The 72,089-nt window shown below is 34.4% G+C and overlaps 1 long non-coding RNA gene across 1 annotated transcript; it reads left to right on the top strand.

The window, feature by feature from the left end:
* Positions 1-19,662: 19,662 nt before the first annotated feature.
* On the top strand, positions 19,663-55,614 carry LOC112126988. The gene is made up of 3 exons (XR_002910335.1): positions 19,663-19,730; positions 54,672-54,857; positions 55,065-55,614. It is a non-coding gene; the product is annotated as an uncharacterized LOC112126988 (long non-coding RNA).
* Positions 55,615-72,089: the final 16,475 nt, after the last annotated feature.

The following is a 72,089-nucleotide window of genomic DNA, read 5'->3' as shown; positions in this document are numbered from 1 at the left end:
ACGTTCCATCAGGTATGCGGCTATTGTCATCGAAGATCCCCACGAAACTGCGAGATGTTTTATAGACGTTAGACCTACCTTTACGAGAAACTGGGTCCTACCATAGAAGGTCCGGTTCTGGACTCTCTATTGTAACAGAATCACATATTGACTATTTTTGACTTTGAGAATTTTGCGCAACCGACACCTTACTTTTGTTCAAGCGATGCATCAGCTCCAGGAAGTTCGAGGTGTCCAAATGTCTGAACGCACCGCTCGAAGAAGATTAAATCAGTATGTGCTGATGACTTTTTGCCCCGTAAGAGGACCAGAATTGACCAGAACCCAGAGTTGCACAGGTCGCATTTGCTTGAGAACACAGCCATTGGTCTTTGGACGATTGGTCTGCTGTACTTTCTACAGATGAACGTACATTTGCTCTACTATCTCCAGATGGGCGAAACACAGTGTGGAAAAGGCGAAATGAAAGGTACAAAGCCTGTAATTTTTCCCAGTTGTTAGAGGAGGGTCTTTGACGTCCAGTCGCTATGTGGATAAAATTTTGCAACTTCACGATGCCTTTCCTCGATGAAATCAGCGACAATCCTATTCTAATGCCCGTCCACATGTCGCTCGCAGAGAACAAATGTACCTTCAACAGCGTAACATGCAGTTCTTAGCCAGGCCAGCCCGTTCTCCAGACTTGAACCCATCGAACATTTTGCGATTACCTGAAAAGTCGAATAGAGCACGTCCATCACTTTCCGATACACTCTACGATCTTGAATCTTCGTAAAGAATGAGCTAACGTCCAGCAAAACATTTCCCGACTGGTAGAAAGTATGCCGAGGTGTCTTCGAGATGTAATTAAGGCAAGAGGAAGTACACGATATTGAAATGTCAATTAAAAATCTAAAACAAAATTAAAACAAATTTTATCTGCCCGTCTTTTTTATTTTCTTTATTTTTTCCATTTTCCTTAGCAATTTACATTTTTTTACTTTTTTCGACAAAGACAATTATTAAACGTTAAAGAACGTGATTTTGAATAATATATAAAAATAAATACAAATCAATTTATATTCCAAGTGGGTGGAATTTTTTGCCTGTCAGTGTATAAACTTTATGTACAGGAATGTAGGCCTAAATAATTCCATAAATTGACAAAATTATTAAATTATTTTTGGCTGAAACAAATTGTGCTTAATTCGTGTTTTTATTAAAATAATAAAACATCTTTCGTTTTACGTAATAGATCGCGCAACTTTCCTTCCTTTTATGTCGGCAATTCAATAGACTTTAGGTATTCAAAAATAACTGCATTTATTTTCATTTTTACAAATAGATACGGAGAAAATTTCATTCTTCTAACCTTTCTCGCCATCCCAAAGCTAAATAATTTGCTTTATTGCGTAAAACATAGTTGGCTCTTTTTTATAAGATTTTTTCTTAAAACCTCTTCTATTTTATACAATAATTAGCTTTGAAGGACTATGATTTTTGCTTTGGATTACATTGTATTACATCCGAATGTATCCAATATCCCTATTTTTATTTATTCTCTTTATTTCCCCATTTCTCTGACTTTTTCTCAATTTCTGTGTATCTGTTTGTGTTTACGGTTGTACGACCGTCTATAACTCTATCTGATTTTTATCACCTTCAACTCGTCATCTGTCTTCTGCTTATCCTAATATTTCTTCTAATATCATCTATTTCTTTATTCTTTTTATTTCTGAATCTTTTTTCTGTGTGCCTTCGTTTAGTTGTCTTTCTGTCTGGCTGTCTCTCACACACACTCTCTCTCTCTCTTTCTTTTTTTCTCTCTCCATATTTTTCATCTACCTATCCAAATCTTTCTTTATCACACTGCAATTCTGTCTCACAACCAGTATTTTTGTGTCTTTGTGAATTACCGCCTTTAATCTACTGTGTCTTTGCTCTCTTTCTTTTAGAAAAGCTTCTCTCTCTCTTTTTTCTCTATCCGTGTGTGTTTCTCTCGTGCTTTGTTTTCTATCCATCTAAACTTCTGCCAATTTTTTAGACTTTCTGTCTGAGTCCCTTTGAGCATGTCTCATCACTGTCTCCTCTCTTTTCTATCAATCAAAATATTTCTTAATTTTTTCCGTCATTCTGCATACTTTACTCTTTCTCGTTTTTACTTTCTTTCTATTTTTCATCTATCTTTATTAAAATCTTTCTTTATTTCTCTGCATTTCTGTCTCAATTTCTTTCTGTCATTTTAAACTTTCTTTTCTGCTCTCTACTCTCTCATTGCATGATTCTATATTTACTCTTGTTCTGCTTTCTATCCATCTGAATGTCTTATTTCGTTCGTCTTTCATTCTGTCTGTTTTTTTATCGCCTTCACCTCCTCTATCTGTCTTCTGCTTATGTATCTCTTATAATATTTCTTCTAATATATTTCCTCTCACTCTTTCTCTATCTATCTATCTGTTTAACTTTCCTGCTTTGTTTTCTATCCATCTAAACTTCTGCTGAATTTTTTCGACTTCTGTCTGAGTCCCTCTGAGCTTGTCTCATCACTCTCTCTTTCTCTCTCTCCTCTCTTTTCTATAAATCAAAATATTTCTCAATTTTCCCTGTCATCCTCCATGCTTCTCTCTTTCTCGCTCTCACTTTCTTCTTATTTTTCATCTATCTATTCAAATCTTTTTTTATTTCTCTGCATTTCTTTCTACCATTTTAAACTTTTACTGCTGTACTATCTTCCTTTCTCTCATTGTACCTTTCTATATCTACTCTCTTTTGCTTTCTATCCATCTGAATGTATCATTTCGTTCGTCTTTCTGTATCGTTCTCTCTCTCTCTCTCTCTCTCTCTCTCTCTCTCTCTCTCTCTCTCTCTCACACACGCACACACACACACGCACACGCACACACACACACACACACACACACACACACACACACACACACACACACACACTCACTCACTGCCCCTTTCTCTATGTTACTGATTGGACGTGGAATGCTCGCATCGGTAAATAAACTAATATTCCAACATAACAAAGTACTAAAATATGTTTTATTGCAGTACCTACGATTTTATTTAAACTAATTTTCAAGTACATTTGTAGATAGTTGATTTTAATATTTATGTTTTCTATGTTTGTGAAATCTTTTTAGCTTGGCTTAAAACCAAAAGTAAATAAGGCGTGTAAAACTGAAACAGGGTCGAGAGGGGTTGCCTTGAGAAGTGAGTAGCCCGGCAATCCCATGATATATGAAGACGAAGGGCTGGAAATGCGCACGGTGAGCATTAATAACAAGGGCCGACGTCCCTTTGTCGACCCTCGGGATGCAAATTTCTTTTACACGACTACCTCTCGATTCCTTTCTTAGTTGGGCCTAATGGTTTAGTGTTAATTCGATGGGGTGACCTCCCCCCGGGTAAAAATCGGCAGCGGGGGGGTGCGTCGAATTATCATAAAGTGCAGGAGGGGAGGTGATTATGTTTACAATAAACTCTGTTAATATTTCGGGCGGGCCCGTGACCGTTTGGGGGATTATCAGCCCTTTTTTCCTTATTTTTTTTTATAAGTCTTTAACGGCTGTCTTTATACTTTTCTTTATGACCGTGGCTTTAATAAATATGAAAGTCTTAAAAATATTATTAAATTCAATTGCCCTCTTTTTGCCTCTGAGGGCGGCCTTTACTCTCATTTTTATACCTCCGCGAGAAAAAAAAAAGAAAGGACTTTTATTTTTTTTTAATACCCCGCTCTAAATATCAGTCGGTGTTCATAACCGCATTTAACATTCTTTAATTTTCCTAAGCATATTAGTTTAAAATATTTATCATTAATCAAGATCATCTAAGAACTTAACAGCACTGTTATAATTTTATGCCCTGTAATAATTTTTACTATAAAATACCTCATTCTTACCACGATTTTAATACATAAATGAAAAACAAACAATGAATTTTGTAACTTGTAAACATCTTTTTTTGTAATGGTAAACAGCTTCCGTTTTGTTGAAGTTTTAACGTCCAGGCTCTTAAATATTTAGAACTGTAAAAATTAAATGCATAACAATGTTTTAAATTACAATTAATTAAGGTTTTTAGTTGAGATAAAAAAAGTCAATGGCACGAGCGGGATTCGAACCCCATAGCCGAAGATCGTGGGTTCGAATCCCGCTCGTGCCACTGACCTTTTTATCTCAACTAAAAACCTTAATTAATTGTAATATATTAACTGGTCAAGCGGACCACGAAATTAGTGAATTTAATGTTTTAAATCTTCACTTTTGAATATTTAACTTAACATCTTAATTTACGAATTTATAAAATTTTATTGTATTCTATTAAATTGTTTGTCCAACAGGTTTTTAATTTTAATCAGTAATAAAAATGTCATAGTTTTCAATTTTGACAACAATTTAAAACTTCTTAATCTGATTATAATATTGCATAACCAAATACACAACAGTAAATAATTTAGACAAACTACACTTATTTTTTAGACATAGTATTAGTAGTTTTTTCTTTCTATGAATCTGAAGATCTGAATAAACATATGTCATATAAGAAGATTGGTGTGTAAAATTAAGACCAATATATGTAAGTAGGGAATCGATGCTGCATAAATTTATGTCGGGTTTATCGAAACAAACAACAGTTAGCAGCAGATTTTCTACACAAGTACTATTTACGTATGTAAACCGAATATTCACAAAGCAAAACCATCAAATACCAAATTGAATACAAATTAAAATTATTCAGAAATCGTGAGATGCGGTCTGGTGTGATGTAGGTATCAGAAAAACATTTTATTTAGCGTGCCAACTGTTCGATCTTTACAATTAATTAAGGTTTTTAATTGAGATAAAAAGTCAATGGCACGAGCGGGATTCGAACCCACGATCTTCGGCTAGATACGCCGCTGCTCTACCACTTGAACTATCTTGACCTCGATCCACTCGGACACTAACTTCCCATCTCAACCCCACGTTTTGAATTTTCCCTCCTTTTTGCCATTTTTCATTTGAAGATCGTGGGTTCGAATCCCGCTCGTGCCATTGACTTTTTTATCTCAACTAAAAATTTTAATTAATTGTTATTTCAAATAATGATTTTTATTCTCATTTTTTGCTCACTTTCTACCGGAGAAACGAAATTTCAACTTTAATCAAACCATTTCACTTTTTTTAAGACGATATGTACTAAATTTAACTTTGTATATGACATAAAATAAAGATTATACTGTAGCATAAAAAGAGTGAAGAACTTATATTAAAACAACGCAATATAAACATGAATCCATATATGTTTAGCGGTCATAATTGACAGTATTAATTATTTTTTTTTTTTTATGGCGTTATGAACTATGCATATTAGCAACGTGACAATTCGTATATGTGTGTTCAAATTGGGGGGGGGGTTATTGTGAAAAAAGGGCCAGAGGCGACGGTGGGAATCGAACCCACGACCGCGGCGTAAGAGTCTCTCATGCTAACCACTCGGCTACCGCGGTCCCCTATTAATTATTTCAATTGATTATTCTTTTTATGTAAGGTCTTAGTTGAGATGAAAAAAGAATTAGCTGAAGGTCGTGGGTTCGAATCCCGCACGTGACACTAACTTTTCCATCTCGACTAAGTCCTTAGATAAAAAGAATAATTAATTGCATGAATGGAAACATTTGGTAAATGTTACATACGTTGCCATTATTAAACTAACTGCCAATGTGTAAAATTGTGAACAAAGATTAATTTAATATCCTAATGGGGCGTCATACGCATTTGTAAATTAGTACTGTTTTAATAATTCTGCCTTAATGTTAGTTCTCGTCTAGTGAGTTTCTAACACTTTATATACATTAATTTTAACAACTACCATTTACATTTTTTTAAAATATTTATTTTTATCCCGTACACGAATTTGATTACGGGGGTCGCACCAAAAACGGTCATACCAAATTCCTGGGTGTCGGTGGAAAAAAGCCCATTTCTAAGTATGTCGGGTTCGAAATTTGATCAGCTGAGCTGGGCTTTGAACCCCGAACCCCTAGCGTGGCAAATTCAAGTGGAATTAGCAACAGTGATCTCGTATGAAAGACAATTTTAGGGCAGAAGAATAACAGCAGTCTATTTCTTCGATATGTTAAACAGTCCTGTATCATTTCGCATGGTTCAATCATAAAATAATAAAATGGTTCTTACTATTTAATATTTACTTGTCATTACGTCAAAAAGACATGTCGTGTTTTATGTGATTGTCACGACTTGTTTCAGCATGAAATTCCCCCAAAGCTTTAGTGTCTATATAACTTACAACCAACCGCATCAAAATTTAATGGTTCATATAAAGTACATATTTCAGAATGCTTATAAAACAAATTTAATTATAAGCAGGCTGTGTACAACATATCAAAAATAAAATAGAATTGTAGACAAATTTTAAATTATTAATTTTTTAAAATGATGTTTGTTTATAAAATATTACAATTATTTATTTCTATTATACGATATTGAACAATTGAGACAATATCCAAAATTGGAGTAACATATGCCATTCCGTATATTGTAATTTTGAGTGTTTTTTATCTCGAATAATTGATATCAGCCTGAAATATAAGAATTAGCGAATCCTCTGCTATTAATTATTATTATTTTTTTAAAATTACAATCACAGGCAGCTTTTGATCACAATAGGGCAAAGATTGTCTTCGTTCTCTAATTTTTACTCGACTTCATACATTTCGTGCTTCTTGTTGTGTTGATTTAGTAGCACGTGAGTATGACATATGAAACGGTTTTTGCTCCTTTCGTGACGCTCTTTCTTCTTATGTTTCATTTTGGCTTTCATCTGATATTCTCTTGGCAATGTGTGCGACAACCGATATTTTAAACAACAACAAAATGCAATTCCAACTGCGGTGTAAAAAAGATAGAATGTAAGGTTAATTATTCTTTTTATGTAAGGTCTTGGTTGAAGTGAAACAGTTAGTGCCACCAGCGGGATTCGAACCCACTACCTTCGGCTTAATACGCCGCTGCTCTAACCACTTGAGCTATGGTGACTTCGATCTACTCGGACTCCGTTAAACTTAATTCATAATACGGCAAATAATATTCTCAAAAATATTGAAAGAGTGAACATTACGGAACTTCGCAACCTCAAATTTTATAAAATTCAGAATGTTAATAAATCAAATAGGCAAAACAAGAGCAGTACGTATCAATATACATTAAACTGTGTATTTAATAACATATGTAAAAATTAAATAACATATATAAAAACATATTTAAACTGTCTGAGTTCGTAAAACAATGTTTGATGATAATTTACTTAATTTATCTTTTTTTATGTACCATTACCCGTAAAATAAAATCGGCTTTTGTAGTCTTTATCTTTGTACAAATTAAACCTTCACTTGGAGCACTTTTCTAAATTTTGATGGTTCGGCTTAGCGAAACGGTCGTCGGTCACGCCACATGCCGGTTGTTCGTTTTCCTACACCACTGCTGCCTACAGTAAAGATACAACGGTGAACTTTGTGCGATTATATTGTAAAAGTAGTTTTGCCTATTCAGTAATTTTTGCGACTACAGTGTTAGCGTCTCCAAATCGGAATTTGAAAGACGTGAGAAACGTGTATCATACCTGGAGCCAAAGGCCCGCCTGGACGCTGGCAGCTGTGAAATGTGAAAACAGATGTGAAGATGGACGCCACAAATTCTTGAAATATCTCTTTTTTTGTACTTTCTGACGCCCATTATTTATATGCCTATTTTATTAACTGATCCCGCATGGCACTATAATACAAACAAAATGTGAATGTTTCATCGAAATCGGTTACACACATAGGAACATTCTCTTTTNTATATACCAAAATTCTCAGTATTTTGGTCAAAAAACTGAGTCAAGAAGATGATTTTCTATTGCTTAGCATCAATATTGCATAGATTGCTTTGGTAATGAACCATAGTCCTACATATTGCTGGAGAGTTTTTTCCTCATTTCAAGTCACGACCAACACCTAAAGGCGGACGTATCGGCCTTGTTTTTGTTGACTTTTTTTAATCGGTTGACACACACTCGTACACATGACCGGGTCGTGACTCGGCCTAATGCCGAACGTCTCTAATTCCGACGTGATGCGTCACGCCCACACGGAGATCACCCACAATCTTTGATTTGCGTCAGGCGGAACCGAGAACGACATGAAAGTCATGTGCGAATTTGCTATTGCGAAAGTGCCTTCGTCTTCCGACTAAGATTTGTCCGAGGAAAGTGTCTGGTGATAAAATCATAACCGGAATAACTGAAAATGCAGGGGTAGATTTGACTGTTTTATAAGGAGATACAAGGATCACGGATTGCGGAGGGTTCCGATATCCCACACGTCTCCCCGGGGTGGCGGCTTTAAATCGCCCGTAAAATCCCGACCTCCCTCTTTTTCTCTAGCTTGAAACCTTCCTCTCCCCCTCGGGAATAATTGGTTAATCAATAAAAATGTTCCAAGCATAATAAGTTACTTGGGTCTGTCGCTGATTAGTCGTCTGCCTGAGACAAAGGGAGATGAAATGAAAGGAATTGGGAAAATGTTCTTTTATCTTTCTGACAACACTGCCACTTCTTCCCAATTTTGTTGGATCGATGCATTTCAAGTTTATGTTCGTTGCACCAAACTGCTAAAAATAACTCGTTACCGGATATTTACGCGAGGACAGCTCACCAAAATCAATATCCTACAAATTTTTCTAACAAAGATCTGATAATTCGCAGAATTTTTATCTAAAAATATGTTATTATATTGTTGTTAGTTATAAATAAGTTTCTTATTCTTAAAAAAGTTTTACAAAACAGACAATGAGCTTTAGAAACCAATATTTTATAATAATCGTAAATCTGACATAATCTCGATTTTTAATAGAGAAAACAAGCAAAATGAATTGAACAAAGACAGTTGTGAAGTCCGATCAATTCAGTTTAAAAATTTTATACAATTACAACCATTATGATGAACTATCTTGCAAAGGTGCTTGGATGGTGGAATAAATTATAAAGGAGATAATCGATGTCAGCGTATGCGAACGATTTAGTTCTTTTTCATACAAAATTACTCTCCAAAAAATGATGACTTCCTTAGGAAATTATTGCGATAACTGAAACTTGAAAATAAACCTGAGGGAGTTCAAAATTGTAGTTTTCGGGAACAGCGAATTTACTTCTAGGTGAGAGAAATGGTTTTCCAAAAAATGTACAAATAGTTAACAAATACAAATATTCGAGTACAACTTTAATTCCTACTGTCATCAGACCAGCATTTTTTTTAAAAAGAAAGAGAATGTAAAATTTGATCTGGAAAACTTTAATAAAATAATATTTAATAATAAAATTTTGTTTTCTTCCAAACTTTAAATTTTTAACAGCGTATCACGTTAACAGTTTTTAACAGCGTATATTGTGTTATGATTGACAAGTCTGGGGTCATCGCAGCTATGAAAGTGTGGAAATAACCTTCAAATAATATATTTTATAAAGAAATGTATTGCTTTGCCTACAAACACAACTTATTTTATCATTTTTCTAGAATCTGGACTTTCCCCAGTATTTTTGTTCGTACTAAAGTTAGATTTACGCTGTATAAATAAATGACTAAGCTTGTCTCCTAATAGATATCCTACAATAGTTTTAAGTGAAATAATAGAGAGTTGGTTTTGTACAATGACATAAATAAACTCTGTGAGAAGTGTAATTTCAATATAATGGATGTATTGAAGGATAAAAACGTTGTGTAACTGTGGGAAGGAAGAAGATGTTCATCGTTTTTCTGTTTCGGGCCGTATCCTGAGTACCGCTTACTTTATTTTAATAAAACCGTATTGACATTTGTATACCTGGCAATACAGATACAACAAATTGAATTTAACTTATAATTTATGTTCTAATTTAACTTCTGTGTACCCAACACCTAAATACGCATTTGTTAATGGCTGTATCCAATTTTAGATTAATGTTTTGTGATCTTAGATCTAAGTCTATATAAGAAGCGAAATTAAATTGTTTGACATTTGATTATAATTTATCATTTATGATTATATAAATGTTTTTATATTTGCATTTCATCATTATTTTTGTTTTTATTTATTTCTATCAAGATGATTGTTTTTGTTTTAAGACCACCCCTCAGACGGCCTTAATGGCTATCGGTATGTCTAGTATATGGAATAAAGCACGGAATGTATAATGTTGTACTTGTATTTGATAGTAAAGACTTTTATTATTATTTATTATTATTATTATTATTATGATAATTCAGAAATCGTGAGATGCGGTCTGGTGTGATGTAGGTTTCAGAAAAACATTTTCTTTATCGTGCCAACGTTTCGATCTTTATTGATCTTTATTCAGAGCTCAAAGTGTTTGTTTTCTGTGTAATTGTGCCATTCTTACGTGCCGTGTTGAGAGTACCCTGAAGCCCTGAAGATGATCTCAATAAAGATCGAAACGTTCGCACGATAAAGAAAAAGTTTTTCTGAAACCTACATCACACCAGACCGCATCTCACGATTTCTGAATAATCATCAACTAACGGTTACTAATCACCACACATTATGATTATTATTGAGGTGTTATAAAAATTTCAAAACATTGCTTTCCTCCCGGGACTGGAAGTATTGATTTTTTTTTTTTTTTTTTTTTTTTGAACGGAAGAGTTACACATTACTGTTACCCGTATTTAATAACGGGATGCTGACTTTTGCGATTGAGAAAACAGAACATCAATGTGCTGTGAAATATTGTGAAGACCCTTCAGCCTGACGGTCTGCGCAGTACCATTGGTTTCATCTTACATTCTCTTGTAATTAATTTAAAACTGATATATACTATCCAACCAAATACTTGTAGTCCCATAATCGTTTTTTTTTGTTCATTTTCGTCGGTCAAACGCAATCCTACATCCCGTCATTTTTGGTAGTAGGTTTGTGGGCAGTCTTTTTGGTTTTAAATTGTATATGTTATAAATGGAATGTTACCTTATACACACGTTGACAACTAGCTGCAATGTAGTGTGTACGGTATATATCCCTGGTCTGTGTGGGTTGGGTCAAGAAGGGAAAAGTTCATACTCATATGGTTGCGCATAGATCATACCAGAATCACACACCGATGGGGGAGAGAGCACGTAGGTGCTCGTTGTGTAGAGAGCGTATCACCGTAGAGAACATAATAAAAGATTGCAAAAAGACTATACAAAAAAATAAATACGACATCCCGAATGACCTATACGCGGACCTGCACTGCAGTTTCAGCTCAGATAGTTCATCCAATATCTCAGAGCCATAAATATTTTTAATGTATGTAGATTTTGGTACCTTTATGTATGTGATATGTGTTATTTATTGGAACGATTGTATTTATTTGCGTGAAAGCAGGGCTTATCCCCAATCGAGAACTCTAGCGTAGTGTGAATGTAATTTAATGGTTTGAATGAAGCAATTTCGAGAACGTTGGTGTAATGTGAAAGAGGTCTGGTGTGTGACCGTAATTTATTTTCTTCAATAGAAGAGCTTATCTCAATTACCCCGAAGGTTATCGAGTTGTCTGGGTTAGCAAAATAACTGGAATTGAATGGTTTCATCTTGTTTCTGTATTTGCGATTGTTATTTGTGTTATTTTATCCACAATTGACCACGCCCTGAGGTGCAGAGAGGCTAGCAATAGGATAAAGAAAAGGGGGAGTTGGTTTCCGTTACATAATAAAATATCATAACTTAGGAGGAAAATAATAAAATGAAATTAGCAACTGTTGATTTTTGATTTGATTCTGAGCACCGTTTGTAGCTAGTTACGCAAAATAAATAATACAAATTATAATAAAAGGTAGGTGTTTTCAGGACCATTATGCATGTACTAAAAACTTGCTAATTAACATCATGAGAGAATAAAATTGTTTATCACCTATAGTCATGTTTATTTATAGATAAACTATGGTTTTGGGATGTTCATAACACGAAGACAGGTTTGAAGAACTCTTTTGAATTACACTCAATTCATTTAATGGTAAATTGATCAGCACTTTATTTCTTCACTGGTTTGTTTGCTTTCTCGCTGGTTTAGATGACACTCAAAAGCGTCTTCAGTAAGGCTGTGTTCACCTACTCGCAGAAGAACTTCCAACTTCACTATATTTTATTATTATTTTTTTTTTACGAGGGTTCGCAACAGCAGAGGTCATATAAACCCTCGGGGTGCCGGTGTTTTTGAAAAAAAGCCCATTTGTAAGTACGTCGGGTTCGAATGCAGGGCCGCTGGATTCGAACCCGGGACCTTTACCTTACAGTGATGAGCGCCGTGTCAAAGACTAAACCTTGCGGCCACCGACGCCCCTTATATTTTCTTACTGATGGCCTCAACGTTAGGAACGATTTAAAGCAAATATTTGGAATCCCACTAGAATCACACATTGACCGCTCTTCCTAACCTCAACAGGAAAAAAAATAGTTTATAGCCTGTGTTAGGTTGTCTAAAAACATTCAAAATAGCTAGTGACTGAATATTGATGTAATGAATTGTTAGATATAAAGTAAATGACTTTTCAAAGATTTTACAAATTTAACTGGTCTGCTATAATTCGCCAGGAATGATCCTGCTGTTTTCGGTGACCGATCACCTTCATCAACACAAATACATTATAACTTGGGCCAAATATAAAATTTTCACAATAAACATGAGAAATTTACTGAATAGGTCAGGTGGGAATGGTACAACAGGACAAATTAATCAGTTAACTTCACATCGCAAGACTCAATTGGCATATAGAAATATTGCGAGTGGGAGAGGATTGCGTGTAGGTTCTACTTTGTTACTGTGGATGTCTATCAAGGAGAAAATTTATACTCACGGGCGTAGAAAGTACCTCAAGTAAACAAATAAAACGGAGGAGACATTATGGGCCAGAAGGTAGATAGTGAGTCTTTAGTCACGTAAACAAATCTATAACCTGGGAAAATGTTAATTTGGCTTAATATTACATTTCCCAAGATCTGTAATCAGAGATCTGAAAACTTAAATCGGGCGATCATGGGAAAAAGCCTGCAGCTTTACTTTAAGTGTCATGTCAGGCATGGTCTCATCATTTGTTCTATAACTTTCTATTTCTGATTCACCTAAACTTCTTTTTGTAGCCTTTTTCAGGTACATTAAACTGAAACAAACGTACTTTGACGTTGCTTTAGACATCCTAATGAAAATTGAAACGTTATTTTGAGGCCTAGGTTAATCACTGTTGAATCATGTATATGGGTGTTCTCTATGTAATAAATTGTAATAGGGATATCTATAAAATATTGTTTTCGGTTCGAGTCATAAAGGAAATTTGCATATCCATGGCGGAGTTTTTGTCCCATCGATCCCACGATTCCATCCAATCAGGTCTTTATTTACACACAGTGCATGAATAACACAATTATCAATGCCCTCAACTTATAAGTGTCGGACCGCCGCCGAGGGGAATGGGGTGGAAGCGGCACAAAGGCGGAGGAAACGGAAGTAGGGGCTTGTTAGGGAAGTCGGACAGCATATCTGAGCAACTTTGGACAATTTATCTGCCGTGCGGAGAGTCCTCTTAAATGAAGAGTACCTCTATAAATTGCCTCTAAGGTTTCTCCTCAGAGATAATGGCCCCCACCCCTATATGTGTGTGGGACTTCATTATGGGGATTCTGAAGGAGGGATGAAACTTTTCTAAAAAGGCCGCCGTTATTATAAGTCCCCTGAAAGAGAACCTGCAATTAATTTCCACGGCGCGTTCCTCCAACTTTCTTCATCCTTCTTCGTTTCAGGAAATTCACAGGGGTGTGGTATCGCTTTGATTACGAATCCTCTCTTTCTCATATAACGATTGTCACTCGAATAATCTGAACGACGACGACTAAAGAAGCTTAAATCCCTTGGGTAAAAACAGTCAGAATATCTTGTAGACAATTTAATAACCGGTGAAATGAATAGCGTATTGGCAGAAAATTAATGAAAAACTCAATGAAAATCTTTTGATTTCTTATGGACAAAATATAAAACATTTTATGTTCAATATCGAATTTATAATTTCATGACAATCACAAAATGCTTTCATAATAACTTTCTATAACTTCAATAACTATAGATACCTGACACATTAATTAATATACCCAATTCGACAAAATACATCTTGTAGCATAAAAATGATAAATAGTGGAGGGAGTATGTTGTTCAATCTTTGCAAAAAGATGTGTTCCTTATGATGAGCTATAAGCTTGAAATCCGGATCGTTGAAGACAACTAACTGTGAATAGGAACTATCTTTCTAAAAAGATTAAAACCACTAATATTAAAATAGATACCTTTTTGGTAATTTTCAAACGTTGCCAGATTCAAAGGTAAAGCAGACTGCGTATTATTAAACAATTTCTATGACAAAAATCCTCTATAGTCTTGTATCTAACCAACTATTAAAAAAAGATTATATCCTCACTATTAGAAGGATATTTTGATTTTAGGAGTTATTAATGTAAAAACCTATTTCACTGCATAGAAAAAAATAAACGACCATTCCAGGTAATAGAAAAATTGTGAAATTTAATTCCATTAAATTTCATGGTCCGCTTGACCAAATAACTTCTTTCAATTAACTAATCTTTATGTAAGGTATTGGTTAAAATCCAAAAGTCAGTTCAGAAGCGGGATACGAACCCACGACCTTCGGTTAAACTCCTTGAGCTATTGTGGCTTCAAATTAATGTGTGTGAAGTGTAAGAAACTAGATAAGAAATATCACTAAAACAATATTAGCATAAGTGTGTATGAAGTGTCATTAGGACATTAATCTTTATTGCTGCTTCAAAGTAAGGTGCGGAAACGAGTTTTTGGAAGTCAAACCAGCACAAGCCGGTGGGCCATTTCTTGGTTCCATCATATCATTTATAATGCTTACGGAGCTATAGATACTAATATGACATCTATTCATCACCACCTATGCGGGTGATCCTGCAAGTATGTCGACTAACTCGAATCATATCAAAGCTACTTCCAACATCCAAGAACCTTGGGCGTATCACCAACACAACCCCTTTTGTGGAAATCTACTGTACTACAAATCAAATAAAAAGATTTTTTGACCTAAAATATAAAATAAACACTTAGGTCTGTTTTTGGCAAATAATTATTTTTTGTTGACAAAAGAAATCTGCCCACCTTGACCCTTGACGTAACAATTTTTATTGATGTTGTTTTATCTGTTGGTTCATCACACCAGCTGATGGTTCATTATTGTTTTAATTCAGTACATTGCTATATTGCAAATGTTTGTCATTGCTGTTATGTGTGAAGAATTGTTTCATTTCTTTGTTGCTCACTTGCTTATCCTTGACAATGTCCATTATTACATTTAAATGAGGGTGTATGCATCGTGCCCATCGTTTTGTTTTGGATGAGTGATCATCGACGGACTTCAAAAGTTTGGGCTATAAGTTTAAAAAACCTTGGCTATTTTTTTACAAAAATTACATCCATTGTGGAAAAAAAAGAATTCATGATGGTATGGTATGGTAAAAAAGGATACTAGGAAGCGGGGTTTGCACTCCCTAGGCACTGCAGCCTTCTGGCTTATTGTACTTTTCTAGGTCCCTAGTTCAGTGCAATAGACTTTTTACCGTACGTTAGGTTAAATCTCCATTGAGCTGTTGCTTCGCATTCGAAAATGATATGAGTGGCGGTTTCCTCTTCCTCAGTACACAATCTGCAAATGGGATCATCGTTGTATATACCCATGTTGTGTAGATGTTTTCTCAGATGCCAGTGACCGGTTAGTAGTTCTATCACTCCTCTGAGTTTTTTAAAATATTTAATTGTTTTAAGAATTTTATTACGAGGGTCGCAACAAAAACGGTCCTTCCAAATTCCTGGGTGTCAGTGAAAAAAAGCCCATTTGTAAGTATGTCGGGTACGAAATTTTATCAGCTGAGCCAGGCTTCGAACGCAGAACCTCTAGCGTGGCAAATTCGAGTGGAATTAGCAACAGTGATCTCGTATGAAAGACAATTTTAGGGCAGAAGAATAACAGCAGTTTATTTCTTCGATATGTTAAACAGTCCTGTAACATTTCGCATGGTTCAATCATAAAATAATAAAATGGTTCTCACTATTTAATATTTACTTGTCATTACGTCAAAAAGACATGTTGTGTTTTATGTGATTGTAACGACTTGTTTCAGCATGAAATTCCCCCAAAGCTTTAGTGTCTATTTAACTTACAACCCACCGCATCAAAATTTAACGGTTCATATAAAGTACATATTTCAGAATGCTTATAAAACAAATTTAATTATAAGCAGGCTGTGTACAACATATCGAAAATAAAATAGAATTGTAGACAAATTTTAAATTATTAATTTTTTAAAATGATGTTTGTTTATAAAATATTACAATTATTTATTTCTATTATACGATATAATATCCAAAATTGGAGTAACATATGCCATTCCGTATATTGTAATTTTGAGTTTTTTTTATCTCGAATAATTGATATCAGCCTGAAATATAAGAATTTCGACTTAAAAATCAAGGATAACGCCAATTTGAAAGGAAAAAAACCAAAACGATTCTTTCGTCAAACCTTCGAGGGATATAACTTCATTCATTAGGAATTTAAACTATTACTAATAATTTACAAGTTTAAATAATATTATGAACAACTACTTATACAGTCATGAAATTGTGTCAGGTTCGAATGCAGGGCTGTTGGATTCGAACTCGGTACCTTTTTCTTACAGAAATATGCGCAGTCAACGACAAAACTGTTGCGGCCACCGACGCCCCCTTGTATTTTTATTACTATCGCTTTAGTATTAGTAGGAATAAATTAATGTTTTACCACCTACAATCTTCAAAATTCTACTCATTGTATTTAAATTTGACCAATTATTGCTTTGTACTTATCGTTCCAATTGGTTTCCGTTGGAGTTTTCGATTTCACTTTTATTACACTTCGTGAGTACGTGTTGTGGAGTCTGGAGGCCCCTTTCTAAAATTTAAAGTGAACCGATGATCATGGAAATTGTCCTCGTTAAACTGAATAATCTCAATCTGGATAAATCTAGCTTTTCGTTGTACCTAAGAAGTTGATTATATAAGTCTGTATCTTTGTAAATTCATTCGAAATCGAGTCTCGAGGAAAAAGAAATGTGCCGACCGGCACAAGACTCACAAAGAAAAATATCAGGGATGTAAGCCACTATCACTCCTCTGAGTATGCCCGCTCCAAATGCAGCAGTGAGTTTGCCAGTCTTAGTGAGGGTTGTTTCACCATAAGTTTCCTATGTCCAGCACTGCTAGAGTTTATCCACTTCTCCTTTTGTATTGTTTGGATCGATTCTGTGTTGGAGGATTCTATATTTCTTTTTGTTATCCCATAGGTTCAGGGCCTATGTATGTTCTTGCAGATCCAAATTCATAATCATTCTTATCCACCGGTGTACTATCGTAACGATATTAACTAAATTAGAGTATATTTGCTGAATATGCCTTACTGCATGTTTAGAAATATAAATATGTTTGATCGTTAGTTTGTTGAAAATATCAACAATGTATTTTCTTTGAATTGTGTGCGCTATAATTTTGGCTTCAATAAAACAACAATTGCAAACCTTTTATTTCAATTTGATTAAAATCGATCAGCTAATTGGTCAGCAATTCATTGACCCGTTAAAGAAGATATATATGATTTTTTTTATATCTATTTGTATGTTATATATTTTAAAATGAATTTAACGGTAGTCGCTCATGTTCAACACGTCATTTTGTTTAATTTACCCTTATAAATGTATTGAGTAATATTTAAAGAAATTTATGATATAATATCCATTATTGCATCTGTAAAACATAAATATACTCCATTTTTATTAGCTTGAAGTACTACTTTTGTTCTAAACGTGTAAGAATGCTGGTAAAAATGTTGAGGACAAGACTAAATGAAGAAAAATATGCTCAGTGTTGGATCACATTGGAAAAAAACAGTCCTGCCCCACGACTGTACGTTAAGAACAAAGAGATACCGATTTCCAAGCAAGTCAAATACTTAGGACCTTACCTAGACGTTGCAGCTTCCTACATAATTGATAGCTACTTCAATAGCTACGCTTTCCTCTTTAAAAATTGAAGTAATATTTGGCAGTTTTATCGTTTGTGGCCTTCGCTGTGCGCTTCCAGGAAGGCTGCCCTACATCTTTGATGATTTCGAACCATCTGTTAAAAAAACATCATAGTTTAAGGATATATGCCTACAGTGTAGCAGGAGATGACATTTTCGGTTTTTTCGGTTAGGTCTTCCATAGAGCAAATTATATTCGCAGAATGAATGAGGTTTTTTTGGGTTTAGCCTTTTGTCACTGTTATTGCGGGGCGATTTCACCAACGACAAAGCCTTAAATTTGAGGAATACGTTATACCATAACGGATTATTGCTACCCCGTTTTTGTTGACGTCTACCCGACGAAGGGATAGGGAATGCAGCTTCAGCTGGTTTTTCCACTTCGTGGTTAGCGTTCATAAACCGGAAGGACAAAAATTTGCCTGCCAAAAATTCTCTTCTGATGCTAAGGGGAGGGATTTTGGCCTCCCCTAACAACGCGTTAGTGGGCTTTGAAAATTAACAGTTGGATTAAACAGTAGTCAGGGGAGATGAGAAAAATCGAAAAATGTTGAATTATTTCAAGAAATGCGTCGCGGAGGTGTTGAGAACTTCCGTTCTACTGCGTCTGCCGATGTTTTTTTTTCCACTTGGCGATTAATCAGTGCCCGAATCACGATCTCCGCGAGCTCCGGTGTATTTCTAAAAGAGGCGAGCCCCGGCCGGAAGGCATCCCATTAGCCGCTATCTCCCGATTTGTATCATATTGCTACAGTTTAGTTAACAAACGAGGGTCGTGCCTTTTTTGTCGCAACTCCGGCTCCGGTGGACAAATGACTACACGAATGAAACTTGTAATTACTCCTCGTGACAAGCGACAATTAAAAAAGTGGGCGCGTTGCAAAACAATACCTGAGCCGGCACTTAGTCTCTCCCTTATCTCTTTCTTTTTAAGCGCGGAGGGTACGATCATTTTAATGCCCGGTATTCTATGCCCGCTTTTCCTTTTCTTACCTCCTAACCCTCTTTTCTTGCTTATCTCTTAAATTTACTACTTTTTTTCTCCCGACAAGTGCTTTACAATGCTTTACAAGGGACGAGCGCGTTAAGGGACGGGTGTGTCGACCCGCCCTCGACGACGCTCGAAGACAATTCCGTATCACGTCCCGATGGAAAATGTGCAACTGTACGTTTTATTATTGGATTAACCGTTTCGTAACACACGGGAGAAAAAGGGAGAGTTACGCGTGTAGTCAGACATTTGCATCTGTTCTTGAAGGATCCGAAAGGGAGTTACAATCAAGCCGCCCTTATAACAATGTTAATATTTCTCATCCTCCTCCTTTGCTCAGGACTTTTTGTATGAATATTTATAGGCCGTACGGCACACATCGGGGCAGATGTTCCCGGCGTCTTATGCAAATCCAAGGCGCCCGGAAGCGATTTTTTTCCCACGGGCTTTTATTTCCCCCTCCGAGCCGGCGATATGCTAATGAACGGCCAGGTAACCGTGATTAGTTTGATTTAATCAACCCCTTTTATGAGAGCGTAGTCGCACTCAGTCGTGCCCGGCGCGTCGGACCGTCAAAACGCCAGCATGCCCGAAAACGGGGTGAGTTTTTCATTTTTTACACTCTGTCCAAAAAATTAAAAAAATAAATATACCCCCGCCTGAGGAAATCCGTAATTGACTCAAGTCCTCTCATCCTCCGCAAGTTTTTTTCCGTGTAAGGGTTATCTCTCCCTGAGAAGTTTCCCTGCTGTTGTTCAGTTTTACTTTCGTTCTATTTTCGCGACCTTCGAACTTTCTCACTCTCACATTTTTTTAATTTGGATTGCTGATAGGGTTCCTTTTGTAACTTGGTTTACATTGTCTCCGACCGGTCGACACACCCGTCCCTTAACGCGCTCGTCCCTTGTAAAGCATGACTTGTCGGGAGAAAACATTAGTTTCCAACATTTTTGTTTAACTTGGTTTAACGTCCTTTAATTTTTTAGTAATCGAATACTTTATTTATACGTGCATATTTGAATAATTACATCGCTTTTTTTTTGCAATTCCATTCTGTGATATAAATATGATCATTTATTACAAAAAATTACTCTTTTCCTACGTAAGGAAACTTGAGTTATTTCATATTCTCTTTACTGTACAATACTATTTGATCAAACGTGGTTTTAACTTAGTGGCAAGTAAATTTGCAAATTATTTATCAATTTATTTGGATTATCAACGTTTGTAAAAATGTTTATGTACGAATGTCGGTTGTGTACCTTTTTTTGTTTTATAGTAGTCAACCGTTACTCACCTTAAGGTGGTGAAGAAGGATGCTAAGTTGATAGACACTCATGACCTCACCTTCGGGTGAGGGTGACCCTTCTTCTACTAGGCATCAAAACTCTTGATAAGCGAGAACTTATCGTGTTTTTCTTCATTTTTAGCGCCCGGGGGCCGGATCGCGGTGGTTGGGACGAGTTTTGGTTTACTTAAACCAATAATAAAAATTATTGATAGTATATTTATAATTCATGTACTATTCTTTAGAAGACAAATTCCAAAAGTAATTGACCTTTTCAAATTTAAAAGTCAAATTATTATTATTTATTTTACATTTTTAACCTTTTATGTAATATGTTATTATGTAGTTCTCTACGCAATTACACACACACACACACACACACACACACACACACACACACACACACACACACACACACACACACACACACACACACNAACACACACACACACACAAACAAAAACACACACACACACAAACAAAAACACACACACACACACACAAACAAACACACACACACACACACACACACAAACAAACAAACAAACAAACAAACAAACAAACAAACAAACACACACACACACACACACACACCGAAATAACCAACTGGTTTCTTTTAACGATTTGCAAAGTCGTAGCGCAATTTTGCCATAGAAGGTTGAATTTTTCCCTGTAACATCACTCGTGTTTGGTAAAGCGCATCTTTTAAATAAATTAGGGCATAATTATAATTGCATGAGGTTGTAATGGATCGAGCTGTTTAATTTACGGAAACGACATCCCTACCCGGCAATAAATAGGAAAATGAAGAATTAATGGCCGGCCGCAGCGGGCTCCCGTACCACCCGCACGGCGAAAATCTACCTTTAATTTACAACCCAGCCCTTCAAATTTAGCCTAGGGAAAAATATACGTTTTTGAATAATGAAACGATATTTAATTCTATTTATAATTATTTACAAATTTCATTTTTAAAAAATATCTTATTTATATCAATTCAAGAAATCAAAAACAAATTGTTATTCTATTTAACTTAAAATCAAGTAGGTATCAACAATCAGGAAAGTAGACATCGATAGATTTATGACATTTAATTATTTAACATCTCTTTAATTGAACGCAATTTTCACATGAAAAATAAATGTATTTTAGCTCTATCCAAGCACAAAAAACCCTTAACGAATTGCCAAATAAGTAGATAAATATTTCGTAAATTAACTTTCTTTCAAATTAAGATCTACATGATTGATTTTTGTATTTAAACTCATAAAATATGAAAACCTTTTGTTTTAACTAAACAAATAAGCATTAAACAGTAAACTTCATACAAAAAGATTAATATTTAGTATATTATCACTCTTCCAAGCTAAAATTTCTAACCTGAACTGGTCCGTCTTCACGAGCAAGTTTGTTGAACTATTCGAACGCGTTCGGCATTGCGCCATCGCGTCATCTTCAGTGAGCAACTGCCTGAACACGGATCAAATAAGTGACCCGATGCCGGTTCAGCGTGAATTCTCCGACTCCTAAACCATCACCTAGCATTAAATTTTTTATGCTTAATTTATTGCATTTTATAATTTAACAAGCATAAAAGTTACAATCTCCACTTAGGAGCGGGATAATACATACACGTCCCCATAAATATCACAACATTTTCAAATAATTACATAAATGATATGAATAATGTTATAAATATAGTGAATTTATTTTCGTTTTTTTTTTCATGAATTAAATTCACTAGTTTTCGAGGTCCACTTGAACAATTATTATATTTCAATTAATTAAGGTTTTTAGTTGAAATAAAAAATTGAAAAATGGCAAAAAGGAGAGAAAATTCAAAAGGTGGGATTGAGATGGGAAGTTAGTGTCCGAGTGGATCAACACGAGTGGATCGAGACTTTTTTATCTCAACTAAAAACCTTAATTAATTGAAATTTTCATGAATGATTGATTGAATCTTATTCTCTAATATTCTTCTCCTTCCATATTACGTCCACATTAATAAAAAAAAGTACATTATGCTGACTTAATCTTTATGTAAGGTATTGGTTGAGGTAAAAAAGTAAGTGGCACGAGCAGGATTCGAACGCACGACCTTCTGTTAAATACGCCGCAGCTCTACCACTTGTCACGATAGCTCAAGTGGTAGAGCAGTGGCGTATTTAGCCAAAGGTCGAGGGTTCGAATCCCGCATGTGACGCTGACTTTTTTATCTCAACCAATGCCTTTCATAAATATTAATTAATTGGAAAAAGTTATTTAGTCCATTGGACCACGAAATCTAATTATGCTATATACTAAAACAAAAAAGAACGATTAGGATATTATAAATAAATAGATTAACACTTATTCAATGGTCAACATTTTAAGTTAAAATTTTTATGATTGGTTGATTACATTTATGCAATTTAATACAAAATAGGGGTAAAAGACCAGAAAACAAAGGAAAACAAGCACAAGTCCGGCGATGATTTAACATAAGCATTGACAACCAACACGAATTTCTTGAAAATAAATGTTCAACATATTCCTGTTTTAATATATTTATACATTAAATTATATACGCTCGTACTTAATATTCCCAAAATAAGGTAAGGGGTCGTCTTTCTAATGTGATATATAGCCAGGGTTTTGTTGTTGTTTTTGTTTTGAACATTTTAACACCAACCCTAGATACAAAAGAAAAAGAAGAATAAAAATTAGTTTTTATGAGATAAATATAAAACATTACTAGGAATTAAAAGAAAACTGTTCATAAATAAAAATAAATAAATTGGTAATTCGTTACATTAATTTGAAATTATATTGTCACGTTTACAAAATGATTTTACATAAAATAATTAAAAATAATTCTTCTGTTTATTGATATTCTTTTAAATAACTTTCTTATAAAAATGTCTTAATTTCACAACAGTTCCTAAAGTTTCAATATTCCTCTCGAAATCTTGTTATAATGTTATAATTGATTTTATTTTAAAAATAAAGATTCAAAGATAATTTCATTTATTTTATCTTCTTCTCTTTGGGATAATCCCTTAATTTGTTTTCTGAAGTTTGAATTATTTTGACAGAGGATAAGCTTGATTGGCATTTATTGGCTTTTACGAATGTGTTTTCTTCGCGATTTTTCCTTTTTTTTTATTTAGAGGGTGTCGTTTATTCAATTTCATCGTGGGTCGGCGAGGGCATTTCTTAAGGGGGTGGATTCTTCCCCCTAACTCCTGGGGTGTTAACCTGGAGGAGTACCTAAAGGACCGAAAGAAAGCCTCACCGTTTGTTATTGTATGTTGCATAACAATTCACGTCCTCGAAGGGGAAAAATACCAGTCTTGAGAGTTTAAAAAAAAGAAAAGAAATAAACCCTCTTAGCCCGGATGAAAATCAAACGAATTATCACTTGCGAAAAATCATAAAAGCTCTATTTAAAAACTAGGCACTTTTTAAAAATAAAATAATTGGTTTAAAATCGTAAAATTCATTTGTAAATTAATTACCATTATTACATGGTAAAAACACATTAAAACCTATAATAATTCTTTCAAGTGAACATACATTAAATTATTTTTTTAAAATGCCAAACAGTTATTCAGTGATGCCAATTAGTATTAGTTAGTACCGCATTATAAAATATAATCCCAATTTAAAAAAACCGTATACAAAATAAAAAACTTAAACTTGATATTATACTTCGCTTTGAGATACGGAAAATTCATCAGTCAACACCCAGAATAAAAAAAAGTTTCTATATCACCTCCAAGATCCTCCGAAATGTTCTAAAAGCTATAATTTTTCCTTACCAACATTTACAGTAAGTTCTTATCACTATATATTTCTTGATCCAATGTAAATGATCAATAATAAAACCCAAAATACCCAGAATTTTCCTACGCCTCCTGGATTTACTTCCATTGCATGGCTGATTCCTTCAAAACACCTACATCCCATTAGTAAAAGCTCTAATGTTCATCCTATTCCTTTAGGTTCGACTGTTATCATCCAACCATTCTACGGTGCACAGGGTGGTAGACATCATCTTGTCGGAAAAAATGGTACCCGGGTGCTTTCTTATATCTGAGGCATGCCTTCGATCGACTAATTTTCCTTTTGTACAGATCAACAAGGCGAACTATAAACATTCAGTTAAATGCTTTTTAATGACCAAATATGAAGACAATAGGTTTTTCTTCCATTATATCACTTTTGTAACATATGTGTCTAATGAATTTGAAAATTTGATTGATTATGTAATCATAAACCACTACAGTTAAAATCCAGTTAAAACAAATAAAAAGTTTACATTTTTGTATTTTATTTTAATTTTAGTCATTAGGAAATCATCGGAGACTGACTGAAACATTTATCGAACACTCAGGATCCAGGTATGGTCTTGAAGAAGAAAGCAAATTCAGTTGTTACTGCCAAGCTTTCGGCCTAATTTAAGGTCATTGTCAGGGCAAAACAATTTTAGTTTTTTACAAATTCAAATACAAATTACAGTCAATGTTGGGACTGAGACGGACTTCAAGGAAATCAGAAATGCCTGAAAAAACTTTTTATATAACATAAAAAGCTTGGCAATAACAACTGGATTTGCTTTCTTCATCAAGGCCATATCTGGATCCTGAGTGTTCGGTAGATGTTTTAGTCAGTCTCCAATGATTTTTTAATGACTAAAATTAAAATAAAATACAAAAATATAAACTTTTTATTTGTTTTAACTGGATTTTAAATGTTATGGTTTATGATTCCGAAATCAATCAAATTTTCTTATTCATTAGACAGATGTGTTACAAAAGTGATATAATATGACGACTATAAAATCGGCCGAAAGTTCGACAATAACAAATGAATTTTTTTTTCTTCTTCAAGCCCTTACACCTTGATGCCGAGTGTTCATGAGTGAAAAAGTGATTGATATTTATCCAGAAAACTAAAACATCTATGTCAAATAAATATTATAACCAGTGTAAAGAGATCGATTAGTTTTAACGCGACTCAGTAATGAGTTGACACTTTGTTGTTACAAAGAGAAAAATATTCCTGGAAATAGGAAAGAAAAGAAAGAAGAATTCTGTAACAACAGAGAAAACATCACAAAGACCATTTTTTCCCAATTTCCTCCTGTTTTATTTAGCGTCGTCATATACAATATTAAAAGCAGCAGCGATCACGTTTGTCAAGATGAAGCTTAAACATTTGAAATCGTTTCTTTATATGATATCATTTTGGTTTTATTTTTTCTCGATCTTGTCTGACAATACTCCGATCAATATTGATTATATGCGAAACAATTAAAAATCGTTACAGGCTATATAAACATTAGTATAACACAATAGCCACGAAAATAGTATTTGCATACATATAAATGCAAGGTAGGTTTTTCTTTTGTAATATAAATTTGCTGTAAAACTTATTTGGATCGTTTTTGATAATGAAATAATACTTTTTCTAAGATGATGAGCAGGAAATAATTTGCCTTTTTCACAATAGGTATTTATTATGTCAGACCTTTGGGTCTAATATAGGCCATATTCAGTCACTCTTTTATATAAAGTGGTTTGACGGTTTTTGCTACGACTACTCGCCAATTCCATATTCGTTCAGACATATACTTCTGAACTTATAAGAATGTCAAAAAACAGTCAAACCACTTTATATAAAAACAAGCCACTGAAGATGGTCTTTAGTCGACCGAAGACATCTGACGTAATAAAAGTATATTATGAAAAATAATTTGTTTCCAACCCTTCATCATATTATGGAGATCCACAAAATCATGATGGACACCATCAAAAAATACTTTTTCTAACTATCGACCGACAAAAAATTCTAAATTATATCGGCTTAAATTGATTTTGGGCCAAAATTGTGTTTAGAGTGAATGTGTGAATTGTGTTTTCAAGTTTGTTGCTATAGTTTGAGGTTTGATTCGGGCTGGTGCAAAAATAGGTTCAAAAACTTTTAAAAAATTGAAAAGGCAGTCAAAACTATATTTAATTTTTCTAAAATAAAGAAAATTTATTCGACATATTTTCCATTGCAATCTATACATCTTTGCCAATGTGTAATAAGCGCTTTTATACCGCCGACATACAAATTTTTATTTCGACCCAAAATAAGGTCTCGGAATGTGTTTTCGGATTTACCGCGTTCTCTAAAAGTTTTATCCTCACGAAGTGATCAAAATGTAAAAAAAAAAAAAAAAAAAAAAAAAGAAAGAAGTCTACAGGCGAGATGTCGGGTGAATTTGAACGGTGCGGTAAGGTTTCATATCCTAAATCCTTGGAAGAAGGGTTGGCATTGCGACATCAAGTCTGGCATTATCGTGAAGAAGCCCCTTATGGTTTACCAATGCTGGACAAAGACAGTGCACTTTCCCGTAGATTTTGTCTATTTCTTGGCAATATTTCTGTGCTATGGAAGTTTCACTTTCATGAAATTATAGTGAATAACCCAAGTAGTACACCACCAAACAGTCTTCATAATATTTTTTAAATGCAGATTTGTTTTCGGGAAGTGTTTTGGCGCTTCATCCTTGTCAAACCACTGACCTTTACGCCTCCTGTTATCGTGCAGAATCAATCGCACGTGATGATTCGATCGAGAAATGGATCATTTTGGTGGAGCAACAGAAGAGACGTGCAATTTCAAAGCGTCGAATTCTTTGGGCTTCGGTTAGTTCCTGCGGTGCCCACTTGTCGAGCTTCTTTTCTTGGGAAGGCATACCCGCGACCTTCCCTGCAAGATCGAAATCTCTGAAACCATCTCTGCACCGTGCATTCGCTAATGCTTCCCTCCATTAGTTCTCTCCAAGTTTAAATTCGTACAAATTTAACGAAAATCTAGTCCAATTTCGCAAGTCCTCACCTTTACAGAATTCAAAATAAACTACAATGTTTTATGATTTGTTGAAGTCGTGAGGAGCGATCAAGAATGAGGTAGTTTCAAATAACACCACTTTCATTTTTTTCCGACGTTTCGACTTTCGATTCGGGTCATCTTCTGGGCATAAAGTGTGGTGCTATTCTTTTGGTGTCATGCTGATTTTCACAACACTTTCATACAAAACCAATATGACACCACAAGAATAGCACCTCACTTTATACCTTGAAGATGATCCGAATGACGGTCGAAACGCGGCAGAAAAATAAAAAAAAATGTGTTTTTCTAAACTACCTCATTCTTGACGACAGACAACTAAGAATGAGATACTTCATTGTTTTGGATAAAAAGATAACAGTTAAAAGTATTTATTATGCTCCATAAATTGGGGAGGATTTAGCTTTGTTTATATGACAAGCAACTGCGAAAATAAAACGAATTTTCAAAATTGCGTTAATTTTGACACCAACATAATAGTACGTGTCTGGACCGGGTGGAATTGAATTCATTTTGATTTCAACATCGGCTAAGGAGAAACTATTTACTATGTATGTTCTAATTTGGCTGTCTATCCGTTTGTAAGATTAGTGAGCGAGATTTGTAAAACTTTTTAATATGGAGCTGGTCGAATGTTGACGAGGGATTTATCAGTATCGATATATTTCTTTAATGAGAAAAGGCGAAAGGGAAATATTTTTCGGGAATAGGTTGTGTTCTGTAAGGGGCGAGGGTGAGGGTTGAAAGGTTTGCGATGTTGGTGAGAGGGTGAGAGAGGGGGCCGCCAGTCGGAAAAAGGGTAGGTGGACAGGAAGGACATAAGAGAGAAATTCAAGTAAAGAAACTCCCACTCTTCTAAGGAAGCAGGAGCCGGAGCTCACATTTTAATCGATTTCATTTACGCGCATGTGAGACTGTAGCGAGTGGCGGTGGGAAATAAGAAAAGAAAGAGATGGGGAGAGTGGGGCTCGGCATAGAGAGCGAGAAAGAGAAATGTTCCTGTGTAAAATAGGGGGTTGTGAAGAATTCCGACTCTCCCACCCCCGTCATACGAAGACATTTTCTTTGTTTCTCTCCACCCTCCCTTTCCTCGCTCTCTTTCCCCGTTTCTTCTTTCCATCTCGCTCCCTCCGAGTTACATCATTAAGAAGGACCGGAGAGCTGAGACGGGCCCCTCTTAGTTACTTATGTATGCGCTAATCCCAGGACATACACGGCAGCCCGCTCCCTCGCTCCATCTCGCTCTTCCTCCCTCGCCTTCTCCTATCTCTCTCCTGAAAGTCTTTTAAAACCCAGGGCGTGGCCCCACTCCAAAAACCTACCCTCCGTTTTTAATTTCCTCTCCCTCGCGCTCACCGTCTTAACATACCCCCGCCACCCTCCCGGGGATAATCTTGATTAATTGCTTAATTAATATTTGCAAGGAACGCTCCTCTACGTGACCTCACAGCACACATATATTATCATTAAAAAGGAGCTGAACAACAACTTTTATCCCAGTCCCGCTTACCATGAAATACGGGCCCAATCCGTCCAACCGTTTTCGTTCCCTCACTCTCCAGGAGAGGCCACAAAAATTTAAGTTAGAAAAATCACTTATTTACAAACTCGTTCTAAAATACACAATCTACTTACCAAAGTCATTATGAACCTTAAGTTTTCCTCAACCAGTTGACGGCAGTTTTCTCAAATTTAATTCGCTTAGTCCAAAATTTACAGCAGTACGCATAAATCTGCCATACTTTGAATTTTTTAACATGAGCTGTTAAGATTGACTCGCTACGTTCGAGCAAATGTTAAACAGCGTACCAAACACATCAAAAATGGTAAAACTTAAAGAAATTCAAAGTCACTATAGCTCAAGTGGTAAGATCAGCGGCGTATGGAGGACTAAGGACGTTGGTTCTTTGTTTCAGCTCAACCAAGACCTTTCATCAAAAGGATAATTAATTGTAAGAAGTAATTTGGTCAATGAGACCATGGGTCAGACAATGAGGTAAAAGAAGTATCACTTCACAAACAGCTTCCCATAAGTCGCTGAGAATCAAATCCTCATCACACGACATTTGAAAAATGGCAAAAAAGAGGTAAAATGCGAAAGGTTGTAGGGTGAGATGGGAAGGTAGTGTCCGAGTGGTTCGAAGTCACGATAGCTCAAGAGGTTAGGGCTGCGGCATATTGAGCGAAAGGTCGTGGGTTCGAATCCCGCTCGTTACACATTTTCATTTCAATCAAGACCTTACATAAAAAGAATAATTTATTGAAAGAAGTAATTGGTCAAGTAGACCACAAAACATAAATGGAATAATATTTGGTAGGCAAAAGAAGTATCACTTCACAAACAGCTTCCCATAAGTCGCTGAGAAGTGAATCCTGATCACACGACATTTGAAAAATGGCAAAAAAGAGGGAAAGTACGAAAGGTTGTAGGGTGAGATGAGAAGTTGGTGTCCGAGTGGTTCGAAGTCACGATAGCTCAAGAGGTTAGGGCTGCGGCATATTGAGCCAAAGGTCGTGGGTTCGAATCCCGCTCGTTACACATTTTCATTTCAATCAAGACCTTACATAAAAAGAATAATTTATTGAAAGAAGTAATTTGGTCAATTAGACCACAAAACATAAATGGATTAATACTTAAAGAAAGTGCTGAACCGGCATGGAGTCACTTATTGGGTCTGTAATCACTCGCGGGATTTGTTGACTACTCAAACGCGTTTCCTCACTGAAGACGGCGCAATGCCGAAACCGTTTGAATTCAACTAACTAGGGAATGATGACCCAATAAGTGCCCCAATGCCGGTTCGGTTCAGCATGAGCTCAGCGACTCGCAGACCAACACCCGTCATAAAAAAGAAATTTATGAAAAATCAAATATTGTAATTTGTTTCATACATTTTTATGAAGCTACGTGGAAAAAGGATCTTCGGTGAGGACAGAACGGAACGACAATTTTTTCGGTTTTTGACGACCTTTCGACGTTTATATCGTCCTCATCAAAGCCTGTTTATTATGGTAAAACATAGCAATTAGAATATTGTACACTTTAGAAACAAAATTACAAACAATTATAATATCTTACTCTAATTCGATGAGTCATGCATCATCTCATCTTTAATTTTTATTAAAACTCTTCGTCATAGATCAACAATTCATTGTACAATGATACATTTATGACCCCATGGTATAATATGATTTATATGAATCAATCACTAAATTATTTCACTGCACCTTCGAATGGTTTTTTTTCTTTTTAATCTTCTTACTCCAAAGCTCCGGTGGTGTAGTGGTTGTCCGGGAAACGAGTCTGGCAGCAAGTCTCTGCAATCTTAAGATCCCTACATAAGTCCTGATTCTTTATATACGATGTTGAATACTCATTTTTTTCGAAGTTTTTCTTTAATTTTGTTAATAATTACAATTAGTTTGGTACAACCTAATAGTTGAATATGGACTGTAGCTTGAAGACTTGAATGTATGCATTTTTTATTTCGCATTGGAAGGTTGGAGCTTCCTCACAACCCCTATAGCAAGGCCTATAGTCTATACCATAAACCTATTTCTGTCCTTTTTATTCTTCACGTGCGCTTTCCATCTTAGCTTGGCTTCTAGGACCATTGCCAGATAGATATTTCACTGTACGCCGTGTCGTACAACAAACAACTCCGCTGATGTTGGTAGTCATAATATGGTCCAGTGTTTTATTTATGAAATTTATGTGTATTTATGTTTGTGCATTGTTCTCAATATTTTATCCATACGATTTTATTTTTGTATTTTAGTTTTGTTGTGGAGGGACGTCTGGAGAATTTTGAAAGAATGGTTGTTGATCGGTCCTGTCACCTCTCAATATCAAACGTTGCAATTTGTACGCCACTGATTTTCGGAAAAATCCCTTGTAGGGAGTAAAGCATTTTAACTAGTATCAGCTCCCATGTGGAACTCCCTCATTCGTTCTTCTTAGCTGAGAATATTGATCTTTTAGTTTGACTTTTAAATGCCTGTCAGTCAAGTAGAAATTGATAATTTACACTATTCTTAAAACCTATTTCTGACCTATTTTTCGTGACATGCTCTTTCCATCTAGGGTCGTTTCTATATATTTAGCTGTATGAAAGATGGAATATTGTCCAATTTTGTGCTTGTAGAATGTATATATACAAATTATTGCTGATTTTCCATTTTTTGTCTATTCATTTATTTTGTTACACATCTTTTGAAGGATTTTGGCACAAATAACTCTACGCTACTGATATCACTGCTGTAAAATATTTAACTTAGTATGTTCCCTTGTAGCACGCTCCCATTTATTTTTGTTAGCGATCTTCCTGTTTGTCTCTAAAATGTCTGGCCTTCAAGTAGAAAGCGATAATTTACACTAAACCTTAAACCTATTACCGACCTTTTTTCTTCATATGCTCTTCCATCTCTAGCATCGAGGGTCGTACCCAAATATTTAACTGTTTAAAAGATGGAATAGGTCCAATTGTTTGTTGTAAAATTTATATGTACATATTTATGCTGATTTAACTTGATTCTCCATTTGTTGTGTATTTATTTATTTTGTTAAACGCTTTGTGATGGATTTTGGAATAAATGGCTAGGTTCACTGATATCACCGCTCCATCGTTGCAATTTTTACGCCATCCATTCGGAAAATCACTGTATAAGAAGAAAAGGAATGAACCTACTACGTTCCTTTGGGGAACTCCCCCAATAATTTTATTTATTTCTTAAATATCTTCTTGTAAGTAGAAGATTATAATTTACACGTACTACTTTGATAGTACATCTTAGTTCACAAAAATATCCTTCATGACAGTGCTAGCAGGGAATCAGTCAAACATCAAGTAAGATATCAAAACTAATTAGTTTTTCTTCGAGTAATTTTTTCATCCGTTTCTCGAATAATTTGGTCTATTGTTGAAAAATATTATAAACGTAAATTGAAATATATAAAAATTGTGATATACAGGGTGTCCTTTTAGGTGGCTCGGTTAAATACCTATATACGCTATAAAAAAAATTACCTTTTAATATTTTTTAGTCTAGATTCAAAATACCTTTTTTTGTAAAGCAATTATACAGGGTACCTCAGGCCCAGTTCAACTTCAAAATTTCAAATACGACCCTTCACATCCTGGCACGTCATTTTAAAGGATTTGTTACGTTGAAAACAATGTTGAAATCGGATTTTAAAATGGTCAAAAAGTGACAAAGTTATGGTAAAGTATGTAATTACGTAAAAATTTAAATGAAACATTTAACATTACTAAACAGTACGTTAATAAACTAATTTTTTATGTACTTCAACCCCAATTGAAATTAATAACTCAATAAATCAGATGAACTATTCACAAATTTACTTTTCAATCGAAAATGGTATGCTTCGGACGAACATTAATTATTAAAAGTAATTTATTATTAGAGCAATTAATAATTAGGCAAAATAAGTCTTCGGCGTTAGAGATGTACTAAAACTCGTGTTTTTAAATAACAATGCACATAACATTAATGTATTATTTATCGAAAACTTCTTTTGTTTGTAAAGTGTTAAGAAGTAATTAATTTAAAAAAAATGTAGTAGCATTTTTTAGTTACATTTGTTTTTTATGACCCGGTTTTTACTAAAGTAAATTACTAAAAATTAATAATAATTACTATTATAAAAATCACTGTACTTGTATTAACATTTCAAACTTACGCACAAAAACCAGTGCAAAAAGATCATACATAAAAGTAAAATCAAGGAACCTTTTAGAGAAGGTGTCTTTAAATCTTCATATTTTAATATGTACCTTTTAAAACAATAGTCATTTAGAATGCTTTTAAAAGTTTTGAATAGTGATAAATCTCAAATGGAAGAGGCGAAATTGCCTCCGTGCTACATCATCAAAACTGATGAAATTGTCAAATAGAGTAGACATAAAGAAGTAATCCTTTGGAGGTCTGGTTAAATTAAATAATTTACAGGGCCACTACACGTAGTTTGAGAGGTTTATGTCAGAAGTACGGCTCCCAGGCCTCCATTTTATATTTAAACGAATGCCCAGGGCATAAAACAAGCGAGCATAACTGGCGCTCGTACACATCAAGCCAGCCGTGTTTGTTTTTCCACGCTTTTAAAAACCACTCTTTATCTTTGTGTTCAGTGTGTTTCATGTTCTCATGATCTCGTGTTACTTTTCTACCCTCGCCTTTTTGACCATAAATCGTTCACAATCGTAAAATTAAAACCTAATATATAAATTGAACAAGACGTCCCTCCATGACATTAATGATTATTCGGAGATCGTGAGATACGGTCTGGTGTGGCGTAGGTTTTAGAAAAATATTTTCTTTATCGTGCCCACGTTTCGATCTTTATTGAGATCATCTTCAAGGTCTGGGACTTATAAACATTGTTTAAATTTTGCAAATAGATGTAGGATGTGAAAAAAATAAATTTATACAATGCTAGAAAATTTTAGATTAAAAAAATGAATTTATACAATGCTAGAAAATTTTAGATTAAAAAAATGAATTTATACAATGCTAGAAAATTTTAGATTAAAAAAATGAATTTATACAAATAGAAGAATGACATATCTACACGAAAAACAAACATTTTGAGTCAGTACAAATACTTTGATTGAATCCAAAATTTCTAGCATTGTATAATTTCATTTTTTTTAATCTAAAATTTTCTAGCATTGTATTTCAATTTTTTTAATCTATAATTTTATAGCATTTGTAAATTCATTTTTTATCTAAAATTTTCTAGCATTGTGTAAATCCATTTTTTATCTAAAATTTTATAGCCTTGTATAAATTCATTTTTTAATCTAAAATTTTATAGCATTGTATAAACTCATTTTTTAAAATCTAAAATTTTCTATCATTGTATAAATTCATTTTTTTAATATAAAATTGTCTAGCGTTGTATAAATTCATTTTTTTATCTAAAATTTTCTAGCATTGTATAAATTCACTTTTTTCCACATTCTACATGTATTTGTTGTATGTAAACAATGTTTGTAAATTCCAGGCCCTGAAGATGATCTCAATAGAGATCGAAACGTTGGCACTATAAAGAAAATGTTTTTCTTATAAATAATAATGATTAACTAACGGTCGCTGAACACTACATATGATACTAATGTTGTATGTTTTAAATTCGAATTGGATTTTTTAAAATACATACTATGAATCTTCTTCAAGTAATTACAATTCAAAAGTCAAGTTACTGAGATGTTTCGGCTAGAATAGACTATATTTATGATTACCGGATAAAATTTTTTAAAAAATCGACTAAATACATTTTTTATACAAATTTTCCTAATTACCAACATTTATGAATGAAAAATAACATTTTTAAAAAGCTTGTTTCATTTTTTATCAGTATTTTGGAACGTTGCGTTGGGAGTGGATTTGCAAATCACCGTAAATTATGTTGAGTTATGTGTTTGCAGACTTCTTCCTGGTGATAAACATCGAATTGTTCGAAATTCGGATTGCTGCTAAAAACAGTTTGTGAGTTTACAACATAAGAACAATCTTTTATCAACATACTTGCCCCACCTCAATATTTTTTATATTTTTTTCACCTATTAAAAGTTTTAAAGTATTGAAAAATTTACATTTATAAACTACAAAATTTTTATTTCAATTTCCGAACTAGATAGTTTACCAACTCGGTCGAACATCGTTAGATTTTTCGTACTGCTCATCACGGATAGACGAACCTCGAGGAAATCGAATGAAACCCGTTTGAAAGCCCCTTTGAGCCTGGTAATGTTTGGCCAGAGGGGCGCGAATACCAGGCAAAGACGAAGTCCCGCAAGTACACACAACTTATGGGCCCTGGTTAAGCTAAAGGAGAGCCGCATTAACCTATTAATTAAGTCACACACCTCCTTGAGCACAGCCGAGACGACCGCACTCACACTTGCTATCGCAGTTTGTCTTACTGCGCTCTCAGCAAATATATCTTCCCCAAAGTCCCACTTAACTATGCTCTAATTAATTACGAGCCGAGGTATTTTTTGTCAATTAGTTTGTGAAAAACTACGTTCAAACATAAAACAGAAGTATAATCACTGTTTCCTATTCATTCAGTTTATAAATATTTATTAAACAATTTAAGTTAAATAAATAGAAGAATTTTTGCAAGATAAATTGATGTTATTATAGATCTAAACATCAAATAATTTATTTTTCTCGACCTTAAAATCCATTATCACTAGAGGGATTCGGTGTTGAAAGAAAAGTATCTATACTAATACTATCAATACTAATAACTAGTTCGAGGATTAAATTTGTTGTGTTTATTTGTAGCCTATACGTATAGGTAAATATTACAAGTGTGATCACAGTGGTTTTTTTTCACACGTCCACGGGATTAACCCTGGAAAAATTACAGGCTTCGTACGTTCCATTTCACCTTTACACACACCCATCTGGAGACACACATTTCTACAGCAGACCAATCGTCTAAAGACCAATGGCTCTATTCTCGAGCAAATGGAAGCCGTTCAACTCTGTGTGTTCTAGTCATCTTAGGAGGCGAAAATCCATCAGTCCATACTGATTCAATCTTCTTCGAGCAGTGCATTCAGAAATTTGGACACCTCGAACTTTCTGGAGATGAAGAATCGCTTGAACAACAGTATGGTGCCGGGTTCGCAAAAGCCTCAAAGTCAAAAACCGTTCATCCTGTGATTCTGTGACCCTAGGACGTCCAGAACCTTCTATAGAAGGACCTAGTTTATTGGAAACGTCTAACGGCGTCTCGCAGAGTTTCGTGGGGATCTTTGACAATAGCTGCATACCTGATGGAACGTCCATCATCAGAAGTGCCACACCATGCGCAACATCTTCAGCACTGAGTGGCATTTTTAAGTTTAAAAGTTGAAATTAAGAAAACAAAAATGAAAATTAAACAGTTTCTTGCTTCAGAATTCAAATGATACTGCATGAACATTTTAAATTCCGTGAAAAGTAAGCTTGAAAAATATTTTATCCTTATTTTGGATTAAGGATTAAGTGTTTTTTTGTCGGTTCAACCACTCGCAGTCCACAAAGATGAAAATTAAACAGTTTCTTGCTTCAGAATTCAAATGATACTGCATGAACATTTTAAATTCCATGAGAAGTAAGCATTGAAAAATACTTTATCCTTATTTTGGATTAAAGATTAAGTGTTTTTTTTGTTGGTTCAACCACTCGCAGTACAAGGGACGTCACCAACTATTTTATTGGTGTTGAAACGAATATAAATTTTGTGACGTAAAATGATTCTGAAGATTTCAGTAAACAAACGTATAAAAACGGAGTGGCACCGCTATTTAATATATTTCTATACACGAAGGCCCAAGAAACTTTAATTAAAGTAAAGGGCATCCAACCGGCTACGGAATAATAAAAATTGATTTTCTATTTTCAATTAAAAACTGAAAGATGTCGAGCTTCGTATTTTTTTAATTGAATTTCAAGTGGGGTGGGTCGGAACCTTGCGAAATGTCAAACGGTGCCTTAGCCTCCCTCATTTTTTTCAAAGTTCTTAATTAAACATGTGACTCATGGAAGTCCTCCAGAGGGGTGGCTGCCTGCAATGGCGGAGAAAAAAATATATGTATCTGGTGATGGGGGTGGGCTCACGTCTGCCTGGGGGAGAAATGTATTTTCCGATATCGATCCGTACGTCGGCCGTCGGTAATTTTTCGGGTCCGAGTCAGTTGTTTTTGAATTAATGCTTTCGGTTGGGAGGGGGATGATTAAACTCGGCGCAATCCCTCGTTTTCCGCGATTTATGTAAGGAGCCGGGTGCCCTTATTAGAGGGCGACGTCTCCCTTCGAATCCGCCGCTTTTTACCCGAATGAAAACGTGACCCGTTGCTCCGCATCGGGGATTTTCACGAGAACAGATGTGCCGGTTTTAATGTTATAAAGAGCTTTTTCCGCCTTCTAGCGCTCTCGACAACAAAGGAAAATTAATTAGTGAAGCCCGCTTCCTATTCTTCCGACGTTTGTAGCTTTTGTCTCTCCGTGTACAATATTAAAGATAAATTCTTGGGAAAAGGGCCACTCCATTATTCACAATTTGACAAATATAAATTTTCGAGACGCGGGCAATATCTCATAAAGACATTCGTCCACAATTTATCAAAATATGAAAACTTCAGCTAACAATTACACAAAAACGGTGTACGACAAACCTTCCCTCGTTACCTTTATTTCTTACCGACAACCATCATTAAAACAAAATAGACAATAGATAGAATATAATAGTATATTTATTCATAATTAAACCTATTTTACCGTTTAGAAAGTAAAAAAAAAATTTTATTGTACACGGTTTAGCGTGAAGAAATTCGTTTTAAAATTATGGTAATTAGTGATCGTTAATTTAATGATTATTTAGAGATCGTGAGATGCGGTCTGGTGTGATGTAGGTTTAGAAAAACATTTTCTTTATCGTTGTTTTTCGTACTCGTAATAAAACAACCAGATGGCACATTAATCGCAGATTGGTATCAAAAACCAAGAAACGCAGATCGCTGCCTAAACTTTACACCCTTCATACAATAATAAACACGGTCAAAAGGCTACTTCACAGAATTATTACCCTGAGCCATGAATCTACTCATCAGAAATACGTAAGGATGTACAAATATATCTTACATAACAATCACTACCCTAAACACACGATGAACAGAATAATCAACAACTACAACTCAACACTAAACCATCTGATATTACTAATAATACCACATCAAATCTATCAAATACAGACAAACCAGCATACATTTCAATGCCATTTATTCACGGCGTATCACATAAATTAAACACGTTTCACTCTTCTGATAACTTTAAAATAGCTTTCAAAAACTATAAAATTATTCACATTATTTTTTCCAAAATTACAGATCCCACACCAGTAACAAATAAGCCTGATGTAATTTACAAAATCAATTGTATGAATTATCCGGCAACTTATATTGGAATTATATTCCAATATCTGGATGAGAAAGTGAAGAAACATATCTAAGATTGCGAGAAACCAAAAAAATTCCTACACACTGGCTACTCACCATTTTGAACTTTGATTTCAACAATCCAAAAATATTAAACACAGAACAAGAGTGCGTCGGTGGCCGCAACGGTTTAGGCGTTGATACGGCGCTCATCACTGTAAGGTAAAGGTCCCGGGTTCGAATCCAGCAGTCCTACATTCGAACCCGAATCCAGCCCTCGAGGTGCCGGTGTTTTTGAAAAAGCCATTTGTAAAAAAAAATCATTTTGGTCTGCCTAGCCTTGTCATATATCAAAATGACTTATTTATGTGAGATATAGAGAACAGATTGTAATGTTTCAATTGTGACTTGTTTGAAATTAGCATCAATTTTTTAATTGCATTATTTTAATTAGCATAAATTACATGTAAACTCAGTCGCAGCTACGCTAATATCATTAATCAAAATCAATATGAATAACATACATTTAACATGTAATGCAACATATAAAACAATCATTACACTCCACACATCAAAGAATTCTACATGGTCTAATTCTTCGTTTTTCCCTTTCACTGTCTCCTTTCCCTAATAATCCCCGTCTATATAATCCTGAAAGGATAATCTGGCCGAACGACAAACCGTTTACACCTTTTTTCCCGCTGTCGGGCCCTTTCACCCCAAAGAAGTTGACTCTTCATAGAAAAGTGAATTTCTATACCTACTTTCTTCCCCATTCCTTTGAAATCAAACATGTATAAACAGAAAATATTAATATCCCACTAACACTCTCAATACGACACACAATTATAATTGAGCCTGTATAAATCGAAAATCCTACGGCCAACGATGTATAGACTGCGAAGGAAAATATTTCGCATAAATTTTCTTTATTTTATAAAAGTAAAAATGGTTTTGTTCGCCTTTTCAAAAATTTTCATTTTTGCTCCAGCCCAATAGTATGATTAATTCACTACTTTCGTGATCCGCTTGACCAATTAATACATGATAATTAATTAAGGTTTTTAGTTGAGACGAAAAAAAGTTAATGGCACGAGAGGGATTCGAACCCACGACCTTCGGCTAGATACGCCGCTGCTCTACCACCCGAGCTCACGAGGTCACGATGGCAGTTTCCTTCTTGTAAGTTGTCAAGAAATTTAGAATAAGTTTGTCTTCGTAACGTAAGAGTCATTTTGGCAGATATTTCATACACCGATGCTGTCAAGCCCGAAACAGAACTAAGATATGCCACTTTTTATGAATGGTGAGTAAGTTCCCGCCAATTCAGAAGAAGTGCTGCCTAGCAGCTAAGAGTGCACCTACAGTTGTGAAAGTTTTCTCATAGCATAACACAGCCGAATAGTTAAAAAACTAAATAATCCGGTTTTTATAATTTTTCGACTTGTGTCACTTTTCTTGTGGGTGTGCGATATGATCTGGTCTACGGAAATTTATTCAGGAAGTTTAAAAAATCACTAATTTCTACCATGAATTGTTTTTTGATACGTGCAATTCATTTTATTTCACAGTAGTTTGAAACAACCACTTCCACTAAACTGAAAATGTATAAAGTAGATTAGTAAGATTATATTAGTAAGTTAATGAAAATGTTGTTTAATATTTCTTACATTAAAACAAATAATAATTCCAATTAATTCTTTTTATCTTCGGTAGCTATTTTAGTTTAGTTCTTTTTATCTAAGGTTTTTATTTGAGATGAAAAATTAGTGTCACGAACGGGATTCGAACTTGAGCTATCGTGACTTCGATCCCATCGGACACCAACTCCTCAACTCAACCTACAGACGTTCGAATATTTCCCCCTTTTTGCTTTTTTCACTAATTTTTCTTTTCAACCAAAATCGTTAGAAAAAAAGAATAATTAATTGGAATAATTAATATGGTCAATTATTACCACTAAACAAATATGAACACATAATAATCCTTCATGGTTATTACATTTTTTAAAAATAAAATAGAAAGCTATGAACCTATCTTATTTAACAGAATTACTGAAATGAAAAATCACTCCATCTTACAAAGCATTTATTTAGCAAAAAAATGTGATGTTTTTGCCTACTTGTTTGATCTACTTGGCAATAAAAGTCAGGGTTATTCCAGAAGATAGAATTTATAATGTTTTTGTTGAATATATAATGATGACCCGGCTTTTTCAATAACAATTAAGCAATAAAAGTAAAGAATGGGTTGCACAAGGAAATCGTTTTATTGGAAATGGAACGGCGAAATCATTTTAAGAGCTAGACAAACTTTCATGAATATATTAAATTTATTATTAATTTAATTTGTATGCAGATGACCTGTACTACAACGCAGGAAAGTCTCAAGTGCCAATAATTGCTAATGTAGATAATAAAACGTTTTGTTTTTGCCGCGCTATCCTTTTACCCATTATGTTACTTACAAGTTCAAGAACTTAAGCTTTAAACCCGAATGAGCACTGCTTAGCTGAAAAAGATTTGTCGTTCCTTCTCGTAAAGCGATAAAATGAATCAATATAAATTTAAAACACGAATTACAGAGAAATGCATGCGTCCGAATGTGTGACAATCATGAATTAATGACCCTGTGTGGTTCCCTTTGCATAAATTTAAAAAAAAATAGTTTTAATATTTATATGATTACAGTGATTAATGATCAATCCAGTCCTGCTTAATAAACTAACCTTCAATTTGCAATTTTAATAATCAATACCTATTGCACCTCGAAAAACATTAAGCAAATCACTCTGCCTCAAATAGTAGTTATTATAAGTAGGTTATCAGACTAAAAATCGTTTTTCGATCCATTGGCTGGTTGTCTAAGATTGAACAAAAACAAGATAAAAATAAACTGAATATTGTGGTGTGATAATTTGCCATGATACGTTAGGAGAAGTTTAAACAACGTCAATCATACTAATGGAGGCAGTATTGGAATATTCACAACCTGATTCTTATTGATAATTTGATTAATTAATAATAACGAACAACACTCTTACAATTTTTTGGCTTATAGAGAGATTCAAAATCAATACTAGGAACAACAGCTCTGGCGAATGATGTACTTTTGTAAATACATTCCAACTCACTTATTATAACTGTATATTCGTTAAAGTTTGAAGCATTTGTTTGCAAATTACATGTAAATTACTAAACTAGTGGAAGAATATTTTCACAAGCCCTGGCCATGGATAACCAGATTTTTTAACTTGCATGTTTGTTAGAGAAGTCATGTAACCTTGGGGACTAAAACAGAATATGGCCCAATGGCTGCAGTGGAGTGCAACAGCTCCACGGAAACAAACGAAACATGAGGCAGTATATAAAGACTGGCAAACCACAGGGGCAATGAAAACAACCTAACTCAATTGGACAAGAATCATTACTTAACTTACCCCGTTGGAAATATTTATACAAGGAAAAGCCCAATTAGGATCCAGAAACAATTAAACTGGATGGAAAACTAAACACTAAGAACACAACCATAATTAATAAAATCATAATACACACACCCATTTTTGAAAATAAGGTCTGACTAAATGATCCCGGAAGCATTCTTTGCAACATCCTATAAAGCCTCAGTAGCCTACAAAGGAGGAGAAGAATCCAGGTGAACATCAGTTAGTAATTTAATACCACATGATGATATGGTACAATGAGGGCTCAAAAACAAATGAAGAAACCGGATCAGAAATTTTCTATACAAACCCAAAAATGAGGAAACAAACACAGTTCACATCAGTACAACTCGGTCTTTCAAGCTGAATCAACATTAAAGCATTACCATGTACAAAAAACATATGTAAAATAATCAATGAATTCATGTAACATCTCCTAAGTTGGGGAACATAACAAGTTGATGATACACACTAGGCAGAGGAGAATCTGTTAGACCATAAATAGGCTTGAATTTATTCTTGGGATATCAAAAACAAACGTAAAATCCTCTATTACAGAATGGCCCCAAAAAGACAAAAGAAGAATTTGAAACACTAGTGGTGTACACACAGTAAGCTTATGTTAAAACAATGCTCATCGAGGCTGACGAACCCACATTTAACGAGGGATAAGCTCACAGGAATGATAGGACTCTATACCGGTCACTGGCATCTGAGAAAACATCTACACCCCATTGCATGAAAAGGAAGAAACAGGCACCCATCACATGTTCGAATGGGAAGCAACGGAGACAAAACTTGGGATACAAAGAAGACCCTAGGAAAGGTAGCAATGACAGTTGTCCTAGAAGTATTTCTTAGAAGGAGGATCGAGTAATTTGCTCTAAACTAAGGAACTAGAAAAGTGCTGCAGTGCTTAGAGAACAAAACCCCCCACTTTATTCACGTTCATCAACATCATCGCATATTGAATAGGGCATAATGTAAAGTGCTAAACTAATATTTTCACAATCCCTGGTCAAGGATTTTTTAAACTTGTGGATGGTAGTCAGAGATGCCATGTCATAGCCATTGTTGCATATGATCAGACATCTTCTAAACCATCAACTTAGTACTTTCAGTAACAAAATCTTAAAATAAATTGACAATTGCCATTCCATCTCAGGAATCGGTAGAAATGAACCTATCTGTCGGCGAGAAATATTGGAAAGACAAAGCTTCTCCTTTTCCAAATAATAGCAAAGCCTTCAACTAAACAAGACGATTTATAGCGAAAAACCAAATTTTTACTTTTTTTCTAAATACAAATCAATACCATTTTGCACGTTATCGAAAGTTATGACCAAGGATGCGAACTCTGATGTACGATAAGCCTAAATTGCTACTGAGGAGATGCATCCCAATCTAGACCAATCCTATCAAAAAGCAAACAAATACGTACAAATATAATAATTTACTATATATTACATGTAATATACTAATAAATGAAGTTTAGTTGGAGAAACTTTTCTCCATGGCTTGAAGAAGTGTGAAAAAATCCATTATAATCTAGTTGGAAAGGACTTGAATACTTTGATAATTCGTACTTATTTTTTTTAGTCTAAAGGATATAATTCTTTTTGTTTTTTTTGGTCCTATTTATATTTAACATATATGACCTCAATTATACGAAATGGACTGTATTGTCGGCCCTATCTGAAATATAAGTTGTCAAATTTATATTATTGTAAAATAAACTTGCCCACAGAAACGGGAAGCTTAGGTCTCGTTAAATTGAACTTTGAGATACTTTTAAACAAAGGGACGATTGAATAACTGCTACAAAAGTTTATATTCTTTTGTTTATTTACAACGATAACTCGCCAACCCTTCTCAAAACAAACGATTCATTATTTAGGTCGCACGTAACGCTTCGGCAGTGATTTTCGGTTTGTAAATAATCAATTAGAAATGCAACCGTAGTGGATGAGTGGGAAACATTGATGGTTAAGGGAGAGAAGTTGTAAAAATTTCTCGTAAATATAACCTGAAAACAAAAAGTTAATATTTTTATGTTTTTTAATTATCTCTTTAAAAAATTATTCAGAAATCGTGAGAGCGGTCTGGTGTGATGTAGGTTTCAGAAAAACATTTTCTTCATCGAGCCAACGTTTCGATCTTTATTGAGATCATCTTCAGAGCCTGGGATTTACAAACATTGTTTACATATAACAATTACATTTACTCTCTTGTCCGATAACTTCAAAATAGCTTTCAAAACGTATAAAACAATTCAAACACTTTTTTCCAAAATACAAAATACAGAATCGCAAATGGGTTTTAGTCTTATAAGGACGAGACGTTCAAAGAATTTAGTTAAAATAAGAAGGCTTATTGTTCTATGAATGGATGGTGCTCAATGGGATTTGCATGGTTTTAATAAGGGGACCGCGTTAGCCGAGTGGTTAGCATGAGAGACTCTCACGCCGCGGTCGTGGGTTCGGTTCCCACCGTCGCCTCTGCCCTTTTTTCACAATAACCCCCCCACAATTTGAACACACATATAAGAATTGTCACCATGGCTAATATGCATAGTTCATAACGCCAAAAAAAAAATGGTTTTAATATTGGGGTTATTGAAAATAGTTACCACACGATGGAGAAGTAAGTTGTCATAATTAACGCTAATTATTAATATTGAATTGCACTTATAGTTAAATCACTTTTAATTAGTGTTTTAAGTAGTTTAGTTAGAAAACGAACACACATATATCAGTATTTATTTAATATGTATATATGAAATACTTTCACAATTTTTTACTAAAAACCTTAATTAATTGAAAGATATTAATTGGTCAAGAGGACCATGAAAACTGGTGAATTTATTCATAACTTTATATCTATCCATTATAGTTAGGATTATCAAGGGGGATTAGCTAAGCTGAGGATAGCTATGAAATTAATTTGTTAACAAATTAGTTTGTTGTATTTCGTATAATTATTACCATCATTTGCGGTATCACATGTTTATATAATGTGTATAATGTAAAATTGTATTAATGGACTGTCCCCTTTCTTCGACTTCAAGAAAATATTCGAAGTATATTTCTGAGCCGTTTTCACAATTTCTCTCATTTAGCCGACAATGTTTTCCTAGTAGGATCTAGTTATCTATTACCAGAAGCATATAACTAGTTATAGTATATATTGTAGAAGGATAAGTAAGATTTAAGGAATGATGTATACTTTGCAAAAATATTAATTAAATGTTAAATTAATGTTATGACTGAACCAATGTCTGAAAAATGTGTTGTTTTTTAAATTTTTTGTTGTTGAATATTTGTCATTAATAAGCAACAAATGATAGTGGAATATGTACCAATGAATGAATATAGTCCCATTCTGGAGGTTTTTATTCGTTGAAAGAAGTGTATAAACACTGTATTTATCTTTTTTAATCCATATTATATTTCTTGTTTTATGTAGCTTTGTTGATTCTGTTTAACTGTCAGAGCTTCTAGCAAGATGTAAAAATTTATTTTATCATTTGAATTTTTTTTATGTTTGATTGCAACGAAAATTCATTGGATATGGGGCTCTGCTCGACGGCTGGTCAAAAGAGTAACCTTACTGAGCGAGCGATGAACTGTTCAGAAAAAAAGAGCAGTAGCTGTTAGGTCACCCAACCATACAAACCCTGCAGTGATTGCCGCTCAATTTTGAATTTTGTCTTTACCATCGGTCACTTACTTTTCAAGTGACTTCAACCGCTTTGCCCACCAGCACTCTCCCTGCCCTTCGCTCCAAACCTCTCTTAATTCACATCTCCAGGCCGTCCGTAGTCAGACAATCTACCGTTACGATTGACCTTGGTTCTGCCAAAATTTGGTAAGATGAATTTGGTGAGGGCGAGCGGTGAGCCACGAAAAAGAATTAATTCATTTAATTTGGGGTTTTAATCCGATCCTTAAAAACTGTCGATTTCCCTACCTCTTGACCCCATGAGAGACAGGCACTTATCATGGGTTTTGACGATCACAAAATCATAAGTTTCTTCCAAATGCTCGTATGTGATACCTCTTTAAGAAACCAAACTTGGATTACAATTTTATCTTTACCCACAAGGTTGTTTCATCGCTGAATTTCCCCTCGATCGATAATTTATGGTTTCTCACCTGCGATTTCTGAAGACCATACTATGTTCATTCCTTCATTCATTCATTCTTCCGACAACCTAAAAGCCGAAGCGGTATATTCGCACGAGTGTCATCTACGTCAGTATACAGGGTTAAATGCCGAAACTGCCATGTTGGATTCACTAAATAAAACCTAGTTCAGTGCCGCCAGAACGAGGGTTAATGCATTAATAATATAACAGATTTTGATCTACCTCCCATTCTAAATATGTACACAAATAATATCAAACATCCAAATAATTAATCTAATTATTTTAATTGTTATTATTTTTATAGTAATTTATAGTAATATTTTTCTTTTATCTCATGTAATATCTTTCTTCTATAGTATTTATAGTATTTATTATTCTAATATTTATTTGTGTTATAATTTCCGCGTTTCGCACGTTCAAATTGAGCGTCATTAAAAAAATCAGCTGATAATTGGAACGTCGCCTTGGCGGAGGTATCAGCGGTTCACTTTGGCAATTCATGTCGAGAGACGTGGTTGTAGAAGTACTTCAACCTGATGATGAGCTAAAAGGCTGGAAATCCGGATCATTGCAAAACAACTTACTGTGAGTAGGAACTATCGTTTTGGAAAGTATTGAACGAAAGTCTTGTCTCTTTCCTGAGATATTAACGTTTTTGTGTGATTTTAGCCTAAGTTCCGATTATTTCACATAAAATCGTAATTTCTCCACTTCAGGCGGCATTAAAGTACAAATCTGATCTTTATTTCGCAAACTCTATTAAATTTTCCACACGATTACAACATTTCGGTTTTCGAGCTTTCGAATACACAGTAGCTGCGCAAAGAATAACAAATGGCAAAAGCCATGTTTTTTGGAAATACTCAATTGTAGCTCGTGCAATAATGACCTTCTCATCATGTTTTTTGGATTTGACCAGGTTATTTTTTTCAAGGATATACTCTTTTCTTAGTGAAAACTCCTTTGGAAGTGTGTGGTGTTCATTGACTGTTAGTTAATGATTATTCGAAGATCGTGAGATGGGGTCTGGTGTGACGTAGGTTTTAGAAAAACATTTTCTTTATAGAATCAACGTTTCAATCTTTATTGAGATCATCTTCAGGGCTCAAAGGTTGAAAACGTCACTTTATTTTGCTAACTATTTAATTTTCCGCAAAATAACAATATATTCGTTATAAAATTCGCGCTTCCGAATACACAGTAGCCGCTCAAAGAATAACGAATGGCAAAAATTTTTTTTTTTTGAAAATCCTCAATTTTTGCTCGTGCATTGACATTCCATCAATCTTTTCGGGGATTTCACCAAAGTTGCCTTATTTTATTCCAAGGGCTTTTTTTATAACTTTTCTTAGTGAAATCTCTTTTGGAAGGTTGAAAACGTGATATCGAACTCAAGGAGAGCAGCAACCCAAGAACATCGTACGTTTTTATTAAAAACATTTATATGTTGGTAACAAAAATTAGATACATTCTTTTCGTGGTATGGCCAACGAGGAGCTCTGATGTGGCCTCATTAGATTTCTCCATATGCGGTACTCTGAAAAGTGCAGTTTCGAAACGAGGGAACACCTCATAGAGAAAATTGAAATCACGTGCAATGACGTGAGGAAAAGAAGGAATGGAAATGGATCTGATTTTTGTTTACAAACTGTTGTGCATACAGCAAATTTGCAGAAGCTGGGTTTTGTGCTCGTCCAAAGCTTAAAATAAAATATAATGAGCAAACAGTACTGGTCTTGTTGAATATGTTGTTGAGTTTTGTTTTGTTTCTAAGTAAAATGGTGTTTGCAAAGGCATATTAATTAGCCGAGTTGATAAAATTTCCAAGAGGATTAACATATATTCCAACACATGTTGGATAGACAAATTTAAATTTTTATTGTTATAATCTTCGGACAATAAATGTTTTTACAAATATAATCGTTAATGTTGAGAGGATTGAGGAATAAATATTAAACAGGTTCATTTATGAGATATTGGGTTGAAGAGTGTTGGTTTTATCAGCGCATTTATTAGAGAAAGAAGCAGGTTTTTTTTTTTTGTAATGTAATATAGAATGCTTTAACAAGTTGGAATTGAATATTTCCCTAAAAAGAAAGGAGGAGGGCGTTCCAGCGAGAAAGGTGGGATAAGAAAGGGTTGGTTTGTACATTGTTCAAAAAGGGTTTGTATTCAAAGAGGGATCTTTCTTATTCCGTATAAAACTTGTACACGGGCCCGACGTTAATTTCCTCCCCCGCTAATCTAAGGGATGTGACGTAGAAAAATAAGTTATCACGCCCCTTCCCTCTTCCCGGCTCCTTCCACCCCCGTCCCCCTTTTTAATTTTTAATCCGAATCTTTGCAATTAGCGAAAGTATTCCGAAGGGGCGAAGAGGAGGCGCATGCATGCAGAGATAGCGGTCCCTCGCTTTTTCCGTCGGGGGGTGGCTGTTATGGGAAGGGGCTTCGTTTTATACTTCTCTCTCTCATTGCGCCAGATTTTAACGATTCTCCTGTCTTACGGACGGGCCACCTCGGGGGCGCTTTCTCAAAAGAATGGGATCGGAGGAGGCTTGATAAGGGGGAGCTTGATGAGTGGTGTCGGCCCTTGAAGAAATTCAAACTGAGACACGTCCATATATTTTCCCTGGTGAAACTTTTCCAACCACTCCTCCCGGCCCCGGCCCGCTCGCTCTTATATGCTAAATAAGCCGGCTGGTCCCGCTACTTTGTTCCACGATGGAAATAAGATAGAAGAGAGACTTTTACCCTCTTTCCACCCGCATCCTCCAGATATTTCTAATGGGCGAGTCATGTTAATAACAAAGACTCATCCCCCTCGTCTTCTCATTCCTATGTACTCTCGTTCCTTTTTATTTCCAATGAGTCATGATTTCTTTCATTAGGGGCACTTGTTATTTTCCTACGCACGATCGCACACGCGCATCTTTAAACTCCATTAAAAACTGCATAACCGAACAACATTCTCTTGAAGAAAGCCATTGGGAAAGATGGCTAATAAAGTTGTTTTATGGAATGGTACAAAACTCAACCTTTTAACAACAAAGGTGAGGAAAACTCCGTCTTTGTACAAAACATGAGAGTTATGTATAGCATATAAGTTGTTAGTTATAGAAGATTTGTAGCAAATTTTTGAACAAAGAAGTCCCTATACACTAGATCCTCAAACGAAGCATTCTATGAGAAAAACGCAAAAAATCTAAAAACCGGGTTTTTAAAGATTTTTCCAGTGTTTTGACCAGAATAAATGCATGCAGCATATTACATGGCATCATTCTAAAATTTTAAATACAATCGTATACAGGATTGTATTTAAATCGTATTGAAAACTGTACATTTGACTAAAACACATTTAGATCACATCTGTTAATAAACAATCTCGCTTAATTTAGTATTGAAATATTATTAGCTTTTGAAACAATTTTTGTATTTGGTACAGTTTCGTTTTTTAAATATAAAGTTATGTACAAATTAATTAATCTATATTTAAGGTATTGGTTGGGATAAAAAAGTCAGTGTCGCGAGCGGGATTCGAACCCACAACCTTCGGCTAAATACGCCGCAGCTCTACCACTTAAGCTGTTTGGCTGAATGTCGTGGGTTCGAATCCCGCTCGCGACACTGACTTTTTATCTCAACCAATACCTTAAATAAAGATTAATTAATTGAAAGATGTTATTTGGTCAATCGGACCACGAAATTTAATGAATTTAATGGAGTTGTGTTCATCTCTAAAACACAGGGTTTAGAAAAATTACACCAAAATAAGTTTAAAGACGGCGAGAAGGTTTCAAAAATTCTCCCACTTCACCTTTGTCCTAGCATATTGCTAGAATTCGTGACATTAATCCTGGTGCCGATGGTGTCACTCGTGTGACAATCATCACTGCTGGTGAATTTTCATCCGTCCCATCTAGGGTCCTTCCACCACCTCAGCTCATTTCATTTCGTTTTGTACATATTTAATCAAAAGTTAATTCTTTTATTTTATAACTTATCTGATTGTTTTCATTTTCTGTAAAATTTTGGTGGGCGGTATTTTTTGGCCACAGTAAAATAGGCCCTGCACCTTGACCCTTTGAGTCCTCTCCTCTACCTCTCCTTCTTCGTTTTGCCAGCAGTCTTGTTTTCTCTGTCTCCCAGTACGAATCTGTTGAGAACAAAAACCTTTCCTTGAGCACCATCAATTTTCCTTTAACATTTCCCAAATTTCCCATCTTATTCTCCATTTCCTGAACTGTAAGTGGTTCTACGGCGTTGCAGCGGAAACCCAACCTCGCTAAGACCTTCAGTAAGTGATTCCTTTTTTATACCGTCCACGTCAAATCGTAAGTTTTCTCTTTATTTCCTTCATTTAAATGTTATGTTAGTATCCAGCCTAAACATCGAGAATTCCGCTAAAATAGCTCCATTGTTATCGAAAAAACCTATTCGAACATTAAATTTTGAGTAGAATGAATCCAACCGCACGTTTTTATCTCAATCCATTGTCAAGATATATACCTTTTTTAAATATATTAATCAATATTTTAAAGGTTTTTTCTGTGTTAACCTTCGAAATAAACGTTGTAGGAAATTAAATTAATTAATCTACGTTAATTGAGACCAACGCGGCCTCATGGGAACTCGAGCCACGATTTTTGGCCAATTTTCAATGTTTTGACTTGTTAGTAAATCGCTTGAAAAAAAGGAAGACAAGTACATAATGACGATCCCATGGTTCACTTCAGTTACAATGGCTCATGAAATTTTCTTGCGTCATGGAGGATAACAACTAGAATATGAATTCTTAGGTTCAATTTTCATACTATTCATCAATTTTCTTCTTTCAAGAGATTTACTTACTTCTCAAAATTTTGAGCATGGATTGTAGACAATTGGCCACAAATTGCGGCTCCTGTGCCTATGAGGTGGCGCTGTTCTCATTTTACGTATACGTTTATTTCGAAGTGTTAACACTGAAAAAACCCTTTTTTTCTCGGAAAAAGTGGTTATTCTATCAAAAAATCATATCTCAGCGATAAGATAAAAACTTGCCATTGGTCTCATTCTACTCATAACTTAATGATTGATTAGGTATTTTTTGATACATGGAGCCATTTGAGAATAGTTCTGAATACACAGTTTTTAGAGGTTTTTGCGTTTTCCTTATAAAAGGCTTCATTTGAGGACCTATGTTTTTGACCTAACTTTTTTGTTCAGCAAGAAATTTCCTATAAATCCTCAATCTATATCTTTGTTTCGTTTGGACCCACCCTGTATTATGTATTATGCATCAATTTATTTGCGTGTTCGCGTACATCACTGATGTTTAACGAGAAAAGGGCTTCATTTAGTTATTCAGAGATCGTGAGATGCAGTCTGGTGTGATGTAGGTTTCAGAAAAACATTTTCTTTATCGTGCCAACGTTTCGATCTTTATTGAGATCATCTTCAGGGCCTGGAATTTACAAACATTGTTTACATATAACAAATACATGTAGAATGTGGAAAAAAGTGAATTTATACAATGCAAAATATATTTTTTTATATTCAATCATGAAGATGATCTCAATAAAGATCGAAACGTTGGAACGATAAAGAAAATGTTTTTCTGAAACCTACATCACAACAGACCGCATGTCACGATCTCTGAATAATTATCGATTAACTGTCATTAATCACTACACAGGCTACATTTAGTTTCAATCACGGCTGATATTATGCAGCTTGTTAGGGATAAATTTCACTTCTGTCTGACCCCGGCCTGCCGGTAATTTATTAAAAATGAGGAGGACTGTGAGAAGTGATACGCTCAACTCTGCACAAGGCGGATTTGAGCTTATGTAAACCCAGATCCAAAATTGTCTAAACCTTTATGTATACAATAAACTTGTTCATCCTGTCAAAACAATAAATTAGACATACTGACAGAGGGCTCGACCCACCAATAAAGATTTCGAGAAGCCTAATCGCTTTTGATTAAATGATCGAAAACGTCCTAATTACATTTATGGCATGGCTGGTTCATAACTTTGGCCAGTAAGACCAATATTGTATTCTATATTTCTCAATATTTTATCCAGTTCGCTATTTTTTCTCCAGGGATTCGTAAGTATTAATTTGAGAAGATTTTTCAATTTTTCCGACCCTGGCCCACACAAAAAAAAGAAATGGGCCCGTTGATATTTGCGCGTTTCAATTATTTGCGTGTCGAAGAGCAGTTACAGGATTTCTCTCCGCCTTTTCCGCGCAAACGTCGAATCTGGCTTCCACATGAGCTTAGGACAATTTGGCCTTAACGAGCTGCACAATTCCAGCCGTGATTGAAACTAAACGAAGCCCTTTTCCTCGTTAAACGCCCCTGGATGAACGCGAACATGTAAGTAAATGCCGGTGGTTTCCTTAGAATTAAAAACATACATATGAAAAATACATATTAAAAACATAAATGCATATGAATCCAATTCCAGCTTTTGGCAATGTTGGCAGTCCGTAGTCTTATCCATCAAGCCACCGAGGTAGGGCTTGGTGGTGGAACATTCGATATTCCTCCATAACTTATTTCACAATTATTTTCCAGCCGATTTTATACGAACCATGACCATCATAAAAAAATAAATAACTACAGAAATTGATTACTGGTGTATATATGCTCAAATCTGCAGACGAAACGTTGGCAATCCAGCGTCAGACCTCGGAATTATCTCTCCAGCCGCTATGGGCTTCCAACAGCTAGGTCATTTAGCCCCAAACGCAATCATAATTGATTCTCCTCCATCACCATTTTCATCTCTTTTATAACCTCTAACCTAATTGAGGGTCGATGGAGTACTGAATATTAGTCATCGGTCTTCTCACACTGCACACTTACGCCATGCTAGATACACAAAACTATATACAATAAAACAACTTTGTTTCCTCCAAGAACCAGCTACTAGCTGCCGTGCTCAAACAGAATTCTCATATCGTACGGTATGCCTCTCTATATGCATCTTTCAATCAGGTGGAACAAGTAAGTGCCCATGTGCCAACCTCGCATGGCCTATCCTTATCGAGTGAGGATAACCATTCTGCAACGACTCAGATCATCCGAGGGCCACCTATCGATAGTGCTCTTGATACCGACGATTTGTTTAGTCTTTTCAATATTTTCCAAAGGTGTTTGTTGTCTTCAGTGAGGTCTTATCTGACTCATTTGTTGAACAGATTCTTTAGTTTACTTTGCTTCTCTAGTCATGTTAATGTGGTTTTTATTTCACCTTTCCGAGTTTGGTTTTTTGTATGTACTTCTTTTATTGATTTATTAATTGAACTGTTGTATGGTTTGCTGTACTTTTTTACAGGTCATTAGGATATACAGTGTTTTCATTTTGTGTTAGTTTCTGCAATAGTTAGATCGAGAATATGGTTTTATGTTTTAGCTTTCCAGTAAATACAAGTAAACTGGTTTTCTTATGAATTGTGATGATGCCAATGAATGGTGCCATTTGTGCTTTTAAGTTTTATAGATCTAGATCGTCCGAAGTGAGGTTTTAACTTTATTTCCCAATAACAGATGTTGTCTTAATGTATAACATTCCATCATCATTCTCGCAGTTAAATATGCTAAATGCTAAATATATTCGTCAATTGTTCACACTAATATATACATAATAAACGATTTACAGGTCGGTGGCCGCAACGGTTTAGGCGTTGACACGGCGCTCATCACTGTAAGGTAAAGGTCCCGGGTTCGAATCCAGCGGCCCTGCATTCGAACTCGAATACTTACAAATCGGCTTTTTATCAAAAACACCGGCACCCTGAGGGTTGATATGACGTCTGCTGCTGCGAACCCTCGTTAAAAAGTAAAATAAAAAATGAAATAAAAAAATAAATAAACCATTTACAATTGAAAACTTTTTGGGGACCATGTACCAATAGCTAAAACCTAGGTATCATGTCGTCCAAGTATTTAGATACTTGGTCAGGAGGCCTCGTTTCATTCCAACTTATTCAACCAACATTCTCGCTAATAAATACATACATCCGTTGTTCACCTGCAACCAATACTACTGGATTTTTTTCATCTAGGAGTACCCCAGACCGTGACGGGCAGAAAGTACCCCAGACCAGAAAGAAGGTGACGGAGTGTCAACGGTTCATTAAATTTGGGGCACTGTTGTCGACTACCCACCAGACGATGGCCAAGTGTGAGATGTGTGGCCTATCCTAAGCCTTATTAAGATAATTCTTTCTCTTCATTTTCTCAATAGCCCACAGTTTGACCGAACCTTTTATATTTTAGTTTTTCAGTCAATTCAGTCCAGCTGCCTAGCCATCCTTGTTAATTCATGATCGTGGGTTATTAAAATTATCTTCATAAAATACTAGAATTTTTCTCTTAAGTAAATTTTGAAGAAAAATAAATTCAAAGACTCTCATTCTAATGGACGGTTTAGATGAAGGTTAATTATTTCAAATTGCTCCATTTTAGATTGAAACGACTAAAAAAGGATTTTTAGGCGTGGTCCGGTAATTAATCTCCTGTTTCAATACGGATGCTGAAACTTCCACAGCATGCAAATATTTGCTAAGCCGGACCTTCGGGATCTGTGGACTTACGAAAACCACTGCTTGGGAGAAATAATAAACTTATCGATTAACATATTAATTGAGAAATTGTAGACGTCAATTTTCTTCTGTTGGGGGGAAATTGTTTTCCCCCTGTCCTGACAATTATCGAAAAAATGACAGTATTGTTTTAAAAATTAATGACGCTTAATTTACTTCAATTTATCTTGAATTATATTATACAGATTTATTTAAACATATTATTATTGGTTAAACGAAAGTCTTATTTTAGTTTACAGATGGCTGAAACTGACTGCGAGTTCGAAATAAACATAATCTCATGCAAGAATATCTTTAAAAAATGGATGAAATTATGAATCAAGTCTTCTGGAACGAAATTTTTTGAAGAATTTGCTGTTTTTCGAATTGACAAATTTTTGATGAACATGAGCAAGTTCCAACGGGATAGATTTTTAAGGTAAACTAATTAATTGTACGATTCTTTCTTTACTAATTTAATTTTAAGTGTAATAATAAATGATTTATATTCATGATAATTTATGAACATTTTTTCATTATAGAAGGAATTAACAATTAATGTATAATTTTTTGTTTATTTAGTAGTCATGTCTGTCACAGACGTTTATGAACTCAGATATCAAAAGTCTTTCATTTATTTTTTCAGATGCTTCCTGATGACATCGGTTGCTGGATTCTACAACATGAAAATAATCAAGTTCTCTTTGTAAGAAGGAAAACAAAAAGAGCTCGAAATTAACGCAAACCGTTGGCCAAGGACGCCGTTATTACCCTGTGATACAGCTTTCACCGGCGAATGAGACAATTGATGTTTGGAAGGGGATTCGGATAATTCGCTGATGAGGTCGTGTATGTCCCTCCATGACAAATATCGTGTCCGGGCCAGCCCACTCTCACATAACAATCGCCTTCGACGGAAACATGATCGATTCTCTTTTTCACAAGGCTGCGTCTCGCCGGTGGAGTATGTCGCCTTTTGTTACGATATGGAATGAAACGTGTGGTTTCTAAACACTTAGAATTATGTGCCAATATAACCACAACCACTGAGACCATTATTCCTAAATTTATTTCAATCAATATTCTTTGCTTGCATAAAAGCATAAATATAGTATTAACTGGTGTTGACAAACATTGACATTACACATCATCTCATCAATCAAGTGAAGGGACTATTCAAATGTAGGTTTCAGAAAAACATTTTCTTTATCGTGCCAACGTTTCGATCTTTATTTAGATCATCTTCAGGGCCTGGGATTTACAAACAATGTTTACATTTAACAAATACATTTAGGATATGGAAAAGTGAAATTATACAATGCAAAATATATTTTTTATATTTAATCCAAGTATTTCTACTCACTAAAAGTGTTTGTTTTCTGCATAATTCTTCCATTCTTGCGTGTCGTGTTGAGCGTGCCTGTGGGATACTGCTGTTTTATGTTTATATATGTTGGATTTTGAAGGGGTGGGGAAGGAAGTCGGTATAGAAAAGTCATTTTTGTATATGTCGGTACAGAAATATTTTGATTAAATATAAAAAAAAAATATATTTTGCATTATATAAATTCACTTTTTTCCACATTCTACATGTATTTGTTAAATGTAAACAATGTTTGTAAATCTCTGGCTCTGAAGATGATCTCAATAAAGATGGAAACGTTGGCACTATAAAGAAAATGTTTTACTGAAACCTACATCACACCAGACAGCATCTTACGATTTCTGAATAATTATCGATTAACGGTCACTAATCACCACACATTGTTTTTATTATTGAATAACATTTAGAAAAGTCTTTTGATTAAATAATCTAAAAACTGTTGTACGAGGTTTAAGGTATTTTATTTAATTATCATTTTTGAGTTCATTTACTTGTGTCCAATGGCATAAGTATACAGTAGATATACTTACGTTACGTTAAACGTTCTAGCAATGTTAACAAACTTTACAGCTGTGGCAGTTCACCGATGCCGCAGTGCTTTTAGATTTTATGGTTGTTGCTTTGTTGGCAAATAAAAGTTGCAAAGCCAGCTTTTACAGTAGTAGCAACTTTTTTCTATCCATTTTGCTACTAACAATAAGTCAGTTAGTCTGAAAATTTCTTTCAGACAAACCCACTGCCTGTGTTATATTTGAACAAAAAACTTGTTATTTTACCCTTAAAAACCAACTGAATTTTTATGTTGTAAAATTTCAATTTGAAAGTTTTTAGCAAATGCTTTATCAAATTATTGATTGTTTCACAATTAAATCCCCTCAAATTCATTACACATTTTGTGATTTATATTGTGTCTTAAGAAGGATAAGAATATTATTTTTTTACAAAAAATAAAAGAATGAATGTGTAGAGATTAGTGACCGTTAATCGATAGTTATTCAGATATCGTGAGATGCGGTTGGTGTGACAGGTTTCAGAAAAACATTTTCTTTATCGTGCCAACGTTTCGATCTTTATTGAGATCATCTTCAGGGCCTGGGATTTACAAACAATGTTCACATTTAACAAATACATTTAGGATATGGAAAAGTGAAATTATACAATGCAAAATATATTTTTTATATTTAATCCAAGTATTTCTACTCACTAAAAGTGTTTGTTTTCTGTGTAATTGTTCCATTCTTGCGTGTCGTGTTGAGAGTGCCAGTGAGATTTTGTTGTTTTGTGTTTATATATGTTTGGTTTAGTATACATGTATCTGTTCTGTAAACTCAGTCGCAGCTACGCCAATATCATTAATCAAATACAATATAGATAACATACATATATCATTACATTACATTCCACACATCAAATACTTTTCACATAGTCTAATTTTCCAACAATTTAGCTTTCCTTTTCCTATTTATCCCTTTCCATTTAATCCCTGGCCGAACTATTACCAACACATTATACCCCTTTGTCGGCTTTTTTCACTTGAAAGAAGCCGATGCCTTACACAAAATTGTCTTTTATATACCGACTTCCTTCCCCACCCCTTCAAAACCAAACATATATAAACGTGAAACAGCAAAATCTCACTGGCACTCTCAACACGACACGCAAGGATAATAAAAAATGAATAATAACTTAGATTTTTTTTTTAATTTTACCCCTGTTTTTTTAATTTTAAACAAAATTTGTTGCCATTTAAATTCCAATCATGAAAGATCATTTAATAATTTCAAATACATAACAAAATATTTTATTATTATAGCTAGTCGATAACAAATTAGTTATTATTATATTATTCTGTAATAATATTTTGTTATCTGGTCAAGTATTTAGTTGTTGTTTACTTTAAATATTAAAATGTTACAACTTTGCTAAGAGGGAAGAGAATTGATAGTTTAATTTTAATCAGTATACCAGGGTTGAGAGTTTTATATGATAAAATCCGATCAAAAACCTTGATCTAGCTCTCTATTCTATGAAAAACCTGCAATTAAAACCATATTTTATGAATTAGTAACATGTGTCTCCTCAATATTTGTGCTATTTATTCTTATTTATCGCAATTTATATAAACAACTTTAATTAACTAACTAAACATATTTCAGAAGATCGTCGCAAAGAAGGAGAATTATTGAGCAGAGTCAGGATTAAAAGAACACGTTTAAAACTTCTATTTAACTTAAAACTTAAATTAATTAAATTTTAAGATGTTTTTTTTTATAGACGTGTTGATAATAATACGGGATTTGGTGATATAATGTCCAACTATTTTGAAATACAAAAAAAAACGAAGATTCAGTTTAATCAATTCGAATTGCTTAAATTGTTCATTTTAACATTTGAAATATTAAATTATCCAATTTCAAATGGATGTTTGAAATCTGGTAATTCAAGTAACCTGGTGTGTAACAACACACTATTATGTACTTAAGTAACTATTCTTAAATAAATTTCCTGTCATGAGAAAAGACAAATCAAAGGAAAAAGGATAGTTTATCTTATCAATTGTTCATTAATCGTTTTAATTTTCAGATTTTGTAATATTATTCTAATGAAATTTTTTGGTTTTATTAAAAACTAACTGTTGTTACCATTTAGTAACGGTGATGATTTAAGTATGACGAATTAATTTTTATTATTAATTATTTTTCTGTTTATTACGTGTTTATGATTTGTTTTATTAAATTAGTTTTTGTATTACTAATTTTTTTCCATAAGCCATAGAAAAATACACCCAAATTCAAACTTTATGAAGAGAATGCATTCCTAATTGTTTACTCTAAAAGACTGGTCGATACAAAATGTTTTAAATGAAAAAAATGTATGCGGATAAATGCGCTATTTATAACCTTTTAGGAGAGGCTGAATATTTTTCATCTGTTGTTTCAATCTGCAAAATAAAAAAAATTGATTGGTTATAAAACCCGTTTTGGTTTATGTACCTATTTTAATAATGTTTTTTTTAGAAGCCTAAAAATAAACCGTTATTTTACGACAATTGAGTACACAACTTATTAAGATTAAAAGTTTTTGAATTTTACATATATTTATAAAATTATAATTTTCCTCTTTTTATCATATTTTAAGCTTATTTAATTATGCATGATTTAATTTAATTGAATACAAAAAATTATAAATAGCATTTGACGAATTCTAATATAAAAAAGGATATTACGCGATATTTAATTTTCTTGATATTTTTTTACTTCATTGAAAAATTTATACAGAATTTTACGAATGACGCTAAACGGCTTCTGAAGGATCTTTAAGAAGGCTCTTTTTCGTAATAAACCGACTGCCGTCCTATTTTTATACCTGTCGATCGGAATTTATTATAAAACATTTGAATAAAAGTAAAAAGAAAATTTCCCTCACTAGGAGTGGCAATTTGTGACGATCCGACTTTCTCCACTGGCACAAGTGGTACAAGTACAAATCCTGCCGATTCCTCCACTGTATCGCCCTTTTTCTCATATCTTCTCCGACCTAATTAAAATACGAGTCGGCTAATAATGTCCGTATCGCTGTAAATCTTAAAAGTTTGCGCGTTTTAACAACCTTTTCTATAAGCCGACACTTTTTTTTATAACTGTTAATAAGGAGCAGAGGATTTTACTCGCAACGGGCCCAACATGTTTTACGGCCGGCATCAATTTTTTTTTTTATATTTGTTCGTAAATTCCTGTATTATAGAACCGCTATAATATTCCGTTTATAGCGTATAGGTGAAACCGGCCGCCCCCGCGCTCTCATTACGCAGGGTACTAACTGTAAAAACGCTTCTTTTATAATGTAGTCACTGGTTTATATGTGTATAATGTACGTACTTTTTTTCGGTTTTAAAACGCATAAAAGTTTTATGTTAGTAATGACAAAACTCTTATATTCATAGTTTTCAAATTCATCATTCATTTTTTAATTAAAATTTTCAATTATAACAACTATTTCTAAAACGAAGACGGTTCTCTCAGAATTCCTATCACAATTGATCTCTTCTTATTAAAAAAAATATCAGAAAACATCTTTTCCCAGTAAGCCTGGACATTATGAGTACTCATTAGAATTTTTTGAGGTATCTTCATAAGGTCTTCTTCATTTTTCGGCAATTTATATCGCCATCCTCAGTGCCTATTTATTGAAAAATACTTACGTTATCAGAGTTACTGTGGGATATTGAAAAATTACACCGTTGTCTCGCCACCGTACAAAATTGACCCTAGGGTTCCGAGAGGTTCAGTTTGTGGGCCAACCTTTTTCAACATTTTCATAAATTCACTACCTAGCTTTGAATACCAAATTGCGATGTACTCTAATGACATAGCAGGCTTAAACAGGAAAATGTGTTAAAGGCAATATTTCATCTTTTCCGACGGTCGTCAGAGATGAGCCTGGAAAATAAGTTAATTGTTTACAAAACAGGGGTTAGAACCATGCTCTTATATGCATGATAGGTTGCTATTAACTAACTCAAAAAAAGTGCAGCGAGTAGAAATTTTAACATAAACACTTACAGGCACAATTACACAGAAGATACACAGAAGACAAACATTTTGAGTGAGTACAAATACTTTGATTGAATATATTAAAAAAATATCATTTGCATTGTACAAATTCACTTTTCCACATCCAAAACGTAATTGTAATATGTAAACAATTTGTAAATCCCAGGCCCTGAAGATGATCTCAATAAAGATCGAAACGTTGGCAAGAAACGAAAATGTTTCTCTGAAACCTACATCACATCAGACACCATCTCACAATTTCTAAATAAATATCGATTAACGGTCACCACACATTTTAACATAAAGTTGATATTAATTTTTACACACCAGTCTCTTAACCATCTCTGCAAGGGGCTGAATCATCCATACAAGTCATCAGTGAAGTGGGTGTGAATATGAATAATAAGTGACGGGAAATTAATGAAGTATATCAATATAACGTATATCAATGGTCCTAAGCAGTTACCCTGCAATACGCCATCCTTGATATTTGGTTAAGCTGCTGGGTGGTATGTTCATTGCACTCATTCTGTTGTCGGTGGAGTACTCGATATTCCTCTACTAAATACACTATTAATAAGCTAATCTAAATTATGGTCAATGGAATTCTTTCATAAATATTCCTCCATCGAAGCGGCTACAGGGACGATGGTGACTATATTTCTCCTGCACTCAAACAAAACACAAAAACACAAATCAAGAATGAACTATATGCAATAACAAAAAAACACCCACGTCCTCAAAAAATCGGAATGGGGAACCCAGGACCCAACTACTATGCCTTAGAAACTCCCTTCGGCGGCATGCCTACACGCTCTCTATATGGAGCCAAGGCAGACAAGGTTCTATTATGTGGGACACATCGAACAATCTTTCTCTGCATAAAGGGCTTCCCTGATATTACTGAGTTTATAGTGAAGTTTTGACTATATTGTGTTTTGAAAAAACCTGATAGAGCACTGGAAAATTGACACCCTGAATATTAAATTATAATAACTGTGGTTACGATTTATTAATATTGCTAGAATTTCTAGACTAGTACAATATTTATTTCTTCTATAAATAGTACATTTAGAATAATCTATTATATTTAGTGGTCTGATTGATCAAATTACTTCTTTCAATTAACCAACATGTTGATGTAAGGATTTGGTTGAAATGAAAAAGCCGTAGGTCGTGGGTTTGAATCCCACTCGCGACACTAACTTTTTCATTTCAACGAAAACCTTACATAAAAAAGTTGGTTAATTGAATTTAGAATAATGTTTTTTGTTATTTCGCCTAGCTTTAACAGGTTCTACAACACTTGCAGATTAAATATTTTATTTAAAAAACACTATTCAAATATAAAATGTATGTAGAATTATAAATTACATGATGTGTAAAATAATAATTATAAAGGTTAATTTATTTTCTTATAAATATCGTACTTTTAACTGAGTTCAAAATTTGTAAATTAAAATAAAATTAATCAGAAAAGTGCTAACTTATTCTCTAACAAGTAAGGTTATTATCGTGATTTGATAATTTTTATAACTTCGAACAATATTTTCTACAACGAGGATTATCTCGAAGGATAAGCTAATCCCAAACTGGAGGCTCGGCAGTGCGAGCTGAGGCACAAAAGGACGAGTAAGGACTCTCTCAAGTTATTTGAAAGCACCTGCTCTTTTTTGTAAATGGCAAGGAGCTGTGTATGTCATATATCACTTATTTTTATTTTATTTTATTTTTTAAATCTGTATACATTTATTTTTTAGAACGTTATTGTTGTAATTTATTTGTGTCAGGTCCCGATTTTTGTCTTCTTGCGATTAATTTGCTTGAATTTGTGGCACAGGTATTTTTTTCATTTTAATTTTACACTCGTGAGTGAAACGAGTTGCTTCTTGTAAAGGGGATCCACGCAAAGATCGTAATAAACTTTATTTTATTTTATTTATTACTTTAGAAATTATCCTCATTTTTTAAATTTCTCATAGTATTTATTATTAATTAACCTACTTCTCGTATTTATCTCTCCTATAATATTCATTTATAATAACATTTTTTGTTATTTCACCTAGTTTCAACAGGTTCTACAATACTTGAATATACAAATATTTTACTTAAAAAATACTATTAAATTGTAAAATGTAAGTATAATTATAAATTACATAATGTATAAAGTAATAGTAAAGTAATAATTTTAAAGTATAATTTATTTTCTACAAACATCGAACTTTTAACTGAGTTCATAATTTGTAAATTAACAGTAAAAATTACTCAGAAAAGTGCTAAGTTACTCGCTCTGACAAGTAAGGTAATTATCGTGTTTTTACAATTTTTGATAAGTTCATTTAAGGTTTTAATTCATTTAATTTTTTTTAGAAATTAACCTCTTTTTTTAGATTTCTTATAATATTTATTATTAAATAGTTTAGTATTTAGTTCTCTTATAAATATTCATTTAAAATAATAACATTTTTTGTTATTTCATCGAGTTTTAACAGGTTCTACAATACTTGAATATAGAAATATTTTACTTAAAAAATACTATTCAAATGCAAAATTATGTATAATTATAAATTACCAAATTTATAAAGTAATAATTATAAAGTATACTTTATTTTCTTACAAATGTGTGTTTTTTAGTGACCTGTTGTTTCATGATGAAGTGAAGAGCGGTCAAGAATGAGGTATTTTAGAAAAACATCTTTTTCAATTTTTTCCTGACGTTTACACCTTTATTCAGTTCATCTTCAGGGAATTAAGTTTGAAGCTATTCTTATGGTGGCATATCGGTTTTCTTGAAAGCACAACACTTTAAAGAAAACCGATGACACCACAAGAATAGCACCATACTTTATCCCCTGAAGATGACCCGAATAAAGGTCGAAACGTAGCAAAATAATACCTCTAAAATACCGTTATGTTTGACCATTTTTCATGACTTCAATAAATTCTTACAAATATCAAACTTTTAACTGATTTCATAATTTGTAATTTAACAATAAAAATTACTAAAAAAGCGGGAGTTACTAGTTCTAACAAGTATGGTTATTAACGTGTCTTTATAATTTTTGATAACTTCATTTAGTGGTTTTTAATTCATTTAATTCTTTTTTTTTAGAATTGTCTTTTTTGAGTACATTTCGTGTCACCAAGCGAATGCAGTAATCTATGATCATGATGTGATAATAAAAAAAAAAACTTCTATAATGGTAAATGTTAATACGATAATTATTTACTGTGTTTGAGTATTTTTTTTCTCGGCTTATTTGATCCCAAATCTTTATATATTATTTTTCTAATTATGGGCTGGTTTTAAATTTAATTAAATTTTAACGTAAATAATATTTTCCATCATTTGTCGAGACAAGGAGGTAAAAGTAATATTGGCATGAGATTTATATGTCCGTCGGCCAGTTTTGTCACGGGCGTATGGGTGAAAATGGCATCCGGCTAAACGGGCATTATCCAGAGACATTCCTCTCGACGCGAAGTACATCACGCGTGCTGTGATGATGATGCTGCTTCCGAAATTATCGTCGTGGCACGTGACTGCACAGGAGTCACGCGGTAGGGTCGACCAAGGGTCGCACATACATGAACACACGCATCACAGCACTATTTCCAATCCCCGATCACTTGCCGTCTTGTCATTACCCAGTCACGCTAGTTACGGGTCTCTATGACCCGCGGAATTACTTCTCCATCTCTCGCCTCCACCTATCAATTACCTAATCAAAAATATTTCGTTCCACCACCGGCTTGATGGTGGCTTATCCTCCTTCTCCCTTGTTTATTCCCTCCTCACTCTTAATTAAAGTCCATCTCCCGGTTTTCCTTAACTATTTCTGATTCTTTTTTTCACTCGAATTCAATTAAATTAGTTTAAAAGGATCGACCAAATATGTTAGTTTTACAGTTTAGGTAATTTCTGCCTGAAGAATTCAAAATGGTCCCTCTACTGGCAATCGCGAAAGGTCACCAATATGCTGACTTATTACTCAAAACCACTGCTAAATTTTAACAATCTAAATTTCAACGTAATAAAGCATTATTAATTAAAGCCTACAAGTTTCTCACGACAACCAATAACTCTGAGACCGTGATTATTTAGACATCGTGAGATGCGGTCTGGTGTGACGTACGTTTAGAAAAACATTTTCAACTTTCAGAAAATTTTCTCCTGGTAATTTTTTGCTCCAAATGAAGAGTAGAATCGATTCCCTGAGTTTCGTTAGAAGGAACTGGGACACCCTGTATATTTTTTAGTAAGCTTAATAGTTTTCATTGTGATACCTATTGGATTACGAAATCGACCATGCATTTCTACGTAATCATTATTTGACGCCAAGGAACATGGCAGATGTTCCTGACCAATTTTGTCAATTAGGGAACCAGTTGCTCACAATGGTAAACCTTAATTTAGATTGAAAAGGAATTTTAATTTCTTATCTGTGAAGCATTTTTTGTTCAAATGTGTGCTTTAGTGCTTGGAAGAGGTGGCCTGAAGGAGCAAGGTCAGGATTACAGGGTGGGAATAAATGGCTTTATTCCTATGAAACTTCACAGGTTACTCAGTACTTCTTCCAATCTTGTAGTTTTTCAAATAAGAGCTCATTGATGAAGCGCTCTTTTATAGAAAAAGATTTACAGGAAAATTGAGTTCTTACAGTTTTTTACCTACAATATACTCGCATTGTTCAGTAACTTTTGTTTCTGGTTATATAATTTAAAAAAATGTGGCAGTAAGAAACAGTAGATGCTGTGCTGTGCCTTCTTCCTTTCGAATGAAAAACATGTATCAATGTAATTATTTCTATTTGAACAATAAACATCTCTCGTGTTTCAAAGAAGTTCGAAGAGATAGTATTTATACAAGCAGGGATAGGATAGGGTTAAAAGAGACGGCCACAAGGCATTCTGCACCTCGACCTGAGTAGATCTGTTGTGCTCCCCCTGTGTTTTATACTTCACTGGCCTGCTTATTTATTAAACAACCTCCATTGCCTAGCCATCGGCTCGTTAGTGTAGGATCTTGCTTGTGGTTGCTCCTAGTTGCAAGAACCTGTACCTACAAAGACCTTCACAAAACCCTAAAATGTGTTCTCCGGTGGCCTCCTCTTCCTGGCAATACCTGCACAGTGTTTCTTACTCCTTCCGGTACATGTGCTTTCTTAAAAGGCAGTGCTCTGTGAGGAGTCCAACCAGAACCCAAACCAGGTTCAGGTCGTTCAGGACCTAGAGAGTTCGCTTCCTCTTCTTTGCCCAACATGTCAAACGTTTCGTTGCCTCTATGCCACGAGTGCCCAGGGACCCATGCAAGGTTAGGTCATTAGTGTCGCTGATTCCGCCAGGGCTTCCATGCAGGTCCAAACACTCTTTGCCTTCACCTCACATGAGGGCCGTTAGTGCTGCCTGACTGTCAGAGAAGACGACTATCTGCCGGGAATGTATTTCTAGCCTTTTTATTTCCCTGGCGCACTGTTCAATAGCTATGTCATTTACCCTCGTCGGTGTTGGACCCGTCAGGGTACCAATAGCCTTTAGTGGTGTTCATTTGGCACATCTGCCGACAAGTAGGTAAGTTCGCATCAAGGAAGTCCACAAAGAGCAGATGTAAATCTATGTTTATTTTCATAGCACTTTGCCACATAGTCTTTTATTATAGTTTCAATATATTCCGTCAGCCTCGTAGTTATTGCTTTTGCTAATAACTTGTAGCCTCTTCTGTAGGGCATTTCTCACACCAAAGGAGGTCCGCGAAGAGGAAAAGAAAAACATTAAGCTAAGAAAAAGCGCACTTTCCAAGGTATTGCTATAATTTATAGGGATTCCACCATAGATCTACTTAGGTCACACTGGAGGAAACTATTCTATAACAACCATCCCAACCCCTTTTAAAAAATTGTGTACTCCATACTTAATAAGTAGCTGGAACGTCAAATGTATATGCAACTTAAGGATGTAAATAAAAATTAGAAAAGTATTGTGAAAAATTGACTTTTAAGGCTTGAAAACTTTGTAAACAAACTACATTATTCTAAAAAATGTATGATCTATGTAGCGCTATCATATTGTAATATACATAAACATTGCCTCTTGAGTTGTCTGATGATTTCAGATGGTCATAGTTTATAATAACGAACATTAGGTCTAAAATTATTGATTTATTGAATTGAAAGTTGTTGGTAGATTAGTTTTGTACAGGATTTCGCTTTGTCAAGGATGAACGATTTGCTAATAGAAAAGTCGTCTTGAACAGTCGGCCCTACCTGGCGTGCATTAACGTCAATTACAGGAGAAGTGGGAGTTTTAGAGTAATTCGGTTTGCCTTCCTTTAGCTATTAAGAGGCATCGCCATCTTTATAAGTGAGAGCCCTTTTAGCGTTGATAAAAATAATTACAGAAAAAGAGAAAAAAAGTAAAAACAGAGTCTGGATCACTTAGGGTCGAGCGGAGGGACGACGAGTGGATGTGATTTGAGCCGAAGTAAAAATTAAAATCTTAAGGGCCGAAGCCGGCGCCGCACGAGTGGGAGAAGGACTTGCGCGTAAGGATTTTTTCCCTCGTTTCCCTTTTACTTTTCTCTTCCGCCCTTTTCCTCCGCCCCTCCACGGCGTTTTTCCGTCCTCCAGCGCCCACTTTCTAATTAAGATGCTCAATAATTAGCGCCACCCCCGGCTGCCGTGTATAACCGAGGGGGGAAAGCGGCGGGGCACACACAAAGCCCAGTCAATAATTGTTCATCCCACAACGCTTTCCGGAGTATTGGCACTTTAAGATTCCGGCCCTTACCTCGGAACGGTCCGACTTTCCCTTCCTGTCATTATTTTCCAGTTCCCTTTAACCCTTTCCCTATTCCAGAACGGTGTTTTTAATCCGGTCCCCTTCGTCGACGAGGGCTCCTCCGTTTGATGTGACGCTCCCGATGGGCGGTCGTACGTTCCGGTTGAAGAAATGCTCCCCGAGCTTACTTTTTATAATTATGACGTCATTCAATAAAGCAATTCTCAGCGAGGAAACCGTTTTTACGGGAGATCAAAGGAAACTCGTCCAACCGCCTTGCGCACGTTCTTGAGAGCCTACTATTTTCAGATGTTCACACCACCTTCATTATCAATTGACGTTACTGCTCAAGAGGAATTTCATTAAAACAATGAACGAATATATATAAAATAGTTCTGCGACTGACTGCCAGACAACGCACAGATCTAAAAGGCTGAAATTTCGATGGTGCATTCCCATAACGAATGGATAGCCGCTAAGAAAGGATTTTTTCAAATTCCATCCCAAGGGGATCATATGGACAATTTTTTACCATGTTTAGACCGAAGTGAACTGAAGGCGAGAAAAATTTGAGGAACTAGGCATTATATTAGAAAGCCATACTAGCACTCTGCGTCACATTAAAAATGTACATTTAAACAGAGTGCCGCGTGGACGAAGTCGCTGGTAAAAGCTAGTCGTAAATGTAGAGCAAAACGTCGGGAAAGTCATTACTTCCCGCCAAACTGAAAGATCAATCCGAATCTATACAATAAGTTTTTTTATATTGCAGTGAAAAAGGATTTAAATCAAATAAATAATTAAAAAATGTATAAAGCATGAACTTGAAAATAATCAAATATTATTACACTCAAGTAATACAAATGTATTATTGTGTAAACAAGTATGCGTGTTGTCAATTCAATTATAAAGAATCAATCCAATACAAATGTTATGAAAAATATTTATACAAAATGTTTGTTCATAGAAACCTGGTAACACGATGAGCCTGAAAACAGTTGACATATGTTTACACTCCAACAAGCATATATGTTATCATTTTTTTAAAGAAACCCTTTTTTTGAAGTGCCCCGAGTACCCACTTAGGAGATCTTACAAAATTAACGTTAAAGCAATGAACGCGTTAACTAAATTTGATAATTGGTACAATCAACTTAATCTTGGGATTAAAACTGTAGGGCATGAAAGGAAATATTTAAATTATTTTAAAACTAAAAACAAAATAATGTTTTGATAGTGTTCATCCTAATTTTGTCGAACTCAATGATAAGTTGATGGGTGGGAAATAAATTGTCTTGGCCATTTTTGACAGACTACTCGCCACGTCCATATTCGTCCAGATATCCACTTTTAAACTTATAACTGCGTGACATCCAACTAATTTATTTTAAAAAATCACTGAAGATGGTCTATATTATACCGAAACGCTTCTAACGAAATAACCGCCTACTGTTATATTTATTTCCTCCCCATCAACTTAAAAACAAAGAACATTATAATAGAGAGATGGAATCTTTAGACATAGCTTGATATCAAAAGTGGATTGAATTCCAGTTATATACAGGATGATAAGAATTATATGCTCGTACGATGTAAACAATTTCTACTAATTTTTAACTAAATATACCTTGGGGTAACTATTGATTATAGTTAACTTTCTATTAAGCTAGTTATTCAGATATCGATTAACGGTCACTAATCTCTACACATTTCTATTAAGCTTTCAAACAGATACAAAAAGGAAGAATATAAAAAAATATGTGTTTAATTATTATTATTATTATTATTTTAAGGGGAATCTGACAGCCTGGTCATTTAAGCTCCGAGCGCATGCGAAATATAACAAAATAAATTCAATACACATTCACACAAATATTATTTATTATAATTATAATTATTAACTATTTATACATTTTTAAATAATTACGATTATAAAATAATATATGGTTATTATTAGACATTATTAGTATTAATTTTTTAGGGCGTTTTAACGGTTAAGGTCATTTCACGCCCTAACATTTATACTTTCTATCTTACTTACCTATAGCCCTGCTGTGTGCTAAAAAGCCCTGATTCCGAACATTCACTCTAGTGCCATCCACAGGAAGCTTTAATTTATCTTTTAAAATACTTAATTTGCAAGGCCAAATGTATGCAATAAACCATTTAAAAAACATTATAAAAAATGTATTCCTGTCCTTTAATTAGAATTTCGAATTTTTGTTCCATAATTTAAACATTTACCATAGATTTGCATAGCTTTTTTGTTTTTTCTTTTTGAGGGAGCTATCTTTCCTTACTTAGATTGCGGATTTTGGAGATTGTAGTTTATTACCCCTCAATTTGTATTTTCTTTTATTTTGTCAGCCTCAAAAATTCCAGAAAAAAATGAACGAAATTTTGCAACCAGAACTCTCATTTAAACACAAGCAGACAAACATTCAAAGGTATAAGAAATTGGGAAAAGGCCTAAATCTCATTATAAATTATAATAAATTTAAGAAAACTGAAAAGTATTCTAGTTGATATTGATCGACCTCCGTAGTCACCTGTAAAATGACCTCAAGAAGATCCAATACATCAATTTAAACTGAAAAGTGCTCGTCGAAAACAAACACTGGGGACCCAGTAATTCCTTTAAATCACTCGAAAGTTAGAACCTTTGCCTAAAACGTTGCAAATATGTTTTACAGTCATAATGATACGTTCTCCACATCTAATACATCGAGGGCAAGTTGGAAGGTTGTATTAAAAGCCTATCACAGATTATATTATTGGTTATTAATTGTTTATTAATTAATTATTAGAGGTTGATTATTGTTCGCTGATATACTATTATGTTGTTGTTGTACAATTAATTAACTTGTGGTTTAATTAATGCGTCAACGCTCCATTATGCGGGCCAATTGATACCAAAGATAAAAGAAAAATTTATTTTTGTATATACATAATATAATTACTATATGTACTTATTTATTGTTAAGCCATTATGAAATAGTATTGAAATATTGGAAAATCTAAGGTTAAAAACATTGGATATTGAAAAGTTTTTTAGTTGAGATAAAAAAGTCAGTGTCACGAGCGGGATTCGAACCCACGACCTTCGGTTAGATACGCCGCTGCTCTACCACTTGAGCTATCGTGACTTCGATCCACTCGGACACTAACTTCCCATCTCAACCCCACCTTTTTGAGTTTCCCTCCTTTTTGCCATTTTTCATTCATCAAACGGACCACTAAACTAGTGAATTTGATATTGAAAAGGTTTGTCGTATATATTTACAATCAAAGTTGGGTGTAATCTTTTGAAATAAAAAGCTACATTATTTTTTATATTTTTTAGTTTGTATAGATTTATTATGGTGTAGCTTGTATTGTTAATTACGGTGTAGGTTTGTGCCCAATTTAAGCCTATTGTAAAGTTCTCTTTCTTTATTATTTTTCAGCACGACGTTGCATATATAATAATTAATACCAGATAAAGGTGATAGAAAGATATATTTTTTAAAACTATTGATTAATCGACATTAGGGAAATCTGATCAGAATATTACAATTGAACAGGTAAGAAAGTGGAAAAAGGACAAAACCATTTTTAATTATTTTTAATGTCCGTTTGGTTTTACATAGTAGCCAGAGTACATTGAACAATGAACAGAATTTTAATTAATTATAATTGTAATCTAAGATCTTGGTTGAGGTGAAAAAGCAAGTGTCTCAAGCGGGATTCGAATCCACGACCTTGTCTCAATACGCCACTGCTCTAACCAGGATCTAGTCACGATAACTCAAGTGGTTATGGTTAATTATGACCGTTAAATGTAGAACATGGGATGATGGTGAGAATCAAACCCACGATCGCAGGGTTTAAGTGGAGCCAATCTGAAGATTTTGTCCTATTTAAAAAACATCCAAGAAAATCGGATTTATTGTTTTCTGTACATTTAATTAGAAAAAATCCTAACTTATTTAAACGGCTGATTGGAAGTGAAGTTTTGCTAACAAGGAAGGATTGAGGTGGAAACACTGATTTTACTGCAACTTTCTATGGTAATAGTAGGTCGAGGGGCTGATGGAGAAGTAATTAAATTATTATAGTGAACATGGAGGAATATCGAGTACTCCATCTACGAAACAAAATGAGAGCAATCAGTGTATATTGGAGTGAATGTATTTATTTGTATGAATCGGGGAGAGGGGGATGGTGAACTAGCATCCCCGTGGCCTTTCATGTTGCATGCATGACTTGTCTCTATGGCGGAAAACTTTTAAAGAAACCCATCGACTCCAAATTAGATTAGTTTATTAGTTTATTGTAGTGGACAGGCAGATGGAGAAATATCGAGTGTTTCATCTACCAAACAGAATAAGTGCGATCAATGTAAGTAGGTGTGAATGTATTTATTGGTGTGAATTGAGTGTGTGTTGCAGTATTTACTTCCCCTAGAGGTTGAAATGTTTTAGCAGTGGGATGCCCCTTCAAAAAAAAAATAAAAAATAAAAATAAATAAAAAAAAAATAAATAAAAAATAAAATTAAAATAAATAAATAAATAAAAAAATTTGGTCGAAAAATATTACACACCCCGATAGAATTTGCCAATGTGCTCTAGGAATCGAAAATTTTTTAAAATATTGTTAAATAATTAGTTTTAAATATGTAGTTTCTGTCTTGGGTATGGATGCATTTTAGGCTTTATTATATGCCAGTCGATTTTTACTTGGGTTGGGAAAATAATATGTATTAAGGGATATTAGGTTAACAAAGTTGCAAAAACCAGAAAGATGCTATTACAAAAGTAGGCAAAAGAACGAAACCAATTTAATCACCTAACCTCTCTTAATACGAATTGTTATAATAAACTAAAATACAGGATGTCTTTTTTAGATGAGCCGGCTGAATTTATCTTAAACCAATGACACTATAAAAAAAAGACAAAAATACGTGTTTAATATTTT

Source organism: Cimex lectularius, unplaced genomic scaffold, assembly GCF_000648675.2.
Source record: "Cimex lectularius strain Harlan isolate CLEC.00 unplaced genomic scaffold, Clec_2.1 scaffold175, whole genome shotgun sequence".
Classification (NCBI taxonomy): Eukaryota; Metazoa; Arthropoda; class Insecta; order Hemiptera; family Cimicidae; genus Cimex; species Cimex lectularius.
Note: the sequence above shows the minus strand (reverse complement) of the source record. Positions and strands in the feature narration are given on the sequence as shown.